Source organism: Dermacentor variabilis, chromosome 2 (genome assembly GCF_050947875.1).
Source record: "Dermacentor variabilis isolate Ectoservices chromosome 2, ASM5094787v1, whole genome shotgun sequence".
Lineage (NCBI taxonomy): Eukaryota > Metazoa > Arthropoda > Arachnida > Ixodida > Ixodidae > Dermacentor > Dermacentor variabilis.
In genome coordinates this window covers 171,306,633-171,378,721 of record NC_134569.1, presented here as the reverse complement: position 1 = coordinate 171,378,721, position 72,089 = coordinate 171,306,633, and the positions used below count along the sequence as shown (strand labels likewise).

The window sequence follows — 72,089 nt, the reverse complement described above, 5'->3', positions numbered from 1 at the left end:
CTGTGCACCACACACTTCTGCACAATCGCAAGGTCACGGGCTGGCAGCCGAAGGCAGAATATTGCAACTTCCAAGCTGTGCATGCACTGCCGCATCAGCTATTCTATGCTTTTTTTCCTCTGTAACCGACGCAGAATAGGTCTGTTCCATCACTTGTCTGGAAACTCTGGGTGCCCCTCTTGCACTATCAGAATTCAGCAACGTGATCAACAGTGCGGTCAGTAGCAACCAGCCAGACTGATTCCATACAGTGCAACTGACTACCACCACTGATTTCTATTTGGTAGTACACAGACCTACTCCAACGTTGAAGCCACGCTGCATTCTTGTGCCCTTTGAACTGGTTGCATCAACACATGATGTAATTATTTGTTTCATTCTCCAGACTTTCACATTGTAATTAATGGGCTGACAGCTATCCACCAAAGAAAACTTTTAAAATTCGTAGCAGTAAAAAAAGAAAAGAAAAGAAGAAAACAAAAGCTCAATTCCTCTAACCCAAAAGACAACGTATGAAAGTGTCACCATGTCTCACTTGGAAAGCAAAGCTCTACAGATATGGAGCTTCGAATGGGGGCATCATTTGGTCCGCACTGTTCACTAACACGCCTAGCAGTGAAGCCAGCCCATTTTTTGTGGAGCAACTCCCTCCTCTAACAGAGAGGTGCCATACAATGGTGTTCCCGCCCCTTCTTTTTTATTCGACGAACCAGGCAATCATAGACATGCCGAAAGCCTCAGGGAACAATGCGGACTAAAAGATGCAATGTTACCATGAAATCTCAGGGATAAAAAAAAGTGGCAGTAAGCGCAAAATCTTCTTTTCAATGCATTCAAAATAGAAATGTGGGTAGCTGCAAAAAGAAAATTTCTCCACTGCAAGCAGCTTCTTACAAAATGAACAGCCCCAGCAGTGGTACAGAAAGAGCAGCGCTTCAAGACAGGACCCAAGGAAGAAAGCACACACACACTTCTCCCTTGTGTCCCATCTTGAAGTGCTGTTCTTTCTGTCATAATGAACCAACTAGCTCGTCAGTCAATCCTCCCAACAGTGGCTTCCAGCCGTGGCATTTTTTGTGACAGAAGAAGTCTTTGGACTGTTTTGGGTAACATTACTCTTTAGCTGCAACCACTGTGCTTCTGGAGTGTCCCTGTATATTTGAAGTGCCAGCCCAGTCACTTGAACATACAAGGAAACCAGTCGTTCACTGTGGTGGTATTCCTAGGGCACGAACCAATTTTGCAGTGCACTGTTTCCCAAAGAAAAGTGAAGTGAACCTAACCGTGCCCACAAACAGCAACTAATCAGAGGGTAAATGGTGCCCTCCAAGTGAGCCCCAGTTTCAGCGTCAGTGGGTAGCTCTTGGAAAGAAAGAGCAGGTGGTAATGCTCCATTACAAAAGTTCCTAAATTCCCCAAAAAGTCTAAGCATCATAGCCTTCCTCACTTAATCATATAATGCATAAAACATTTGCATCCCCACATTGCAGTTTTTATTACTGCCGTGCGAATAGCAAATAGTAAATGTCATATCAAACATTGGATTTCAAATTTTTCACTAAATTTACCTCTCATTACCATGCATACAGAAATTAATTTGATCACCAGTTTTTCTATATGTTAAACATTCCTTCTACTAGCAACATCATGCACTATCTGTATATGACAATTGAACTATTTGTCAGATTTGACAATTTTTGGTAGACTGGGGGAAAATAAAACTTCCACTGCAGGTATCATCGAAACTAGCCTCCAGTGCTCCTAGCCCCTCATGAATAAACAAAAAGAAGCAAAATTTGTGCTTCGGTCAACTCGGCAACAATTTCTACCTGACAGCAGCACTGAAGAAAGAAAAGCTTCTCTTGGGTTGCCAATATTTTGATCCGCCATATAACTGGTTTTAACTATGTCTCAATCAACGATAGATGCTCATGAGTGCATGTCATTTTGATAATTGTGTTTGACTAACATCGAGTGCAACTTCATTTTTCCTTTCACGGGTTGCTTTCATCCATCAGCGCTTCAACAGCATATGTACAACTTATTAGCAGCAATCCTTCCTGTCATGTGGGGTTGTCACTAGGACAAGAGCACGCAGTCCGTTTCAGATTGACTTTCAACTGAAATTGATTAGCTGTCTAATCTCTTACATTTTGAACACCACTTGTGCAAGTGCCCTTATTCATAACTGTACAATATTTTTACATTACTGTACAGTACTGAGCAGGAACTGAACAAAGCATGTGGAGGCCCCAACGCAAGTTGAACACACATAAGACCACCTTGATTGCTCCCAAACACTGATCGAACACAATAATCAAGTATGAGGAGGCTTCTGTATGCTTCCTGACTAAACAAACATTGCTTCGTGAGCCTAAAGAATGCAGTAAAAAACAAACCAGGTGCCTGCTGCAATCAGTAAAAACAAATTCTCACTGTACAATAGGAACTTAACCGTTTTCACATTTGCAAAGCTGCTGCTTTCCTGCATAACATGGCCATCTCTATGGCTAGTACTAAAGCCAACAAATCTTCATAATTTTTTTTGCATGATCTGACCTACAAAAGTTGTGAACTAGGACCCAGATGCATATTTTGTATACTTCAGATTGTTTTTTTTTTTACTTTCAGTACTTACATTAAAAATAGCAAATTATTACTATCATGTATGTTCTTTGGGGTGCTTATTCAAAGTTTCACATAATACTAAAATATTGTCCAAGCAATTATTACTGCTGTACATCTATTCAAAACATCAGTGATCAGGCTGCAATTTAGTATATTACAGTATAGTACATTGCAACTACTACACCTTGAAATAAAATGTTAAAACATAAAATCACTGAAAATCAGAATGATCCAAGCAGTAACAAAAGAGTTGTTAATGCTAATAAATTCTGGGCAAGAAGCTACTGTGCTGCACATGATAGGGAGTCTCCTAGCATTGCATAACAAAAATGTAGCAAGCTATCATTAATTTAGGCACATAAAAATAAAGCTACGTACAGCATGGTCTAGTCTTATTGAGGGACCCTGAAACGATATTGACACTGATATTGATTTTGTAAAAATGTACTGAGTTGTTAGGGTTTGCCTTTCTGATCATTAAGTGGTGCATTTAAGCACTCTGTGTAAAACGTGTAATTTATTATAAGGCTTTTTTAAATATGCACATCACTACCAATTGCGGTGGCCTGTGAGTTTTCAGCTGCCCCTGACTAATTGACACGTGGGTGACCATACGACGTCAGTAGGGAGAGCTATCCCATTGGCTGTCTAGGACGCATGACTGATAATTTTTCCAACTTTACGGTGAACAAAAGTTGTCTGTAATACAGTTGAACCCACTTATAACAATATTCAAATGCAACGAAAATTCCATTGTTATCTGATAATAGTTATAACTGGGTTGCATGAAAAAAAAATCAAAATACTAGGGGGATGGCAGAGCTGATGTGAGAAAACTATAACGGCGGGGAGGCCAGTGCCCCTCTCCACCACCTTCCTCCATCCGGTTGCTGATTGTGCTCACTCGTTTAACTGCTTCCTGGGCACTCCGACTGCTTGTAACCAGCCGCAGCTGTCGGCATTAAAGGATGGCACTGCCATAACTGCAAAGAGTGGTCACGGGTGGCAAGCGACATGTGAGCACCGCCGTGGCATCGCTTTGGTGGCACCAAAAGGGGGCCTTTTTAAAATTCGAGGAGGTTCCCACAGCAGCCTGTCAGCTTGAGGAATCCAGAAGAAACACTGAGGCAAGATCGGCGCAGGCATCCTGCCACGTACTTCTCACTGGCTTGCACGAGAAAACCCTACGTCCATCAGCCTTGCATGCTTTACATGAACCTCGCCGACCTCGTTCTCCAAGGTATCCAGGTGCTCCACGTAGTGCAGCGGAAGGTTCCTCGTGAAAACAAAGCCCCAGAGGGACTGAATCATCTGCCGGGCCTCCTGTGAGGACGACGTTGAGGCAACCTGCCCTACTGCATGTCCTACCGCATGTCCTGCCCTACCGCTTGTCCTGCCCTACCGCATGAATGCATGTGAGCAGCTCTTGGACACAGTTAGTGTTATGCGAGTAGATTATATGTGAACTGTCATTACAGAAAATTTGGTTCACAAGAAATTTGCTATTAAAAAAAAAAAAACTTCGTTGTCGCAAGGTATGGAAGGCATTGACTCCTATGGGCGTTCGCCAGGGATCTAAAAAGATTTTGTTGCGGCGAAAATTTTGTTGCCTCGAGATTTCATTAACACGGGTTTCAACTGTAGCTGAATACAAGGGGTTGCTGGACGTATTGTAGTGTGCTTTGCATAAAAAATGGTCAATGCAGATGGTCCATTGAATTCTTTCAATAGCTGCTGTTAGGCAACCAGAAACTGTAGCCTTTCTCTTTCGTACTTTTGGAAGCAAAAAAAAGATTGAGCGTCTAAGTAAACAATCAAAATCTGTATTTTTCGAACATACGTATTTGATTTACGTATTTACGTATTTGAACATCGTTTTTTTTTATATTCTGCTTCTCATGCACTTCCGAGAGTCTCAACAAGAGCCCTTGTGTTACCAGGAGCCCCACGCGACGGTCAGTGAAACCCCTGGATATGGTCATCCCACTCACCACGAAGGTCACGCTGTAGGTGTACGTGATGCTCAAGGGGCCGTTGTCTTTGAGGCCAAGGGTCAGGTGCTCGCCCGTGTCGCATGTCGGCGTCTTGTCGTTCTTGTGCTTGATGCTGGAACAGAGCAGTATAGAATCAGCACGAGGGACTTGACGTCCTGAAAACATGCTCAAAACTCTTTATAACCAAATTAAAGGGGGAGCCAAAATTCACTGATTTCATTATTGCCATTGATGCAATAATGACTATAATGACCAATAGGGCACACAACTTCAGACGTGGAAAGACATGTGGCCTGCGGAACTGCTACACGACTACGTAAGCAATAAAATTTTATTAGAATAGCAAGAGAATGCTCAGACATGACAGCATTTATGATAGTTGCCTTCTTTTCAATGTGATGGTCTTTCACTTCGAATTTCCAATTGGAAATGTCTATATTGTGAAATCGGCAAAATGGCGACACGGTCGTAGAGAACAGTTTGCACCCTGCAACGCGAACAAAGTCTGCAGTGGTTGAGCAGCATGCAGTTGAGAAAGGCCAGTGTCGCTCAACAGAGTGTGCGACAAGACAATGTGGCAGTTCTGAGCTGCCACGCTGAACGAGTGCCGGGTCTCGGGGAGAGTGATATGCTCGGCTCGCAACGGTCGGGTATTTTTTAGTACCTAAAGTGAATCTAGTTGATTACATCCATTGGCAGGACAATATTACTTTGTTAAAACGAGGTATTAAATAGATGGATCACAATGGAGATTTTAAGAGGAAGCTTTAGCTCGGGTGCTCCTATCTAAATAGATGTAAAAGGAGAATTAGTTTTTCTCGGCAACCACTGCACCAAATTTGACGAGGTTTGTTGCATTTAAGAGAAAAACATAAAATCTAGTGACTGTTGGTTTCCCCTTTTCGATTTAAGCCTTCAATTTTTATTAAAAATTGGCAAAAATCAAAAATTTTCTATAAACGAAACTATCAAGTTTACAACTCTATAACTCAGCAATTAAAAAATGATAATACAACTCTGTGAATTGCATCTAATAGTACATCTAAAGCGGACAAAATTGATATGTTACGTATGAATACAAAAAAATTTAGTAATATTGAAATACAGCTTTTGCAGAACCCTTGTAACCATTGTAACAAGTTCACATAAGGTGTAAAATGATATATATAATTTGTCCGCTTTGAATGGTCTAATGGATGCCGTTTACAGAACTGGGATATCTGTTTTTGATGCAGAGCTATGAATTTGTAAACTTCGAGCTCCTATTTTTTTCAAACGGTCGAATATTTGAAAATATTTTTAACAAAATTCAAGCCCTAAATCAAAATTCCGCTTTCAACAGTCACTAGAATTCAACATTCTCTCTCAAATACAACAGATTTTATTAAAATCGGTCCAGGGGTTATCTCACAAAAACGTTTTTTCATTTTACATGTATTTGAATAGGCCGCGTCGGAGTTGGGCCCGAGCTAAAGCTTACTCTTAAGGACAATTTCATTTACTTTGTCATTCTCTTTTTTCCACAATATCGTATCCTTTTTTATTATAACAAGGTTAGAGTGCAGAAAATGCTTCTCTCAGTGCACTGATTTAAATACCGTATAGACTAGTATAAGGGCCACTACCGTGTAAGGGCGGCACCTCAAACTTGGACGCCCAAAATTTGGAAAAAGAAATATTCCAGTGGAGAAGTAATCGCGTTCAGGGCCCGATGCCGTGCGCAAGCATCGGCATATTCTTGCGCACTGCGTACTTCTGCTTGCCGCTACTAGATGGCGAGAGCCAAGCAGTTACCTCTGATGCAATGGTACATCAGCGGATCCAGGGTGGGCACAGGTCGCTGGCTACGCCGGCACCATTTTGACCAATTGGTTATGCCCCGTGAAGAGCTGTACCTCGTCAAAATTGTGGCAAAAGAAGGTGCGGCCGTTACACGAGTCTATGCGGTACATACAAGAGGACTGCCTTCGGTCTGAACCCTAGTGGCAAAGCAAGGCACTCACTGTTTTTGCCTGCGTGCACAGCTTAATGAAAATTATGCCTTCAGTTGAATTTTTTGTCTCGTATCAGACAATTTCATGCATTACACACAGTATGCTTCAATGTAAATTAAATTTGTTTTCCACTTTTTTTTTTTTTGGCATCAAGCCAGATACAGGGATGGCACAGAAGGAGGCTCGAGTACATTTGCTAACTTCCAACTGTACTTCTTTTATTCTAAAACTAATGCAGTCCCATCTTTTGCAACGCATAACACACGCAAGGTGTCCTAATGCTGCCACAAAACCAGCCCCGATGGACAGATAACTCAAGCAATTATCTCTGCTGCTTACATCACCCCTTTCGTCATAGTATACAGATGTTTTGATGTTTTACTATTATAGAACGCCACAATTCTTTCAATGTTGCATGTTAACCAAATGCAATCGGCTCCTTGTTCTTTTTTTTCAGCTTTTGGTTATTTGCATTTGGCATCCTAACTTTTGCTTTTATTTACAACACCACCTCAGGTTACAGTAAGAAGTTAGGCATCGCTATTTAAGGATTGCAATGCTTTTCTAACAGACCAGCTGAAAGAGCATGTGCTTGTTGTCAACTTCTACACAATCCTCACCTCTTATCTGATGCCCAAATCAAGAAATACATTACAGTTGCCAACCCTGCCAAACCTACACTTCACAACTGGTGCAGCACTTGGGTTGTTGGCTTACCCGTTGCCTTCAAAACAACCACGAAAGAGACAACCAAACAAGCTCACAGCAGCAACTATAAAGAAAGCCTGAAACAAAAAAGTGCAGGTATGGTAGCTGCACTGTTTCACATTCACGCATACCTCCGAGGCTGCACCTTGACGGAGATGATACGCCCTCCTTCCTCGATGAAAGAACTTCCCCACGACTCCTTCTCGCTCTTGTGGTATGAGATGGTCAGGTCCACGTGGTTGAACAGGTAGAATGTTTCCGGCTTGGAGAACTCGGACTGCGCGATCCGAGAAAACACACACAAAAGAAGAATGGAACTCAGAAGTTGTGCTAATACAGCCATGAAATATGATAAAACCCCAATTGGCTTTCAATGCCATGCAAAAAGCAATAACAGAAACCAGCCAAACACTACCCTCAGAAGACGTCACATAATGTATCTAATTCCGCAAGGACAACCAGCTGTAGACTTGCTTAGTCTTAAAACAAATGTAGAGAAAACAATGAGAACAGCTGTGTTCTTACACTATGCTTCTGCAAATGCAAAATGTCCACACCTTTTGCCAGAGGAGGCATAGTAAGCCAGAGAAGATGCAAAGACAAAAGACAGGTAAAGACAGGTGAGACAGGTAGCGACACCCTTATGAAGTTGCCACCTTGACGTTATAAATTTTGAAAGCACCTACATGAGTCGGAAAGCCTTTGTCCATAAACTTTTTACCATTTACGGATTACCAATTTACTGGAGCCATGGATGGCAGTAGCAAAGCTGGCAGCGACATATTTTGCGTTATGTGTGTGTTTTTTGTACGAAAACCATAAAAGAATTGCACAATAATCATTATGTCAAAACCGACACTTCACACCCGCAGTTAAATAGAAAATGACAGGTCAGTGCAGTATCATCTTTGTGTGATCTCTGGTTAAGCTATGCGTCACAAGACGTCACTACGAACACTGATGCTGTTGTACACCTATCGGGTAACATGGTATTTTACAAAGGGCAATGTGTTTACGAACAAGCTAAAACTCCGTAATGTCCCAAATGCTTTGAAGTACGTGTTGTCACACAGAAATTACGGTGCCAAGCTTCAGTAGCAAGACGTAAAAATTAGGAGTTTGGCATTCAAGTTCCCTATTATCAATCAAACCTTTTCGTGGCAAGCAGATGAACAGTCTGAACAGACTTGGTTATGGTCTTTAGTGCCCAATTAAATGACATTGCAAACACAAAACAATGGCCCAATGGTCCTTTTCAGTCAGGCCTCTTTTACATGACACTGCCGACATGAGTCTTGTTGCTTTATTCAGAATGGCCAATTTACGCACACTCACACAGCACCCAAGATTCACTATACAAACTGGGAACAGACACCAATAAACGCGACCCATTCGCAATGATTCTCTGCTCAGAACCCCATGTTCAATGATGGCAAGCCACTGCTGAAAGGCTGTCCCCGTCAAATCTTTTCCCCACCCCTGGAACCAAACTTTTGAAAAGGCAAGCATTTAAAGGGCACTTATCATAGACGTATTTTACATGAACACAATGATGAGCAGATGTACCGTGTGGCCTTGACCTCTGGCTCATCTATCTTGCTTTCTTCAATATGATCAGAATGACACTGGTCATGTTTACAGATTGATACTCCACGACTGAATTTTTATAACAGGTGCCTGGGATCTGGGGCAGCATCATCCCTACGTGACTTGAAACATGAGCGGGAGCTTTGCAACCCCACAGAATGACAACATGATGCTCTTGCCTTGGACATCAATGCAAAACTGCTTGACTAGCACGACATGCTTGAACTCCTCTATCAGTTTCTAAATAGTTCCCCAGAGATCTTGCAAGCTTCCACCACAGCCAAGGACAAAGGCATGTATCCACGCAAAAATTTTAGAAAAGGAGCCCAAAGCCCTTACAAAGTCCGGAGAAACAGCCTTATCGCAAGCGGACACGCATGACGCATATGTCTTTTAGGGCTTGCAGTATGCATGCATATTACCACACCTAATCTGCTTCCTTTGTTTAATTTCTGCATTTTACATTCACTTGTTTTCATCATATCACTTGCACGCCCTTTTCACGCACTGCACCATACCAAATACACTAATCACTCAGTGATCACTTATACTAATGCCAATAACTTAGAAAAAACAAAAGAAAGAAACTTGCTGTTCTGACATGCCCCAACACTGGCATGTGCAAAGCTCACTGGGAACCCACGCTTTGTGAGACTCTCCACTGTCCTGTACAAGGGCAATGCAACTCCTTCACAGAACTATGAAATTCAATGACCAAAGAAGCAATGAGAGGAGTGGGCCATCCTACCGTGACGCTGCAGAGCCCCCGGGGCTGGCTGTTGCGGTAGGTGAAGCATCCCATGGGGAAACCCATGGAGCAGTACTGCTTATCCGTGTCGATCAGGTAGCACCAGGTGACCGGCATGTTGTCCACAATCCAGTGGTGCCGGTACTGTTTCATCATTCCCTTGCGAAGCTGGTCTAGGCGGGCCGTTGAACCAGCAATGTTTGGACCATACTGACGTGTGCACAGCTTGGCACATGTCTTGTTCACCATAAAGTCAATCTGCGAATGTGATGGGCAGAAAAATAATCACTATTTCCTGTTGTGAATTGATCGCCTGTAGCTAAATGTATCCATTTCCTGCTTACAATAAGTGTGACATACTAGTGATAATTGCTTTTTATTTTTTCTTCTTCACAATGGCTTTTGGTAACGGTATTTGGCTGAGTTGCCTACAGGAGGGCTAAGAAGGCAATTTTATATTTTTTTAGTGATCGGTAATTAAGCAGCAATGTGTTCGCCTGATTCCTCTATGGCAAAACTGAAGATGTACTGCAAGGCTCATTGTTCTGACTTTTGACTCATTGTTCATTAGCATTCAAAAAAGCTGTGGAGACAGACAAAGTGAGAGAACTGGATGGAAATAACGGAAACATAGATGTAAGGTTTTGAGCTTTTAGTTTGTTTTTCTTTTTTTTTTTTTCACTGTCTTTGTACTGCTACCTGTCAACTAAATAAAATATCCCATGTCTACAGCTTGTCTATAAGAAACACCACAATGCAAGGCTTCAAAGTAAGCTGACAACCTTTTGCAGTTTATCCCAGATGTAATGCAGCTGCTCTGCCTGTGTGTCAAACTGATCACCAGAATCGCACATTGCCAAATATGGTAAGAAGCATCAGCATGTACCGAGTTGTGAATGCTGCCATGCATAATGCACTTGTTTCACTAGTGTCACTCCTCCTGCATGAGCCACTTTTGACCACTACATGAGAAGCAAAAGCATGAGTATCAATGGTGTAAGTAAGTTGTTTTAAAACATTTTTAAAGCATTAAACTTTGCACATTGGAGCCCATTGGTACACTCAAAGCTTAATTATGGGTCTGCAGGACTCAATAAAGCTGCAATGTGCCGCTAGTCAAGCTATGGACCAAACACCACTTTTGAGATATATATTTAACTCTTTCTGTTCCGTGCCCATTGGGCATCGTTAGCCCGATAACAATGATTTGAAACGCCGCTTTCGAGACCTTTCATGCTGCTCATGGACACTCTGTGCCAGAGGACGCGAAGGAGGAGAACTATATTTTTGTTTTTTAAGCAGTTCGCTTCGCCCCGCCTTGCCCCCAGGCGTTAATTTTCTAATGCACTCTGAAGTTTTGTGATCGTCGAGGAGAAAGTGAAAATGGCCACCTCTGGGTGGGGCGCATGCTTCGAAAGATAGCAGATTTCGCAATTCCGCAGCGTCTGTGGCTGATTTTATTGATGGATCGAGCAGCAGAATGTCTGTGGATGCTGCCTTTTCGTCGGGCTTTGACTCTGAGAGCAACGACAATGCAATTCAGCCCGGAATATCGACGGCCGCAGCTCTGCATGCCCTACTGTAGTGCTTCCATTTAAATTTTTGTATTTTAATACCTGTTCAATTAAATGTTTGTTATTTTTTCAGAGACAGTGCCTGATAGAGGGCAACACATTTTGTATACCTCATAATTGTTCTTACATTTCTTTCTAAGTAGATACGAGTGTGCCGTCACAAACCTTCAAATTTTATCCCACAATCTTGATTCCGGCAACTGAAAGAGTTAAACACACACAAAAATTTCTTGCGTGGCTCAATGCCCACTTATCTAGTTGTTTAGGAATGGCAGTTCAATTGACTACGTAGAGCTACCAAGTTGGCTGCCCTGCATAGCAGAGGTGAATTTTGCAGAACCTTCACGATGAAAGCTGAAATTTGATACAGTGGAACTCCAGTTATGCTTCCCCCGATTTTGACGACAAATCAGTGCAATTGCGGCGAGCTCCCCATAGAGACGGTGCCTTAAAATCCTCAATTACACAAAGCGAAATTAAGTTCGTCCCGTCTTATACGACATTCAGCACAAAACTGCAAACCCAGCGGTGGACCTGTGACAAGGGGTGGGGAGGGGCAGGAAGGAGGAGGAAGGGAGGCTACCGTTCATTCATTGTGGAAAGGCCCCAAGGAAATGGGCATGTTTTCTAGGCCAACTGAGCAGCGGGGATTGGCAGGAAGGAGAAGGGGACTGTCACTCGCTCGTTCTGGCGATACACTTACGTTGACAATCATCGTCAATGGTTTCTGCATATCCTTTTTTTTTTTTTCACTCATGTTCACTGGCCTCCCATCATCCATTTCACTTCTTCCTCTTTGTGTTGCTCAACCGATGCCTCTCTTCGTCCCTTCGTTGCAGTCTCCTTGAGCTCTCGCTCTCGCCTACACCTTCTAGAGCAATTCCACATACCCATATAGCACTAGATGATAGAAAGCACTGACTGCAAAATGGCGACCTCCTGAATAAAACGGTCTATTGGCAGCTCCAGAATCCATTACTTGTGCTGACAACACTGTCCAAATAAACAAAGGTAGTTAAGGCATCTAGGTTCACGGCGGCTCTTTCGCTTGGTGCTGTGCTCAAGTTTCTCATTTGTGGTGTAGAATTGAGGTGTTGCATCGAAGACGAAAGGGTCCTTGCTGTCTAGTTACCTTATTGTGATCGATCTCAAGGATTTCAGTGATGAAACTGTGGAAAACGTTGGGCTGCGCGTGCAAACAACCGCCCTGCCTAGCAAGCCGCATCTGTCCTTTTTAAGGATAAAGAGCCTTTAAACGGCCGCAGATTTAAAGAGACGAAAGTGCTTGTGTAGTGGGCCTTCGAAAGGAGCATGCACTTGTTCGCAGTGCTGCTCTACTGCTACAGGTATAATACTTGAATATTTTTGACTATCACAGTCAACTTTGCACTGTGACTTGTGTTGCAGCGTATTACACCGCATCCCACAAATATATAGGCAGTAACATCTGTCATGGTATGAGAAGGTAAATACTACAGACATCGTGCAATGACAGAATGAGGCTAAAATGTGATAAGCTACCTGGTCAGTGTGTATTAGGATAATACCAAATGAGAGTTCCATTTGTGAGTCGGGGTGCACCTTTCTCTTAGAGTTAGCTCATCCGTGTGACAAGGTAGTCGTGAGTTGGATAACTGGCACTAGCTCATGCTCGCAGTACACAGTGCTCAAGGTAGGGTCCAGGCTTGGGAATGCAGCAGACACCTGCTGCCCGTAGGAATCCTTAAACCCCGGTAAAACAAAAGAAGTAGTAGTAGTTTCCTACTACTACTACTACTACTAAATAACAATCAACTGCACCCAGTTGAGTTTCTTCCAATAGTTTTCCGAAATTTAGTGAGAGTTCTCTTTTGAAGTGACGTCACTAGTATTTGTGTAAAAGCATGACTTGGAAACAAATTGAAGCAGTTGTTATATAACGTGGCTGTGTGCACAGTATCAGAAAACAAACTAACAGTGCTGTGGCCGGGCCAAATGCTCCAAATTTCTTGCAAACAAATACATTGACCACTCCCGCGCTGAATGAGAAAACAGCCTTTTCTGTTTACACTGCTAAGCTAAAGCATGCAATCAAAACAATATATTGCCCCATGGCATAACATGTCATGATCAACTTTGGACTTCCCGAGCTATTGTTCCTGCTACCGGTGGCCTGCGGACAAAAGTACATTAGCAAGAATATTCCTCCTGCTTCAGGCATCATTAACACAAATGCTAAACTAACGAAACCAAACAAAGCTTAAATGTGCATCACTAATTTATTAAAGCACCTGATTAAACAAAGTACACTCCGCAATTTAAAATACATCAAGAAAAGCAATGGTCTACTCGCCATGAATAAAGAGGTCGTCCCGAGTGAAGTGTTTCGGACAAACCCCCATAGTGTCAGTCACCTTTTTCCCAATGCGCAAGTTTCTTATCCATGTGCTACTCTCTGTTGCATATCGTCTACTACTTTCAGGAAATGATGGACCCCTACGAAAGAACGGCGGCTGAGGGAAAAAAATTGTCACTTTGTATAAGATATACTTTGAAAAGATAGGGATTCAGAGAGACCAATACCTTGTGCTTCATAATTTCAAGTCTCGCTGCCATGACCATGTTTGGAAAAATACGAGAGATACATTGCCACACTAATGTGTTGAAATGCTAGTTCTTCCCACAGGCCATCTCTACATGGAACAATTTGCCTAAATCTGCTACTGATAGTGATTCTGAGGGCAGGCTGTATGCTTTTATTTCTCGGCGCAACTTAGCTGCTCTCTAAAAAAGGTTTTTCCCATTTGCGTTGCAGATTTTCTGCTGCTTGTTGTTGTGGCCAAATGTAACACACACCCTTGTTCTCCCCTTGCAATAATGTCTTTATGGCGCTGCACGAATTGTGAATAAAGTGATGAAATGATGAATTGCTGTCTTTCCACCACGACAAGACAGCCACGCTGGTACACACCAAATTATTTCGACATTTGTTTACTTCTTCTTCGAGCTTGTGCGACGGCATCACGACGATTTGAGAACTGCGAGGCAATGTTGCAGCGCACACTGTAATCTGAGAACCTGCGGCTGAACCTAGACCGGCTGGTTCTCGTTGCAGCGATAGCATGTAGTTGGAGTCAGGAATGCTTTGACGTGTCCAGCACAGAGCCTCGCGAAAGTGAAACTATCTCTGTAGACAATCACCCGACATTGCCACTCCAGCAATTGTGAAGGTCAAACCAATTAGCTACTGGAAGGCCTGCAGATCGTATCGCACACAGGTGTTCACACACACATAGTTCCTGCAGAGCACTAGCCTACACTTTAGATTGAAGCTCCTTGCAACTCTCACACACAAAACAAAGTACTATTACAAACACTATTCCTGTGGCTCGGATTATACGACTCCCGGATTATACAGCATTTTTGCATGGTCCCGACAGGGACGCATAATCGCGTTTCCACTGTACAACACTTGCTGTTTCTAGCAATAGGCATGAGCATCTGTGGTTGAGCAGGATCCAACACCAGGGAAGACATTGTGTTGCAGCTAATTTATGCCTCAGGGGTGCCCCACTCTACCGTGATTAAGTTTTCGTTGCATAGGGAAGCCGCATTTGAAGTTTTAAAAAGGTGTGCTGACCAAGAATGCTCATCACGGAAAAACTTCTGGCACACACAGCCTGAACATGAACCTTGCACAAATTTTGAAGATTACTGTTTGTCCATCCTTACGTTCACTGCTAAATATACGACCGGGTACATAGGGGGCTTTCGCAACTGCTGTGCGAAAATGATCTGAAATGTGACATTAGCATGTTGGAACTGAAACCACATAGCACATTTGTGACAAGTTCAGTGTGATTTTGTTACAAGACTGAAGTGAACTGAGGAAGTAGGTGAACAGTAACATCTATGTCATCACAGAAACTTATGGTACATCTAGCAATGTCATCTGAATGCATGAGCAGAAATGGAGAACAGTACAATGTAGCAGACAACGCACCACATAAGGCGACAGGCGAATCCTCTCGCCGAATACCACTTGGCCAAGGTTCTCTGCTGGCGATGTCGTCCCATTGGTCGTGCAGAAGTCGAAGCTGCGCAAGAAAAAGCACGAAAAATGGCCAATGCTCTTGTTTGAACTGAGAAACATGCACAAAAATATAAAGCTGACAAATCATAACTGCCACGTGAATGCACCACAGAGAGCACTACCAACCAAAAAAGCAGCACTTTGTACCACTTCCATGTCCTATCACTTGCAAAGACAAAACAGAAATGACTAAGTCCCAAAGAAAAAAAAAGAACTTTAAGTGCAGTCCCAAGTTACACATTTTTCAAAATGTCTAACACAGCTGGCCTGTCACGAGGTACCAAGCTTTGAGTCCTGCCAGGCCTAAAACCGGTACAAATGGCTGTCCCAAGGGAGACTTGGGACTTGTTGCTAATTTTGGAACAACACGATAAAATATGGGACCGTTTAAAACCCTACATCAGCACTGCTCACAATTTTTAACAAAGCACTTTCTTTGCCCTCGCTTAACAATGATGGTGATGATCGTGAGCTAACTGTTAAATCATCTTGCAAGTTCACAGCCAAAACAAGGACAAGTTAACTATGTGCTGCGCACCAGGAACCATTGTAATATTGACTTTGACACCACTTCAGTCTCCCAAAAACAAAATGCACATAAAGGTCCCAACCCTCGCCAGCTAAGGGGAAAAAATAAAAGGAAACTTACTGTTGGTACTCGTACGGGATGACAGACTCATCAGAGTCTAGCCTGTTCACGAACAGGTCGATCCTTGTCTGCAAGGAAAGACGAAAAAACAAAGAGAAATGAGGAAACCAAGTAGCACCACAGCAGACCAAGAAAAACTGAGGATTTTATAAGCTATGACGCAATGAGGGAGAACACACACAGCCCTGGGTCCTGAATACATTCCAGTGCAAGCCCAACACACCTGCCTCCACGTTCAACCCCACAAGTCGCGAACGGTTACACGCTGGTGGCATAACAATTTGCACCGTTTGATTTTCGCAGAGGAAGGACACAGTTGAAGGGGGAAAAAAAAGTCAAAATTCCATAAAACTTGCACTATGCTGTCACATTGTCACGCTTCCTTACCTATAAGTTTTAGTGAATTCTCATTTTGCATTTTCAACAGTACTCAGCTGCTCAACTACAACAAAACAACAAAAGCAATGCAGATCCAATGCACATGTTCGCATCTATATGAAGCAAAGCCTTAGTGAAGCGGTTAATTAAATGCTTCAAAACTAACGGCGATTCATACAATTTTGTTTACTTTTATGCTACGCAATGTTACTGTTCTGACACAATTGCTGAAATTACCTCATGAAATTACTTCATGCAACACCATGCATCTTTAACCTCAACATTCTATGCAGCAAAATTTCACTGCTGTGCGAAGGAAGACTGAAGTAACAAATAAAAACTAGCATGGGCATTGGTGGTCGAAACGGCTGAATTAGATGCGCTCGCTTGAAAGTGCATCTTCCACATCGTGCACCCCATGGCAAAAAGTAATCGGCAAGTCTGGTTAGTGAGCAGTGAGTCGAGCAGTGGCATTAGGGGGCGCACTTATCGGTGCATTCTATAGCCCTGTACTCTCCATAGGCCTTGCATCAGCGATTTATTTGGTGTTTTAGTTGTGGCCAATGCCGTTTACGTGTCAGCCTCATCAGGCAATAAATGTGATAGCACGAGTAGCGCTACTAAATGCAAAGCCCTCTCGGCTGAAGATAAGGCTTGTATCGTGCAAGCAATCTCGATCAGCCAGAAGAAAAGGCATGTCACTGCTCGTTTCGCGATACTACAGTGCTTGCTCTCCATGATCTTGAAGTCGAGGGATGCTAACCTTCACTGCTTGAAGAAAAGGATAAATTCCCAGCGAAAGCAACTGAATGTAGACAACCAATTTTTCAGAGCTGCTCGATATTCCCACCTGCCCAAGCACCGCCACCTATTTCATTGAACCAATGCGTAACAATGTGCACAGTGCATCAGGTCTCACTCGGGCTTGAACCTGCGGCAGCGCCGCTTAGAATAGATGCATGTAACTGTGACCGAAATCTTGGCTGCCACACCAGATCTTGCTAGATTTTTCAGACAGAATATCTGTACACAATGTCACAAAGCAGCAAACGTTGCAGCCACAAACAACGCTGCCACCATTCAGCTTGTTGCTTTGCTTGGATGGATGGATGGATGGATACAACTTTCTTGTACGTGCGGCAAGGTTTAGCGCGACCCGGGCTCAGGTCTCCCACGGGGGAACGTCAAGGCCCTGCCTCAACGCTGCCTCACGGGCCTGCTGGACTGCCCATGTCCGGATTCCGAGGTCTGAGCTGCGCAGAGCGGCAGCCCACCTCGAGGACAGGGTCTCCGGAGCAACTGCCATTCTTCCTATACTACACTGCACTCCCACAGCATGTGTTTGAGTTTTGCTTTGCTTTGATGCAATTTGAAATTGAACCTTTCTTCGTGGAGTCCAAGGGGTTTTCATGCTGCATTAGTTGAACTGTGTAGAAAGGTGTTATGCTGAGGTGAACATAGCCTTTGGTGTTGTCTCACTCTGGGTGACACTGGAAGTTATGTTCGTAAACTGCAGTAGCGGCGTGGATGTGAAATATTTGCTCATAACAATGCGGATACATCTTTTTTTCCCAAGTGTGGTGCTCAGAGTTTTTGGCTTATGTGAAACGAGCTTTGTCGACAAGCCACCAAACAGCAACTTTGGTTGGCAAATCTCAAATTCAAGGAAACTCTTTCCATAGAATGTTTTTTTTTTCAACTTCTCAATTAGTCAGATATCTTCTACAGCCATTTCAGTGCAAGAAAATTCAGTCAGCCACTGCTCGTAAAATGTCAGTGTAGCAAAGTTTCAACATAATAAAACACACCAAGGAAGACATAGGTGAAAGGAAAGCACGTCCTTGGTGTATCGTGTCATTTTCATTGCAAGAAGCATGCACCAACTAGCCCAACAACAAGTGTTATTATAATAAAACTAATTGTGACTGACTAATTACAAATCAACAAAATATCACTAATTAATGAATTACTTTGACACACATTGCAAATTATTAAGGTTGCCAGTAAGATTGCAAGGCATATCCACTTGGGACAAAGTATGAGGATGACACCAGTTATGAAATAAGCACAGTCAAACTTGCAGCAAAAATGCACTGTTGTTCCACTTCGTTTTTAAATAAAGAACACCATTTTATAGATTGAAGCACAAAAATAACAGGCATGCCAATGTATTTCCTTGCACACTTTGGGAATGAACATCTTGAAACTGGTGTCATCGTCAAAATTTGTTTCAAGTGGACATTCACTGCAAACTGACAGGGTACAATTCATAAATTTTATTAGGTGCCATAACTCAATTAGGAAATTTATTAGAGAAACTTTAATTCGCTAGTCATGTATTTGAATTTCTTGTGAGAGTAACTTCCGCCAATGAGTGATCCAGTTCCGGGAACAGAATTGTGCTAACACAGGCGATTTTTAAAAATTCTTGTTAGACCCTCCCCCCCCAAAAGAACGCCTTCGGTATACACGCATGGGTCTCATTGATTTGGCTGCACCTCCTGCTCCAATTAAGTTCTGCCCTAGTTGACTGGCCTCAAATTGACGGTGCAGCATGCACTGCCTGCACTGCACTGTTCGATTAGACTTCGTGCAAGGCAAGTTCACCACAAGTTCCGCAGAAGTTCATGGTTCCCCTGCATTCACCGCTTTGCAAGTACAGGTGCCGTGCAAGCTCTTGGTAACAGATGACACGACACAGTGCTGGCTGATCTATGGTGCAGGGACTCAAATATCTCCCCTCTTTGGTTACAGCAGTTGCTCTAGCTGGCATAAGAATCTGGGGCACAGGTTTGATGCCCGAGTGGTTGTCAGGGCAAGTTAATACAATTTTGTAATGCATTAAATTGGCTTCAATAGCAGGGTTTATTTTAAAATGCGTTTTCTGAGGACAAAACATGGCCACCATTCCGTTACCACGACGCAGCGCTATCGCGATAGCAATTACCATGACAACGAAAAGAGAACAGGCTTTTTATTGCTACATGTGCACTTGACGAAAAGGCTTAGCCACCCGCAGCAGACAACAGAACTCGTTCGTTGCTGCACCTTTGTCCTCAATTTGCAAGGCCAACAAGGTGTGCAGTTGCCGTGCTGCATTTGTATGATGTGAACTCGTGTGGCACTGAACTGGATCAGAAAGTGCAGCAAAACTGAAGACCTCATATTATTTATATATATATATATATATATATATATATTTATATATATCCAGAACAAGACACCTATATATATATCCAGAACAAGACACCACCCCCGCAAATGTGGCTGAAGTTTCCATTTAATTGCTGTCGCAATAATAATAATGTTTTACAGCGAGGCTAGTTATGGCTAGGATCCTGGGATTTTTTAGGGGTAATATCAACAGAAAACTATGGTCATCTACGGCTCATACCCCCAAATGTAATGGCTCATACCCCCGTAAGGCACAAGCTACAAGTACTCAGCAAAGTGAAGCGAAAAGTGCATACATTCTTTGGAAATGAATAAAGGAAAAATAAGACATCCACCCGTTCGTAGCGATTGCTACAAAGGGTGGATGCTGCATTTTTTGGAATTGCGCATAAAACATACAGAACAGTATACCTTTCACTAAATAATAAGATCAAAACAAGCATCCGAACCACATAATTGGTGATAAGGCACTCCTGCACATACATTCATGAAATGCAAAGCATGTAGCACTCCCCACATACATTTCCTGATAAAGATTACCGTTGCGCAAGCTGCTGCGGCAACAGCAGCTTGACCGTAGCATAAAAAAGCAGGGAGTGGCATAACTGCATTTTCGTACATAAAAGAACAACCCACCTAGCAACTTATTTGTGTTGCGACAGTGCTATGGGAAGGCAACATATAGTAAGGACTCCTGGAGAGTAATGTGCATATGAGGTGCTGTAAATTTCTTTTCTCTTTGGTACACTTATTGTAGGTACATGAAGTAGTGGCACAAGCCAAGTTGCAGGCCCTCACAACATCTTAGGCTAACAATTAGGTAAAGTACATGTGAATGTCGCCACACGAATAATTTCAACCTACGTCGTAATGGTTACTCATCCTAGTTGTCGTTTACAGCGTCGCTTTCCAACCACCTTCACAGCGTGGATTAGAGACCATCTTTACGTTCATTCCTCTGTCTGTGATACGAGTACTGATATGTTAGAGCCACTGCCGGGTTCGTCTGGTGTATCTTAACAGAGGCGACTGTTGTGAACCGTGCAAAAAAGTTACTAAAATTGAAGAAAAAGAAAAGAGAGGGAACAGTAAAAAAAAAAAAAAAAAGAGATGGCATATAACAGCCAATAACTACACTTGGGCTTTGAGAGGTGCAGTAAAGGAGGGCTCCAACTTAATTATGACTATCTGGAGTTGTTTAACATGTATCCAACTGTGGCTACACAAACGCTTTTGATCTACCCCTATTTGAAGGCAGGCGCCACAACCAGGAATCTAACACAGTATATTAGAGGTTGGATTGCGCAACATTTTGATGAGACACAAAGAAGAGAAATACACACTACAGAGGACTACTTGCAACAATAAATTAATTCCCTTGTCAGTGGAATAAATACAGGCAGATACTCAAACTGGGACAGCGAAAAAAAACTTTACAAACGGGGCCATCCACCAAAGCCAAGCCGGCTTTGTCACGTGATCAATTTTGCTGCACTCAACATTGAAAAAAATAAGGAACGAGGATACAAAATTTCAGATTAGTGCGTGAGGAAATCTATTTCTTTTGCACTAAGAGAGACGGAAGGCATGCTTATGCACATACTTCCCACTTGCGCAATCTCAGCGGCTTTGATTATCTGTCGCATCAATTGGCTGCCATCTTAGCTAACAATCTTGCATTTCTTAAAGAATGGCCGCCATCCGCAATCTTTACACTGTATCCCAAGATGTCCAGCGACTGCTTTTGAAACATTATAATCGTGCTCCTTTAATCTTTCATTCAAATATTGTGCTGTCTGTCTCACGCAATTTCTGCTACATTGAAGTGGAATAGAATATACCACTCCTTCAGTGAAGTCAACGAACTTCTTTCTGTCTTGTGTTTCACAACTTCGTTTCTGCGTGGCACCTGGGTTTACTTTTGCACACCCCCCATGCCCAGCAATTTTTTCGGTGCGGAAAACACCACTTTTACATTGAATCTTTTACCAATTTTCTTTACATGGTGCACGATCGAATGAATGTACGGCATCCCCACTATTTGTTCACGTGTGCTTGGACCACATGGCTCCCTCCCAGATAATGATACTGTGGTTCCGATTTCCTTCAGCAATGATTGTGCCACAGATACTAATACATGGAAAGGATAACCAGCCGCCGTGAGCCTGCATGTTTGCTTCCGAAAGTTGTCAGCAATGCTATGATGGCACAATTTTTTTTACGCGTTTTTGCAGCAAGACTTAACTATGGCTCATTTTACGTCTTTTGAATACGCAGATTCAAATGGCAAAATGGGCTTATTTGCGCAATCTCATCAAAATGTTGCACAATCCAACCTCTAATATGCTATACCAACACGCCCAGTCTTCAACCTTGGCAACTAACACAGTAGCAAATGTGGATATGCCTGTGTCTGCTATTAAAGCAAAGGCAAGAAAACTGATAACGGGAAAACATCCACAGATTCTTCGAGTGATGCAAACTGAACTCGCTAACCTTCAGAGACAGTGCAGATGTGCAGACCGCAAGTGCGAAGCTGTCAACCAAACAGTGTAAAACATGTGCCAGAGAATAAAACAAGACACGAAGTACACATGGAGGATACAAGCCCGTAGCTGTTTCTTTGCCTTAAAGCAAAGTTGGCATGACTGGAAAGTTCAACTCTTAGCTGTGGCACATCACCAAGACTCAGCTTAAGCAGCAACAGTATGATGGAAGGGGGATTCAGAAAAAAACATTCACGAGAAAGCTGAGACGCAGCGATGACCGATTTATTACAATAAATCAACATCGATAAGCCTCATGAAATGCATGAGAAATAAAACCAGAAATCATGTAGTCAGCCAACAACTAGAAATGTGTGCAAGAACTGCCAGTGGTCAAGCCTACAAAGTCAAACAAGATATCTGTATTGGTTGGCAATACACATGAACACACCAATGTTCATGTGTATACACATGAACACCAATGTTATGGAACTGACTTCAGTAGTCGTTTCAGGCTACGACAGCAGATGTCCAATTTCAGACAAGTAAGTAGGCTCCATTCATTTCTAATTGTTCGTTGGGTGCTTCATGCCCAGACTATGCTTCATGCATTTGACAATGCTTCATCGTGCACTAGATGTCCGTATGTCGCAAGAATAAACTGAATGTCGGTCAGCCCTACATCTTGTTTCTCTGTGCATGTCTGTCTTTTCTACACTGACCTGCGCTTCTTATTCTGGCCATTTGCAGAAAACAGTTCATCTTGAAACAGTGTAACACTGTTTCAAGATCCACAACCATTCTTTAAAACTGCCTGATGTAACACTGTGCTGCATTGAAAGGATTTTGCAAAGAGAGCCAGTGCTTGGCAAGCACTTCAGACCAGTCGCTGAAACCCACAGTTAAATATGCAGACGGACAGCCCTGCTGAACAGACCGGGGCTCAGTCATGATGCGCTCCAACTACATTTCGAGACTACTGACAGATAGGTATGCTCACAGTGCACTGTGGCAGCAAGGTGCACGGTGCAAATAGTCAGTAGTGCAGTCTTGAACTTGACTCTCCAAGGAGTAAGCCTCAACAAGTCAAGGTATAAAGACTACATAATGTAGTTTCGCATACAAGGGTCACTGATGATCATAGCAGGCCGTTTAATTTAACAGCGGAGAAAAAAGAAAAAAGGAGGAACGCTGAAACTTAACCTTTTAAGTATTGTGAAAAAGAAAGCCAATTTATTTGAAAGGTTACTACACTGAAGTAATTCATTATGTCGATACTTACAGTTGAGTGTGATTTCTGCATGGAAATTACACTTGAGTAAAAACAATGCATAAACACCTATGACGTTGGTCATGAACCGTCCGATATGACTGTGATAGGACATTCAATATTTAGTGTGGATGATAAAGCAACTCGAGAAACCAACTGCAAGATTTTTAGTCAAATATTGTTTAGGCAACATCACTTGCGAGTCCCATTTGAAATGCAATTGAGTAGGGTCTTGCAAATGTCACTGCGTTTAGTCTGCAAGAACCTTCCAACTGCTACAAGAGAAAAAAGATTACTAGGGATAATGGTTGTGAAATGCCACAACACCATGCATTCAAGATGCGCCTTTGGTCCTGTATCCCTCATTATTGTCATAATGTTAATCCCATAATGATCAACCTATGATGACGGTTCATTATAACAATACATATATAATCTTGGATGCAAGACATAGCACTCAATCATAAAAGTTCCACACAGGCTCTAGATTAATGATTAACCCCTCCAGGCACGGTGTGTACAACTGTGCACATTAAGATAGTGCCTCAAAAACAAAAGCAATGATGGAAATGATATTTCATGTGCATCACGTACCCCTAGAAATGCTCCTGATTGGACCTATGCTGTAAGTTTGAAAAATATGTGAAGTGTTTCAGTAAATGTAGTTGGAAGGTAGATGCTGAGTGTTTGCACTGTGTGTCAGTATGTTGTCATGCAGCACGTTCACTTCCTTCAGTGTCTTTTGCAATATCGTCAAGCATCAGCCAATGCCATCAGGCATATACCTTCAAATGGCTGAACAGGTGCTCTCGAAGTATGCTAGACATGAAATGCTGACATTCTCAAGCATGACATTCCTGCAGGAACTTCTCGCATGGAGTCCCCATCTTGTAAACTTGACAAAGCTCAGTGAAGAATTGGCAATTCTAAATCCGTTCTGCAGCTGTACACTTTTCATGGCTCTGAAGATGCAAGAAATGTGGTGAAACTGAATTTTGAATGGTTAGAAGTGATTGAAACCTGAAAGTACTAACTCAAATTCAACGCTTAGCTTGACCAGTTCAGCACTGCACGTACAACAAAAAGAACCTGAGTAGTGAAAATAACTACTTTGACACAACTCACATTTTTTGAAGCCTTAGAGCAAACTGCTTGCAGTTGTGTGCATATGTACGTAACTGAGGTTTTTAGCGCACGAAAATGGATGAGAGACAGAGGCAAGACGCGGACACAGCGCTAACTTCCAACAATTGGTTTATTCCACGAAGTGGTACACACATATATAGGTAACAGACAACAGCGTACGCATGTGCATATGTGCTGATTTCTAATCAAACGAGACAGCAACGAGACATGTGTAATGGAAAGTTAAGATGATATCCAAGATGAAAAATCGACCATGCATAGCCAAAATATATTTTTGTAATTGCAAGATTAAAATGTCCTCTCCATCAGGCCACCCTCTGTGTCACGTTTAAAAAATCGAATTCTTTTTTTGAAAGATCGATTGAAGGCGCGCTAACACAAGCGCTCCCCAAACTAGCGTTCTTCGCCGCTTCAATAATCTCGCGTGTTGTTTGCGTTGGGCTTCTTCCTATCACAGTGCACTGTTTATAAATGGGACTGCACCAACGCAAACAACACGCGAGATTACTGAAGCGGCGAAGATCGCTAGTTTGGGGAGCGCTCATGTTAGCGTGCCTTCAATCGATCTTTCAAAAAAAAGAATTCGATTTTTTAAACGTGACACAGAGGGTGGCCTTATGGAGAGGACATTTTAATCTTGCAATTACAAAAATATATTTTGGCTATGCATGATCGATTTTTTATCTTTGATATCATCTTAACTTTCCATTACACATGTCTCGTTGCTGTCTCATTTGATTAGAAATCAGTACATATGCACATGCGTACGCTGTTGTCTGTTACCTATATATATGTGTACCACTTTGTGGAATAAAACAATTGTTGGATTTTAGCGCTGTGTCCGCATCTTGCCTCTGTCTTTCGTCCCTTTTCGTGCGCTAAAAACCTCAGTTATGGAATACCGACACGCCCTAACCTACGCCCTTTCATATGAACGTACACGTCATGAGTAAGTTATTGCACAGTGACGAATTGACACTGCAATCAAAACAACTAAGGCCAGTAATGTCAAACAAGAGAGCTCAAGCGATGGCAACGCTGTCAAGATTTTTCGCAAGTGTGTTATGGAGCATGTGTGGGGGGGACCGAAAAATGTCACGCGCCGTTTGCAGCTCCATTCCATGACCTACTGCACATTCCGCAAGTGTATAAAGGGCCCGAGAATTAACATTCGTTTCTTCGTGATAGCTGCGGGGTTGCTTAAATAACATCTGGTCAAAGGCGCGAGAGCGCTCGCTCATTCCTGAACACCACACAAGCCCTGTCAGCAGCGCCAAGTACTCAGGGTCAATGCAAAAGGGAACGGCGAATGACTGACTGACAGTTCCGGTCTGGTTCTACCGTTGGTTAGGGCACAGTGTCACGGTTGGGCGCTAACAGTGCAGACGATGCGCGACACCTTCGCCGCCTTGTCACGGGACGACGGAAGAAGCCTGGCTGTCTGCTGGAAATCTCGAATCGCTCGCGCTCCTTTATCGCACCGCCTTATCACGCCACAAAGATGCGATGAGTCACAACGTCACAGCTGCAGTAGCGCCTGCAACCGCGCTACGAGAACGCCCGTGACTCGGATTGCGCCGCTCACGGAGACGGCGGAAAGGCTACGCGATGCAACCTTGCACATTCAAGTCGCGATCAAGCGCTTTCGCTATCATTTCCATACCTATGTTACACGCGCGGTCGCGCTTGTACCGCTACGCAAGCAGTGACGCCGCTTCCATGATGCATAAAGACCACCTTGCATAGTGATTCGCGTAATTTCAGGCCCCCCACGGCACGGATGGACAACGTGGCGCGTACAGACGTCGACGGCGCTTGCCAAGAAAAAGAAAAGTAACGCAAGAAAACGAAACGCCAGTGCAAACACTGTGGTTTCGTGTGTACAACGAACGGCACGAGTGCAGCAGCTCCGTGACGCAGCCCGCCGAAACACCTGCGGCAGGCGAGGCGTCGCGGCGACAACTCCGCAAAGCAGCCGGTCGCGCTGTGCTTCGGCGCGTCGTGTCAATAGTGATGCACAAAATCATCGCGTGCGAATCACGAATCGTTTGCAGGTGCCGTTGAGATCATCGCGTTCTTACTTGGCACTGCTTGGTTGTCGAGCCTGGCTTGCAGTAGTTGACGGGGGCAAGGCCGGGGAGGTAGAAAGCGGATGCTACGTGAAGCACGGCCAGAATCAGCACTGCGACGAGCGCTGTGGTCCTCGGAGAGAACATGGCGTGTCGATTTCTCGTCCACGGGGCACCAAACATCGGGGTGCACATGGAAGGGGGCCTCTACGGGACCGCTACGAGAAGGCGCCGTAAAGGCGAAGCCCACATCAGCCGTTCCACGGTTCTAAAAAAAAGTAGGCGGCGTGTCTGTCTGTTGGGAAAGCGGTGACAACTTCCTGTTGTAGTGGCCAGACGTCGAGAAAACAAACGACGAAACGGTCGTTGCAATGTCTCGACGAAACAGAAACTGAAACCAAGGTTCCTAGGCTACTCCAGTTTTACAGCTCCGCTTGGCAGATGACGCTATAATCGCGTCTTTCGTCACGTTTTGTTTCGCTTCGGATAAAAGGTCCTTCTTTTCTTGTAGATTTCTGGTTTGAAGTTTGTCACAATTCTTAATTTTGAACCTCTTCGTGAATATATCATAACTGTTTCACGTAATAAACATGAAACTTCTGCTTTCACTTCTAGTTTCATGTCGGTTGCGCTCATGTTGCGCAGCTTCGCCTGTCGCTATCCTTCTTCATTTTGTTGGCGTCGTGTGCTGTGGTCCCACGACTGCTGATTTATCAGTTGATCTGATCTATAAAATTTTCTGCTGATTCAGTCATAAAATGCTTTGATCTACTGATATTTTGTCTGTTATACGGAAAGGAAAGCAAAAACTGCTTCTTTTCCGGTACCGAGTCTATTTTAATGCGGTGCCACCTCGCGAACGAAAAAAAAGAAAAAGCGGGTTAGCTCAGACATAGAGTTTCCTACAAAATTAGGAAACTCTATGAGCTCAGAGATGAGCACATTCTTGAGTCTCCTGATTCTCATAACTGGCGCTACCTATGTTTATGGGCAAAAATTAGGGAAAGGGTAAGACGGTCAATCACTCTAAGAAATGTTTACACCCTTTGGAGTGCCTCTTCTGCCACACAACGATAATCGTCATCTGCCTTGATGCGTTTCGTTTCTTGAAAACGCCGCGTCCGCTACTTTCCTGTCGGGAATGCTATCATGCTGATAACGCGCATGCCGTTCGTTACTGGAAAGTACCGGGCTCGCAGCGTTAAAGAAAGGAAACGCATCAAGGCAGATGACGATTATCGTTGTGTGGCAGAAGGGGCACTCCAAAGAGAGTAAACATTTCTTAGAATGATTGGTACACTCACTCTAACAAAGTTTACACCCTTGGAGTGCCCCTTCACTCTACGCTCTTAGGCAAAGTTACACCCTTTGGCTTGCCCCTTCTGCCACACAACAATAATCGTTATCTGCCTTGCTGCGTTTCGTTTCTTTAACGTTGCGAGCCCGGTACTTTCCAGTAACGAACGGCACGCGCGTTATCAGCATAGAATAGTTTACACCCTTTGGAGTGCCCCTTCTGATAACGCGCGTGCCGTTCGTTACTGGAAAGTTCCGGGCTCGCAGCGTTAAAGAAAGGAAACGAATCAAGGCAGATAACGATTATTGTTGTGTGGCAGAAGGGGCAAGCCAAAGGGTGTACCTTTGCCTAAGAGTGTAAGAACAGTTTACACCCTTTGGCTTGCCCCTTCTGCCACACAAAAATAATCGTCATCTGCCTTGATGCGTTTCCTTTCTTTATCGCTGCAAGCCTGGAACTTTCCAGTGACGAACGGCACGCGCGTTATCACCATGATAGCATTCCCGACAGGAAAGTAGCGGGCGCGGCATTTTCACGAAACGAAACGCAAGCAAGGCAGATGACGATTATCGTTGTGTGGCAAATATACACCCCAAAGGGTGCCACTGTTCTTAGAGCGTAAAGGAGATGTACGAGAACAAGGAAGCGCCTCCTTCTTTATGGACATCGCACGTTATTTTAATTCCTGAAGCGAAAGACAGTGCGTCGCTTTTAAAGAACTTGTGGGCCCCCATCAGACATGCGGTATCAAAGGCAGGTCAATCTTTTCGAATATACATACTGCAATGTCCGCACTGGAATGTTGTGATGAAAAGGAGGACCGAGTCGTCACGTTACAACTTGACCTTGAAAAAGCTTTTGCTAGAGTGGTCCATGATGTATTATCCTTGCTTTTACAACTTGTTAATGCCGGTGCAGTGATGACATATGTAGTAAGAACGGTGTACAAAGACTGCACCGCAAAGTTAGTAGTTAATAGGAAATTAAGCGGCAGTATAAAAGTGGCATCATCAGTAAAACAAGGATGCTGTTTGTCGCCTCTTTTGTTTGCCTTGCATTTAGAGCCGTTTTGATTGAAAATAATTAAAAGCCAATCTATTCGTGGGCTTATCTATGCTGGAATGGAGACTAGAGTTTTATTTTATGCGGAAGACGTGGCAATTTTTTCGCTTTGATACAGAGTGTAGATAAAGCTATGAAAGAGGTTCTTTCTTTTTGCGCCACAACTGGAAGTGTTGTCAGCTGAACTAAGTGCCAAGGCTTATGGCATGGCAGCTGGCCATAAGCACCCGAGTATTTTTGAAACATGAACTGGAGCGTTATCCCTTAAAACTATCTTGGGATTCCACTGCAACATTATCGGGACAGTGCAGGGTATTGAATCGAATAAAAAGAGAGTTAAAGATCAGACAGAAAAGTGGGCCGGGCATAATTTTTCGATGTTTTCTAGAGCTAGTGTTTGCAATTTGTTTTTAGTTACAAAAGCGTACTATGTACTACAGGTTTTATGCATGGCAAGAATTGAGGTGCAGAAATTTAATAGTGTTTACGGTATATACAGGGCGTCCTACCTAACTTTGGTTAAGTGTTTGATCGTGTGTCCGTGGCATCCGGTGGCTTCGATTAGGAGCCCAAGAATGCGTATGTGGAACTAGAGTTTTAAAATATGCGAATTCCAAGTAGCTGGACAGAACCAAGGTAATGTTTGCCGTCGTTTGGAGATACTGAAATTATTTTTTCATTACGCCTAATTAGATAAGTAGTCTTGATTAACTTAATCAACATTTCAAGTATAGTTAGCTCAAATGCGGCAAGGAGGAAATTGTAGAGCAACATGAAAAACTCCCGATGTAGCTTTCTATTGCTTGATACGTGCTGCATAAAAGTGTTTTTTCGAGCGTGAAAGAAGCCCGCGAATACACGCAAGATGTCTCGAGCGGCCAATTTGCGTGCATTTTTTTCGAGCAATTTTGCCCCCTGTTGCTATAGCGATCGAAACTCAGCAATCTCGGATGTCATGCGAAACTAACTCGCATGCAGAACGTTATCGCGATTTTATGCAGGCGGGCAGCGCTTAATAAAAAACGTAATGTGTGCATATAACTTCTTGATGTGTTTTATCACTACGAACAAGCTATGGTGAAATCCAGCGCCACTCCTGCCTTTACTTTCCCATGCTTTCGATACAAAAAGCAGGCGTTCGCTACAAAGGTAGTGCGGTGGGGGACCCGAGTTTGAAACCTGAGTAAAGGGAAACGCCAAAATCAGTGCAGAAATAATTACGTGCAAGCGCGCACCATTGCTGAGCGCACACGCTTGAAGCTTGAGAACTCATTTTTGCCTTACAGCCGTGTCATTCTGAAGGCACCACTGTCAAAGTCATGTACCTTGCTGCAATTGAGACCTTACTACGCAAATAAGAGCCCATGGGTATATTTCACGGCAGGAAGCTAGAACTCTGCGTCGGGCTCTCCGACTTGCAATGCGGCAGAGGCACGAGTAATAAATTTCAGCTGTGCTCTGACACCGAACTCAGCGCAAAGTTGTCAAGCGTCTTGCTTAGCCTTCCCGTTGACTTACCGTAAAGTGAAGCATATTTTGCGCCTCGTATTTCTGCAGGAATCTCTCCATACACCGCAGTAGCTGGGTATGGAAGAAGCCTGCAGTGAATCAAACGCGCAGGTGCTGAACATTTAGACGTGCTAAAGAAACGAGGCGTAAATTATGCTGCAAGCAAAATAACTTATTGCAAGACCATTGCACTCCTGTGAGCGCCATGGCAAAAGTGCCACGACATATCACGTGTTTTGACACTAACATACGCTCTCAGGTGCAGTAAACCTAAATTTTACAAGGCCGTATGTTGCCATCACCATCATACACATCCACTCCACGCGCCCAAGTATAGCTCAGACAAGTGTGAACCCGAGCCCGTGCAGATAACCTTCAAAATATTAGTGGCAATATCTCATTTCTTATACTGCCGAATCACCAAGTAAGAAACGTCAGTTTCTGTCACACCCTCGTTTATACGAATGAATTCAATCCCCTGCATCTGAAATCTCAACTATTTTCGTTGTTCTCCGCTGCAAGTTTACTTGAAGCTTAGAAGTCAAAAGGACGCCGTCCAGCTTTGCATGCGGGGGCAGCTACAACTGAATGAAGCATAACACAAACAGTAAATCAGCTAGAATACATACAATAAATCAGATAAACCAAAACACAACGAACCAAACCAAACAAGAATACCGCATGAAAAAAAGGAAAGGCGGCAGTATACACGTGTAGGCAAGAACAAAATGCAATGTACACGGAAAGTGTCAGAAACAACCTGGATAAACAGTTACGCCAAAAGTTGCTAGTCTGCTAAACCTATAGGGGAATATTTTAGAGCGATAGCTAGGCATACAGTTTTAATACGTGACACCAGACATAACGTGAGTAAAGTGTTTCCTGAAAAAAAAAGTGGCACTGGGCTTAGTGCGAAAGTACTAGAAGACAGTTCATTGAATTCGTTCATAATTAATTTTAATTTATTTATGGTGTTTTACATGCCAAAACCACTTTCTGATTATGAGGCACGCCGTAGTGGAGGACTGCGGGAATTTCGACCACCTGGGGTTCTTTAACGTGCACCTAAATCTATAGGTACCTCTGGTGTTTTGCATTTCGCCATCGAAATGCGGCCGCCGTGGCCGGGATTCGATCCAGCGACCTCGTGCTCGGCAGCCCAACACCATAGCCACTGAGCAACCACGGGGGTTAATAATTCATTTATCGACAGAACTACAGATAGATTTTGGTATTCTTTTTGTTCGACCGAAGACATGGGCAGTTCGCACATGTGGTCTGCACAGAAGGAAATGTGGTGTGCCCACGAGACTTGGGAAGACAATAGGTCTTCGCACGCGAAAGAACGGCGGGTGGTAAAACTGTCAAGCCGTCACAACATTGAACAGGCTGAGGGATTGTAGAAGAAGCCCCGGTCTCGTACAGATAGGGTACGGTGGTACAGGTCAGGTTAATTTCCAGGTCACGCGATTCGATGTGCTGCTTAAGCATAGGAACGCAAAATGTAGATATTTCCCAACATCCAAACCAAAATCCACATTATTTTGATTTGCGACACATTCAAAACTGAAATTCATTCACACCCCGAGCTTGCGTTTCTTTGTTGTGCAGTGCACAAAAACATCGCCAAACGAAATCGAAGTTGCGATATATCCTGAACAGCCAACGAAGCTGCTCCTGCGACATGTTGTTAATTCTTATCTCTTTACGTGTACGTAAGCTTCGAAAGTGCTCTTTCGCAGGAGTAGCTTGTTACAGGAATTCTAGAAGACAGCTGAAGAACACGACAAAGTTCCCTGAATACTGTTGTGTCGACACCATACTCTCTCATAGAATCAAGCCAACCATAGACGGTCATTCTTACGTTTATTTTCCTTAGCGTTCCGTGATCTCGGGAGCGCAATGTCAGCGCATAAGCTGTCCACGTCTGTACCTTCAAGCAAGCCTCAAGTAATCGCTATGTGCTCATCACTCACTGAGAAACTGAGCACTCTCCACACGGCACATGCAAGATGAAAAGCCTCCTGGCGACGTATTCTGCGACAATCGCTTCGGCGATGCTATCGCCTTCGCATGACGTGGTGCTCAACCAGCCAATTAGCGTGCGCCTTACGGCGATCCTATCGCCGATAGTGATCGCCGCACTGTGTGAACCTTTTCTCGATTTCTTGAATAAAGGGATCAAGCACCGAAAAAAAGTCACGAGTCATTCCACTCTGTGAAGGTGGCTGACCAGTGAAGCTGTTTAGCACACGACACGTAGCTGACACATAATTTTGAACAATATAATATATTTGGGGTTTTTACGTGCCAAAACCACTTTCTGATTATGAGGCACGCCGTAGTGGAGGACTCCGGAAATTTTGACCACCTGGGGTTCTTTAACGTGCACCTAAATCTAAGCACACGGGTGTTTTCGCATTTTGCCCCCATCAAAATGCGGCCGCCGTGGCCGGGATTCGATCCCGCGACCTCGTGCTCAGCAGCCCAACACCATAGCCACTGAGCAACCACGGCGGGTATAATTTTGAACAAAGGTACGAACTTACTTATTGTCTTGATGGGTGGTTATCGTGACGAAAGGTATGCACACTCATTTATTGTATTGTTCGGTGGTCATTATTTCACTCACAACTGAAATCACATTCATTGATAATGTCAAATCGATGAACGTACGCCGCTGGGTGGTCGGTTGGGCCGGATCGGTGTGGCATCGCAAGGAACATGTCTGCGACACGGAACGCGTAAACCGTTCCCTTTTCGGTAACGACACATCCACGTTGAAATCATCGACAACGACAACAGGGGTAGTGTCACCGCAGCTATTTGACGCAAAGTGAGTAGCCATAAACCTTACGGGACTATGAGTCATTGCGTGTTTTGCTTGCTTGCGGGGGTATCAGCCATTGCTCATTGGGGTATGAGCCATTGATAATGATAGTTTTCGACATGTTGTTCTGTATGTTGTAGGAGTGATTAGAAAGAATTTAAGCACTGTTCGCTTCACTTTCCTGAGTGATTGTAACCTCTGCCTTACGGGGCTATAAGCCATTGCACTTTTTGCTTGCTTTGTCAGGATTGGGGCTCAATCCCATCGCTCGTAACCCGTTGTCAAGATTAGAGTCCTGCATGAATTCGAAGATAGCTGGCCCATGCATTCCAACTTATGCTCGCTGAGGACGTTGATGAAGGGAAGGATTGCTTCTCATCGAGAACGAGGAATAAGGGTTCATTTACAGTATTTACATGCAGTTCATCAGTCTAGCATGACTGCGAGATAAAGTACGTCCGTCTAACCCGACTGCTTGAGAGAGTGTCTCAGTCTAACGACTGCTTAAGAAAGTGTCTCAGTCTAACATGACTGCTTAAGAAAGTGCCGAGCATCCGCACAACAGCGGCTTATAAGCAATCGGTCCCCCTTTGAGTGCAAGGGGACGGAAACGTTCGTCCAGTCATTGTAAACACGCCGCCTCTCCCCGGGACGGCTTACACACACACAGGTGCATGGTCCGGAGCCGACGTCAGAGGGGCTTCGTAGAACTCGAAGCTGACCCGGGTAGCGCGCCCGGGTAGCACATTGTCTTGCGTCTGGGTCGGCGCGTGGGAAGGGATGTCCGACGACGTTCCCACGGCAACTCCCCCACTCATAGCAGATCAGGTCCGCGTTGGGGAGTTCGGTAACAATAGTTGGCCCGCCGAACTCATCCAGTCACAACGGCGACGAGGCTAGAGCGTAACGGTGGCGGTTTCAGCACAAAGCCTGCTTCGTCAAACGCATCCTAGCTGAAGCGACGGAGAGGGGAGGACGCGCGTATTGTTCCCGACACAAAGTCGACTTAGTCACGCCGTGGCTATAGAGGTTGGCGGCGGCGCTCCAGGAAAAGATGATGCCCGCGGTCGCAACTGGTTGGCAAAACTTGCACTGCAGCTGACCGTTCTTAACAGCTTACGGGACTATGAATGTTTACGGGGGTATAAGCCATTGATGATTATAGTTTTGGTTCACGGAGAACAACAATGCACGGAACTCTAGCCATATACAGCTTCGCTGTAAACATAAAAGCCCACACGGATAACGCTCCTTTTTTGTCGCTCAGAAATGTTCATTTGCCAAATTCGCCTCGATTTTCTTCGTTATCTTCCTTCTTCAGACTTCAGGAATTTCAATGCCATTATAGTCTCGCCGATTGAGCAAGCTTCTGAAGGCAACTTTTCAAAAACTGTCACATCTTGCCTCATTTCGCGCATTGCGTCTCGTAGATGTCTCACTTTATTAAATGTAGTTGTGAGATCAATTTTGTGGCGCTGACGAGCCCGAAAAATCTTCAGTACAAGCTGGAGAGTATAGGGTGGGGGACTTCCTTACAGCACACAATTCCGAAGCTCATTGACTGGGAAATACGCGTCCCTCGCCTTTTGCTCGCGTCTCCGGTTGCCTCGTTGAGTTCGCAATCTCTACTGTAACGCACTCGAGAGATCTGCGCAGCTCTCATGAATGGCCTTCATAACGTCCGCGTGGCATGCCAACCTAGTCGTGGACAAATACTTCTGAGTTCTGAGCTTTGTGCCGACAGCATGAAAAATCCTTTAAAAAAATTGCGTAGCACACAAGACTATTTTGAGTGAAATTGTCGGCAAGTTGCAGAGGGCAAAAAAACAACAACATCTTGTTCTCCACTCCCCACAAACATCCGTCGATGAGCACCAGTTTTGAATAGTGGGCGTAAAAGTGAACGTATATGAATTTGCTGTTCTGCTCTTACACTTCGCTTGGACATCAGATACGCGACCAGGCATAGCAAAGAAGCCCCGTCAAAGCACTGGCGCATAGAACTCCAGGGAACATCGATAACAGACCAAACGAATACTAGACCCGCTGTCCCCGTTTGTGAGCTTTTCAAGGTCGCAAAAAAATTTAAAACACTTTCAATTGGCCAATTTCTATTCCTCGCAAAAGTAACTGATAACAACAGACAGTTGCTCATGATGGCCGCAGTTGCTGGTCTCATCAAAAATAAGTGAAATACATTTCTCCTTCTATCCGCTGGATAATACACAAAACCTTAGCTCTGTGCAGCGATTGTACAAGGCAATTTTGGATTTTGTTACGCGATCATGTGGGAAGTGCTCTCCGGTCTCGACTCGAAATGATCGCTCAAAATCGGGCGATACCTTTTAGTAGACTGACGATAACTGAAACAAGACCTTGCTCTCCACTTTGCTCCCTAGCAGCATGACCTCTGGGCGGCCTCTTTCCTTTCATGACTAGGACGTCAAGTAGGCGCATTAGAATATGGCAGTTACGTTGGTGACTGGAAGAAAGGTACGCGTGCTGCCCTTTATGCCTCAATCTGATAAACAAATGGCAACATTTTCGAAGCACACCTCAGAAGCATTGCGCTACCTCTATGGCACCTACTACAGTTTACAATCTAGTTTGATCAAAGGATGCCGCCTAGCTGCTGTATTTCAATGATTATATAATAGGTCTGCCACTACGAAGATAACAATTCTACGGTCACCAATTGGAAACGATCGCGTTTTAACTGGCGTGTAGACTAATCTATGGAAGTGAAAAACGATAAGACATGGTCTTTATGCATATTAAATGTAAGGTAATTCCAACAAAACCTATCTCACCATGAATGCCGACGTAGTGCAATTAGCATTGAAGCAATGTAGTGACCCACCTCAATGACATCGCCAAACCTCGTCATTTATGAAGCGTGTAGGCAGGCGGGCTAGTTTCTCGCGATTCCCTCTGGACACGCTGCGCCATCTGGCGGGGCCGCCGCGAAGTCCGGGCGCGCACGTGTGTGAAAATATTACAAAGGAGATTTCCGCGGGGCCATTGTAAGGAAGATAACGAACGTGAGCGCAGAGTCAGCAGCGTCGGCAGCATCAAGCGGGCAGCAGAGGCTCGAGCTAGGGGACTGTGCTCGGTGCATCCTAGAACGGCTGTCGCTACAAACCTCAATAAATCCCCTTTATAACATATTCGTACAATATTGCCTGGATATATAAGACCTGGGTTTGATTCCGTCCAGTACCGGATAACAACATTTTAATTAATTTTTTTTGTCATCGAAGATCTACACACATCCATTGACAAACCCAGGGACCCAAGTTGGCTTTAAACAGGTGCACTGAAGAGTGGCACATACCCGGTGTCACGTGCCCAGTGAGTCAAGTTAATCAAACGATTGGTTTCGAAGCCGGTTTCCTCAGCGCAGCAGTTTGATGCTCTACCCATCAGACCTTGGATTACCCACTGACTCAGGTTGGTGGAAGAACGGATAGATAGATAGATAGATAGATAGATAGATAGATAGATAGATAGATAGATAGATAGATAGATAGATAGATAGATAGATAGATAGATAGATAGATAGATCGACAGACAGACAGACAGACAGACAGACAGACAGACAGACAGACAGACAGACAGACAGACAGATAGATAGATAGATAGATAGATAGATAGATAGATAGATAGATAGATAGATAGATAGATAGATAGATAGATAGATAGATAGATAGATAGATAGATAGATAGATAGATAGATAGATAGATAGACAGATAGATAGATAGATAGCGGAAAGTAAGGGATGTATCCTAAGAATGCTAATCGCATTATTAATAATTCACCGTTCAAGTTTGCGAATACACTTATTTCAGAGTGATGAGTATTTGGAATTCCCAATTTTCGCGTGGTAAAGTTATATAGATAAAATCAGGGCCGAAATCACGTAAGCATCTCACTTTCAGAACGATGGCTTGCGCGATCTCGCCCCAGAAAGGCTTGGAATCCTGCGACCCCCAGTGGCATGAGTGAGGTTGCAAAGTCACAAGGCCATTTTGAAGCGCAAATGACGAAGTTTACAAAAAAAATTCACGTACTACCCATCATTACCGTGCTGGCTGAATCGCCCTGCTTGCTGCTCTCCCGTAGACACTAGCGCCACAGTTCCCTCTAATAATTATTGTATGACACTCTGTTTGAAAAGGCAAACTCGTAAACTACTACTTCGATGCACCGTTCTCATACGTCGCCACCATCCCGTTAAACACGCTCGGCGTTTGAGGCCAGTACGAAAAAATGCCTGGAACTCGGCAAGGAAGCTTCGCTGCAGAAACACTTTTCTGAGCACAGTGTGACGTTTGTGACGACCACGGTGAAGGGAAGCACAATATGAAGATCACCAAAGTGAAGGCAATCATTGTTTTATTATGGCTTCCTTATAAGGCGGCTCGCACCGCGTCGAACCGCACCCAGTGCGGCTGGCCGAGCGTCATCGACTGCAGAGAGTGGCGGGGAGACCCGAAAGACAATCCTCGTCGCCTAACAGGAAATACGTAGTAAAAAAAAAATGCATGCTTACGTGGGCGTTGTTCTGAAAGAAAACTTGGCCTCAGTTGTTTTGAAGAATTTGCCAGTGTGCAACCGACAGTGTCTGCTTCCGAAAGCGGGAGTGGGGTGGGGGCAGATGGCCTACTTTGCCACTCCATCACGTCTGACTGTGGCTAACTTTTCACGTTTCTCATTGCTAATTTAACGTCCTCATATTGATGTTTTAATTCTTCATTATGATGACTGGAGGTTGGGGCATAGTCTTGTACTACCTTTAATCTATTCTCCTATTTAGCTCTATTACGTTGGCTGCTACGCTATCATTATTGTTGTAGAGCTCATCAGCGTTTAATGTACACTATATAGTTATAAACAATATAAACGTTATATATTATTTGATAGCGCTCTTGTATATATGTTCGCTGTGGTGTGGCTGGTTTTCACGCCGTTAATACGAATGTATAGTAAAACTCACCAAATTTCCAAGCAGCAAGTTGTTTTCATCAATCGTTGCATGCTATATCCGTACGAATTAGAAATCCTACCTCCTATTCTCGCTTATCTGAAGACATCTGTATAGGAAAACGCGGCCGTTAGTCCCCATTGTATATAGCTCTCCCGTTCTTCTAAAAGCTCACTAAGATCATGATATCGCAGGCAATGCCTGAGAGTTCCTCAAAGAGCCCTGATAAGCCAGATTTACTGAAGAAGGCTCACATTTTGAACGTTACCGGGCTCAGCTTCCAGTGACGGCCTGTCCGTATAAAACGATTCTTATCACTTTCCGCTATATGTATATCGCAGGTCTGACCGCCGCCTTGGTCAGATATTCCGCAGATGCTGGGGACTGAAGACCAGGGGTTAATTGCAAGAGTCATGATGGAAGTAGTGGCCAAATACTGCACCCTACAGTGAGGTCAATTCTTGTTCGGGTGAGGAGTGTCTTGTCGAAGCTCTGTGGGCCTTCCAAATTTGGCGGCAGCGGGACAAGTACAGCCGTACCCGATCTCGGCGATCTTTCTTGCCTGTTTCAGGCGCCACTTTAGTCCAGGAAATAGCTTGGACGGATGGAATCATCCATGCCGCTATTCGCGCGTCCTGCCAGAGGGACAGCAACAGCTTTTACTCCACAACGTCAACCATGTATGGCGAGGAAGTGAAATTGCTTTTGTCAGCAGGCGACTGTCATGCATCGTGCCAATCTCAAAGCGAGGGAAACCGCTCAAACGTCCGGCCGGAGAGTACCCATTTCGTTCATTTCGAATGCATGTAAACTGATGAAACTGGAACATAAAATTTCTTCTCGAATCCGCCGACATATTGCTCCACATGCAGATTTGTTAACGCAGCGGTCTCAGCACATCGATCATATCATCCTGCTCTCAGAGGCAGGGAGTGTTCCCAGAATTCTGGTTGTCATCGATAAGAAAAAGGCAGTTCGAAACAGTACCGCACGTTAGTGTCCTAAAGGGCGCCTGAGCAGCCGGCATTCCGAGCTTGTTGCTTACTGTTCAGTATCATTCAAAAGACGTGGTATGCAGTTATATAAAATTACGACACTTTGCCAAAATATGCCTTTTTTTCACCGCCTGACTTCTCGTTTGAACCACTGAGTGATCTTTGTCTTGTTCAAGGTCATGACTGCTAAACGTGCTTCTCGCAAACTCACGCTAGGCTTCGATCCACGCCTCGTGCGCGAAGCCCAGAACAGGGGCGTATTGGTTGGCTAATAGAGACTGTTGGTTCAGCCCGTCGGCGAATTGACGCACATGCCACGGCACAGTGGGACCGGCAGCTGTGCTTCTGCTCTGTCGTGCCACTCCAGCGTACAATCGAATAACTTGAAGATAAAAAAAACACATTCAGAGCATTAAAAAAATATTACTGTAAAAAACGCAAGAAAAAAGAACAAGACCGAAAGGGTACTTGCCAAAAAAAACTACAAATTGTGGAACTCTTCGGTAGGAAGCTGAAGTGTTACATTATAAAATCAAAAAAGGAGCGCAGATAAGGTTCTCTGTCAGCAGGGCTTTTCGTTCAACAAGACACCCCGTTTGCACCTCTTGAATGACGTGCGCAAGAATCGCACGTCGGCCGTCAACAAAATTTGACGCAGTAGCAGCCTACGCACGAAAGGTGCGTGTTTCGCCTGAACATCGCCGACTTCGTGGGCACACGCTAGGTTTGACGTCATTTCTACATAGGGATCAATACCGATGCCCTGTCGAATTCTCATTCTCCGCACCCTGGAAAACATCGGCATCGACAACGGGCAAACAGCAAATTTTAGAATCGGCCCAGCATGCTCGACAGTGACATTTTCATTGGTCGAGACAGGCCACCGAGACGCGGGCAGCCAGTAATAATGCAGGGAATGTGAGGGTGAGAAGGATTTACGTATAAATCACGTGACCTTATGCTAACTCACGATGGCCTAGCAGAAAAGCGTAAAAGGACTCCCGTGTACATCGTTGAGTCTTTCGAAAGAAATCGGCGGAGGACCACCTGCAGCTGGAACGGTGCGAAGAAGAGTGAAAAAAAAAAATGGCGCCCCTCTGGATTTTCTGCTTTCTTTTGAGCCTGACGATGGTTGCAGTTTGCGACGACTCGAACACGACGACCGAGCCTGCTGCCGCCACCACCACGACCACCGTTGCGGGCGCCGTCACGAAGGAAGCGTCGCACTGTGAATGTGAGTGCATGTACGATGTACTTGCTGAGCTCAGAGCGATATCGTTCTCGCTTTAGCGTCACTAGATGTTATATCATTTCTGCTTTCAAATCACGTATGACTTTGAACACAACCGATATTAGTTGCCAAACTGAAGAGGGAAAAATAAGTAAACTTGTCGTACGGCACACTGCGACCGAAACGGCTAGCAAGAATAAGTTAATGCTTTTTATTTTGTGTTTATGATCGCCAACTTAACCATCAGGTGCATGCTGACGAACTCACGCTAAATAGACGCAGATACTAAACGTATTCGCGAAGTATGTGAGTTTCTTGCGGCACAGCATTGTGGTATATACCTTCTAGAATGCATCTTTGGATGACGGCTGTAATAATTACTATGATATTGGTGCAACTTTTGCGTATTTGTGCCTCTTTATTCGATGATATGGCGTATGACCCACAAGATGACTCATTCAAGATGGCAGTAACCACGGCAAACACTGAGGATAACTTAAATTTTGGGAGGTTACACATCTCGAAGGCATTTCATTTTATAACGCAAGGAAAGCTTCGGACAGAGCGCTCCAACAACCAATGCAACCACAAAGTTGAACTATATATCTATTGCAAGTAAAAATAACTTCCTTTCCCTTTCAGCAGCGTTTCAGGTCGTCGGGGTGAACTCCTTTAATGCTGTCATTCCAAGTGCAAATGTTGGCATGAAGCCTGCTCTTGTCTGTGGCATTCGTCAGAATATTGCCCGCTCGCTCTAGGGTTGAATTCGGGTAGTTTGGTACGCATTTAGCGAACGTCGTTCCGTTTTGACGAAACATTTCACAAGCGCTACCCCAATTTTCTCATGGGCTCTGATCCTTACACGCCTGAACGTCCATGTCTTGTGCTGAAATGGCCCGGTCCAAATCAATCAACGCATCTTTGCTACTAAAAAAAAAGAAAGAAAAAATCCGGCACAACCAATGTCACAACGAATGTCGACGTTATAGCGACGAGCATTGAGGCAATGTAGCGACACAACACACTATTGCCACCGCCGAAACGCGTCATGTGGGACGCCGTGTACTGCAGCCGAGCTTGTCTCTCGCGCGTCCCTCGGCACACGGTGGTGCCATCTAGCGGCGCCGCCACGAAGTCCGCGCGAGGTGCGAGTGTGAATTATGTTCTGACAAGACTCGGTGACTAATGCGTCGCGGGTTAGATTTCCCCCAGCATCGGAAAAGAATAAAATGAATTTCAGGCATTGAAGAGCGGCACAGACCAATGGCACATACCCAATAGAGTAAAACAGTTGTTTTAGGCTGCTTTCTTGCTACAAATGGCGCTGAAGTTGTCGATAAATTATCTAGAAACACAGTTGCTCTACTTTATAGTTAAATACACTGGATAGCACACAAATGCATTTGGGTGTCTTATGCTCACAAGCGCAAAGAAGCAATGAAAAAGACCAAGAAGGACGAGTCGTTGACGAAGGCGTCATTTGGTGGTCCTGCTATTTATGAATTGTCGAGCTTTTACTACGGTGGCTAGACTTTCTGGGCAGATGGTCACAAATGAATTCGCTGTCCCGTAGCTGTGCAATTCGTCCTCATTCCCGGCACCTAAGTCGTTAGTGAAAATCTCGACCACATGCGCAGATGAAGTCTTCGTCGCTAGACTATAGTGCTGCGCACGTACCCGGTCTAAATATTTATTCGCGTAGGGCGGGTTAAACAGAGCACACCATTTTTTGTTGTGGTGAAAACGAAGCAATTGGTGATTTTTTTTGTCCTTCTTTAATGCGAAAGCATTATACGCCCCATTACGCGAAAATACATCGGCGTCGGCATGACCGAAAGATGGTAACAAAAATGGCTGACGGTACAAAATTTAAAGATAAGAAATAAGTAGAAAAATGTTCGGAATGGCGTCAAATTTCGCAGGAAGGTACCCGCAGTCAAAGTACATTAATGTTTTTAGAAATAAACTGTTGCACATACCGGGTCTTGGTGGGAAGCGAACCCGGGCTTCCTGGGTGCGGCACGAGCACGCTTGCCCGACGCCACAGCGGCTCCACGGTTCTGGCTGACTAAAGGTGCGCCTTTTGCATGCGTCATTGCACACGTCACATCGCAGCCATCTGGCTGACTAAAGGTGTGGCCTAGCGCGTGCGTCGTTGGGCACGTGACGGCGCAGCCAATTGCTGGGAAGGAGGTGGCGCTACGTCATGACAATATAAAATGAGCGCGTTCTTTACGTTATACGAGGTCTACAAACATTGTAATGCTTTCACATTTCCACACATAAGAAGTCGTAAGTGTCTCTGCCAAACTAATTTTTTTTCCTGGTCGGCACTTACGTAGTTTATGGAAAATGTACTTCGAAACAGCGCTTCGTCTCATTGAATCTAATTTAACCGTTCTCATTCTGCTGTCATTCCTTGCATACATGTGCTCTTTGGCACAGTGTCAGGAACGTTGTTTAGTGATTGCCGTCTTGCTTTTCGGTTCCGTGCGGTTACCTCGAGAAAGCAAGACCTTTCCGCTTCATTTCTGCATGTTGCAGTGGTCCCATTGGATATCACGCACCGCAGTTGAGCGCGCAGACTTGGGTTTGATTCCCAATCGGGGCCGTATTTCTTTGTTTACTATGGATTTAAATCTAGCGGGTCGTGCGTCAAGACTGTAGCGATATCCGCGTGTTAAGGAGCCACTGAGTTTGTGGAAGTCTACGGTGAAAAGGAACTTTATCTTCATTTTTACGCGCGAGATTAAACCTCGACATTAAACATGTACCGTGATGCCGTGGGGGCCTGGCGGAAAATAACAATCGTCGCTGTGGTTTTTAAAACATTCCAGAAGAAAACACCTGCACATAAATAAATGAAAAAAAAAACAAGCTAACGAACATGAAATATTGGGTCATGTTGCTTACATATTAAAAACAAAGTGTTTCCCTCGGTCCAAGCTCGCTTCCCTCCCCCCCCACCCCTTGTTTTTTCTCTTTTCTTTAACAAATGTCTTTACTCAATATGTTCTTTTATATGCCTTGGAGAATAAAACACCTGACCGCTTGCGAAACCGCCATACTATTTATCCTTTCCGTCGACCATTTCCCAGTGGAATAAGTTAACTAACGATATTGTGTGTTGCAATAACGCCGACTCTTTCATTAACCGCATTCAGTGTATTCACTTTTCACCATGATTTTTTTATATTTCATTTCATCATTACATTTCTGTACCACTCCTGCACGGGCCGTGAAGGGCCTGCAGTATATTAAAAAAAAATCATTTTAAGTACACTGTGGACTTCCTCGGCAACTACTGCGAACGGGTCTGCATAAAGGCACATCAAATTTACTGTCGCACATGTCTCTATAGAGACTTTTCCTTTAAGAAGAGTAAAAATATAATGTTAAAAAACGCAGCTATTCAAGAAGAAGAAAAATCGCAGTTTTGCCCGAAAGGCGGAACATCAATGCGGTAGGAACTTATTAGACAGCTATACTAAGTAAGGATGGTAGTTTTATCGGCCATATAAGCTTGTAAACATTCGATTACTAACTGAATTAACAAGCATGGTCTCATGCGCACGCATTCAAACATGACCGCAACCCACTTGATGACTACGGACACTTGCTCTCAATATGCCGGAATGAGGAAGCGCAGCAGCAGCAGCGAGCGAATTGACCTTTGTGCTACCTCTCGCTTCAACGTCAACTAAGCGACAAAAACACAGAGCAAACGAAGATATCAGCCCTCGGCACACCTAGATTCTGTCCTCCATCGCAAATCGTTTTCGAGATGGGCCCGGCGTGGCTGCGCCATGTTGGGGGCGAGCTCCACCACTGGAAGAGCTGGCGCTGCCGTCGGCGTGACGTGGTATGAGGGACCATGTGAGCCCAGCCGCCGCGTCGGCTGCTTCGAAATCGCCGAAGAAAGCTAAAAGCGAAAGTTTAAAGTCCCACCTGCACTGCGGTTCTGATTAAGGAGGGAGGTTTTTCCGCTTCTGGTGTCTGCTTGACAACACTTTAAAGCACTATAGTAGCTAGTGGCTGTTTTGAAAGCGTCCAACATGGTAGGCTACTGCTCGGTGCCCCAGTGCCGGACGTACGTAACGGAGCCCGTTGTCAGCCTCCACCCCTACCCACAGGACAAGAAGCTGCGTGAAGCTTGAATGACGAAACTTGGAACCGGCAAGCAGCCATCGACCACAACTCGGGTGGGCAGCAAGCACACCCGCGAGGGAGATTTCTGCTAGGGCGTCGGGGCTGCGAAGTTCAGTGAGTAGCAGAAAGTGCGCACTGAGACGCTCGCCTGCGCGCGCTGCTCGGCTTATGTCATGAAGCTTTGATCTATGTTGTTAGACACTGGCAACTTCACTGGAATGGAAAGGTAACGGTAAGAAGCACGTTAAAAGAAGGCGTGACATATGCTCATGTTTGTTTTAGCACCAAACAATGAATGTATACTGGATTAGGAAAAGAAAGCAGCGAGAAATTGCTCCCCGTGAAAACTGATAAACATACAGTGCGATGCAACGTGAGAAATAATGATATTGAAAGGTTCAAGAAGACAGAAGAAACCTAGAAAAAGAGGTTGAATCGTTGCGACGGCACTTCACAAGTCGCAGTAGGCGTCGAAGTCCCTTGTTAAAACGAAATTATTTTTGAACAGCTCGGATAGCGTCTACGCAGCAACGGTTGTTTGTGGACTGTCAAAGTGTTCATATGCTGCCGCCTTAAGCTGACATAACGGTGCGAAAACGCGCTCGCAGAATTGCAGACAGGAAATGCTATCATGCTGATAACGCGCATGCCGTTCGTTACTGGAAAGTACCGGGCTCGCAGCGTTAAAGAAAGGAAACGCATCAAGGCAGATGACGATTATCGTTGTGTGGCAGGAGCGGCTGGGGCGGCGCATGCTTTGCAGTGAGACGTGCGACGATGAAAAATACTGTGGCGGCGCTGTGATCGAAGTGGATTGGGCCGCATCAAGGTCGCGCCGTTGGAAACTGCTGACGATTCTGCTAGGCGGGGTCGTCCGTACTGCTTCACGCGCTGCTGTTGGCTATTAGACCGCTCAAGTTGTGTTTATAATTGGATGTGACATGGTATCCTTAGGGATAGATGACTTTCTTTCTCTTCTTCATTTCATTTTATTTATTTTTGGCGTCGCTCGGTGACTGCGCATGCATTGCGGCCGCAGTGTCGGCTTAGATTATACTATGTAATTGTACGATTCCCTTTGGAAAATAAATATTTTCTTGTTCTTCAAGCAGTATGTATCTGTCGTGCGTATTTCTGTGCATATTGTCACGATTCACAAGCAGCAGTAATTGAGAAAACAGGGCAGGACACTTTAATTATAGGCAATCTGAAAACGATTACGCAGGGACCTCGTCTTCTCTTCTTGAATGCGCGAGATCTTCGTCTTCCTCTACGTGCCGCATATTGGATGTGGTATTTGCCTCCTTCCAGAGAGAGCATCGCCCCGATGCTCACCGCAGGAAGATGTGTCAGATGAGGTGCGGGCACTTCATTCCGAACAATAGGGTTTCATGCGCACAATGTGCACGACTTCTCGCGGACGCTGCCTCGCCCTGGAGGAAGCAGGACTGTCAGGGATGATCTCGTAGTTCAGGTCGCTGAGGCGCCGTACAACCTTGTACGGCCCAAAGTACCTCCTGAGTAGCTTTTCTGAAAGGCCTCGCCAACGGATGGGACTCCGAACCCACACTTTGTCGCCTGGCTAATATGTGATGCATCGGTGCCGTAGAGTGTAACGTCGAACGTGATAGTCCTGTTATCGGTCGATTCTGACGTGGGCGAGTTGTCTTGCTTCTTCAGCCAGTTGAGTGAAAGCTTCAGCGTCCGTGCCTGTATCACCGCAGTCATGTGGCAACATCACATCGAGCATCGTCGTCACTTCACGGCCATGAAGACGGCTAAATAGTCTTTTCGCGTTGTTTCCCGTTGCACAATGTTGTGAGCGAATGTGATATACGGTAGAATGTCATACCAATTTTCGTGTTCCACGTCTACGTATACATACTCAGCCTATATATATATGCGATAGTCTTGTTCAAGCGTTCTGTTAGGACTTTCGTTTGCGCGTGATAGGCTGTGGTCTTTCGGTGAGCCGTGCTTCTGGGGCTAAGCCCTGTCTTTAGGAGGGCAGCTGTAAAGGCAGTCCCTCTGTCAATTATTATCACCGTTGGCGCACCGGGCTTCAGAAGCACGTTTTCAATGAATAATCGCGCTGCTTCGACTGCGGTGCCGCTTGGAAGGGCCTTGGTTTCTGCGTAGCGTGTCAGGTAATCGGTGGCAACTGTTACCCACTTATTGCCAGTATGAAAGTCGGGAATGGTCCGAGAAGGTCCATCCCGATTTGGGCAAATGGGGTCATGGGCACTTGGACTGGTTGTAGTAGCCCAGCTGGTTTCATATGCGGTGGTTGGCGCCATTGACAATAGAGGCACTTGCGCACGTAATGTTTCACGAAGGTGGTAATCCTTGGCCAGTAATATTTCTCTTTGACTCAGGCCAGTGTTCACGTGTAGCCGAAGTGGCCAGATGTCCGTTCATCGTGGCAGGCTTGCAAGACCTCATGACGGAGGCACGTTGGGACGACAAGTAGGCGGCTGCTTCCGCTTGAAAAGAAGTTCTTGCAGAGAACCTCATTACGGAAGCAGAATGATGCCAAGCTTCTTGCAAATGTTTTGGGCGCGCTTGTAATCAGGCCTTCTAAAAATCAATCGTTGGAATCAGTTCGCTGTCTTCCCGCTGCTAACGAGCAATGGTAACCCTGTCTAGAACTCCCATAAAAGCCATGTCTTCGTCATCTTCTGTGACTTTCTGCGCAATCGGTGACCTCGAAACGCAGTCGGAGTAGGAGAGCTGTCGTCCTGATTTGCACAACATTGTCATATCGAATCCTTAAAGCCTTAGGCTCCAACGCACTAGTCGACCGGATGGATCCTTCAAGTTCGTCAGCCAGCAATATGAGTGATGATCGCTGACAACACTGAAGGAACGGCCATAGGGATACGGGCGAAACTTCATAACTGCCCATACCAACGCAAGAAATTCCTTTTCTGTGGTTGAGTAATTAGGCTCAGCACGTGAAAGCGTCCTGCTTGCGTATGCAATGATTCCCTTGGCTGAGTCTTGCCACTCCACGAGCACAGCGCCTGGACCTACGTTGCTAGAGTCCGTATGAATCATGGTAGGAGCGTCCTCGTCAAAGTGAGCCAGTACAGGAGGTGTTTGCAGACGCTGTCTGAGATCATTAAACGCTGCTTGTTCTTCGCCGCATACGAAGGCAACGTCTTCTCTTCTAAGGTGCGTTCATGGTGAAGCTATATGTGAAAAATTGGCTATAAATTTTCGGTACTGCGCGCAGAGATCTAGGACAGCAAAATTGAAGCTGTCGTGTTGCGTAACCCATGCCTCAAATAGGTTTACGTAGCCAAACGGTGTCAATATAACTTTGCAGTGGAAATAAAGCATTATTATACCAGCGCACGCGCGAAAGCGGTCTCAGGGCCGGCAGTGAAATTACGGAAGCAGAACGATGGCAAGCTTATCGCAAATGTTTTGGACGCACTTGTAATCCGGCCTTCTTCCGTCTGGACAATCAACAGCCGTCAGCATGACCCCCAAGTTTTCGCTGGCCTACGCGGGGAAGATGCCGAAGACTGGCTCGATAACTACGATCGAGTCAGCGACTACATTAGGTGGGACCATTTTCATAAACTGAGCAACGTCCCTTTCTACCTTTCTGGCATAGCTAAAACTTGGTTCTTGAACCATGAGCCCGACTTCCTTGACTGGACCACTTTCACACAGAAGTTTCGTGCTATTTTTGATGTTCCAGCTATTCGCACTGAGATCTCGAAAAAGAAGCTCGACCAGCGTGTTCAATTTTCCGGGGAGTCGTACACGTGTTACATTGAAGATGTCCTCGCCCTGTGCCGGCGTGCAAACTCCGCTATGACCGAAAGCGACCGCATTCGTCACCTAATCAAGGGAATCAACACTATTGGCTTTAACTGCACAGAAACCTACCACTGTGCCAGATGTCATCACCTTGTGCCAACGCATTGAGGAACTGCAATCTCTTCGCGTTCACATCGATACGTATGATGGTCGCCTCCCTGAGGCCACGGACCTGCGCACTTTGATCTGTACTATCATACGTGAGGAACTTCACGCGCAACGCTCTTCATCTCCTTCTGGCACCGTCACTTCCCCTTCTGCGACCGCCTTGCGCACAATCATTAAAGAAGAGCTCGCGTCTACTCCCCGTGCCATGTGTTCTGACGCTGCCGGTGCTCCTATTGCACGTACCTTAGCCGACATCGCCACGATGTCTTCACTTACGACCACGCCTGGGACCACACCATCTGCTCACACATCCGTGGCTTCAGTATCGGCGCAGGTTTGTCCTCAACCTTCCTACCCTGCTTGGCGTCCTACCCGTCCTCTTTGTTATTACTGCGGATACCGAGGACACATTTCTCGGCTCTGCCGACGACGCCAACAGGCCGAGAGGCGCGGTTACGTTCCTCAAGAACGGTCCGATGCCCGTGTACGTACGACTTACCAGCGGATGACATACCCACTTCTGTCACACCGTTCACCATCTCCCCCATACGCAGACGATATACCTTCCACCTACCGTTCATCTCGGCACCGCTCACCTTCCCCACGCCGTCGCTCAGAGTCCCCACTTCGGCCCGCCTCACAGCCCCCTGAGCTCCGTTTGTAAAACTCCATGCTGCAGTTTTAGGAGGGAAAACTGCCTCCATCGGACTGCTTATAATTCCTTCAAAGCACCCACCGAATCTGTTATTAGTGTTTGCGGAAGGTTTTCGCGTAGAAACTCTTATTGACACTGGTGGCGCCATTATACTCGGGGCAGCGCCTTCGCAAAATTTTTTCCACATGCGGCACCTCAGCAGCAGAGCGCCGTTCGGCCCACTCGACCATTGTCTAGTAAACTCTAGCCAAACCTATCAAGAGCGCGTCGCGTTATCCCTCATTCTACGCAAGTGAGGCACTTCGAACTGATGGCGACTCCGTAAGTCCTCGCCGCCAATACGCGGCCGCCGCTGGAGTAGAACACCGGTGTAGGCACCTCCAACCTCGGTGCCTTGCGCGCGATGGAAGACGGCGTGCTTCCTCCCCGCCTACCTTCCTTGCGCACGCGAGATACCATACTCGGCTCGTCCTCGCATACCTTCCCTTGCACGTACAGCATACGGTGCGCGGCCACGATGTTATAGCACTTGGACTTCATACGGAACACCATTGCGACGGCGACGGCGGAAATGCGCTTGGAGTGTCCATACTATTGCAATAAAAATCAGTAATGGCTCCACGGATACCGTATGTAGTGACAACAAAACCCGGCTATGCTTCACAACCTTTTTTTCCACGCCTTAACACTATAGCCACTACGCCATAACTTCGACTCAATGCTAGCCTTTCACTCTGACCTGATGGCTACAGAACCGGAAGTGATATATACTAACTAAAGAACATAGTACCCGACCAGGACTGTGACCGAGTCATTAAAACGCTCGGTGCAGTGATGGTAGGCCAGCGGGTCGGTACCCTGATCGTGTGCAGCACATAGCACATTGACATTGCAGGGCACCCACCCACTGCGCCGGGAGGCTGTGGCGTTATGTGGTGCTGTCTGCCAACAAGGAACCATAGAAGCGCGGGTGAAGCTGTGTGGTCTGGCGAGCACCCACGAGCGCTGGACGGGGTACGCCGGTGGTAAAAAGTTCGGGGGCGTTCATCCGTCCAGTGTGTAGTGAGGTGCCGCGGCAGTTCGTCCTGAACCACCGTCCGCGACTGCCGCCGTGACTACACGGTGAAAGCGCCACGTGAGAAATCACCAGCAAGGGTGGGCCACGGTCTCTTTTTTTAGGACATATAGGGTGTTGCAGCGAACACCTCCAAACTTATTTAAACTGCCCGTGGCATTCCACAAGCGGACAGAATTTGTAGCAAAAAGTTGAAACGAATAATCTACTAATTGACAAAAATTTACGAAGGCAACCGTCGGACCAACTTGGGGCACTGAGCATGTGGCAATGTGCACATATGGGCCGCTCCATCAGCGAACCTCTTTCCAGCCCACTTGGGCCCTGTAGATGCGGGACTGCGGGTTGCACTGGCTACGTGCGAATCCGCCTGTGGTGGTCTTCAGTGATCCTCTTTGATGCCAACTTAGGTCAGTGAGTATGCGGAATTGAGCCCACGTCACAGCGGGTTCCTCAGGGAGAGCAACCCGACGCATTCGCACACACCGGTTCGCCGTGAATTTGGGCCGCCACGCGCAGTCTACGGGGCAGCGCCACTAGACGGCGTCGAATGTTCTTAGCGAAACGCGTCGACGGTAATGCTACAGCGCATCACCGTCGGTAGTCGTCGTGAGATGGTTTCTGCCGGCCATCTCACGACGGCTACCGACGGTGATGCGCTGGATCTTCTAGCTGGATTATTCTAGCTGGATCTGGCCTGTTAACTTGGTCGAATGGTGCCCCTGGGAATTACGTCGCTCTTCAAAGGCCGCTTTTTACGCCAACTTGGGTCACTGGATGTACGTCACTGAGTAGGTGCCGCCTTTCACAATAATTGTAATGTAAAGTATACATCATCAGCAAATACCCTCCAACCATATAGGATAGATTAATAATAACGTGAAAATCGCCAATTATCACTACTATACGGATGCACCTCCCATTTTTTTTACATAGGTGATAATTCATGCATGCACGTTTTAATGCGCGAGAACATTGACCGTAAAGCGTACGGCGGGGTAGAGTTTATATGGGGATTGTCTCAAAGGTGACAGTAGTAATTTTTCGTTGCACACGGTAAGGGCTCCTATAGCATAGAACGAGTCCCCCCGGGAACCCAGCACGACGGCATGGGAACCGAAGCGGCACAGAGGATTCCGGTAAAAAAACCATGTGTGGTGGTGCCGGCGATCGCAAATCCACTTTTGAATACCTTGGGATACCAACAGATGATCTCGGAAGAGCTTGCGTGCGTGGACAGCGTGGACGATGAGATCACGTGCATACTCGCTTCTATAGCCACACTAACGCAGGGAGGCGAAGTGTCCTAGAAAATGCAAACCTACGACCGAACAAGCGGTGAAATGAATAAGTGACAGTGTCGTGGCGTGAAGAGTTACAGGTGAACGTCGCATCCGGCAGATTAATGTCCCACTTACGGTGGTAAGGCAAAACGTACTTGACCTTGAGAGTCCGTTACAAGGCAGTAACCATGTTATTGCCTATACGCCAGCCGGCCGAAGGCCTGCCACTTTCAGAGCGAAACTGCTCCATTCAGGACTAGAATGTCGCTCTTGCGTGGGCAGTTGCGAAATTCCCTTTATACTCGTACGGACGAATACTTCTCTGTTACGACATCACCACGTTCTCCGGTGGTTTGTGTCACGAGAAGACCGAATAAGGCGGCTTAGTCATTAGGGTTGGCGCCTACATGATTATTCGTATTCCGGGGTCGTTCTCATTTTTTTTTTTCGCTACACCGCCTCACCCGATATCTCGAAATCGTAGAGAGGATGACTATACTCGCGGACAACTCTCCGTGCCTATGAAGCGAAAGCTGCGGGGGCGGGGCTTCTACACATGTGTTACCACGCCAAAGCAGTCCACCAACCAACGTTTGGCAGGGGTTTTGGTCTCTCGGAACAGACGCTGCATCGGCGCAGCTTCCACGTGCGACGGTTTCGCGTTTGCCCAGACGCGGAAGTGAAAAGCCGCAAATAACTAAGCTTTTACATGTAACAGTGTGTTCTGTTTTATTTAACTGTTGCTATAAAATGTCAATGTTTTCTCTTCCCCAGCTTAAACTACCGTGGTTGAAAACACGGGACTGTTTTCAGAAGCGCTGTCGCTTGAGCGCGCTTTGCCTCCGTAGCTTTCCATTCATAGCCACAGAAAGTTGTCCGCGAACTGTAGTTCGGCGTCGTGAATCCTTTGTTATTTTTATTCGTACTTTTTAGCGTCCCGCGCTAATAACATGTAGTCTTAAATTACTGCGATTCACTCTAGAAACCACTTAGATTCATTCACTTAGAAATCATAACTGAAGATGATTTGATGTCAGTGTCATGCGAGCACAGTTGTGTGTTCTGTCGTCCTTTGATCTCTTGTTTTATATTAAGGCGAAAGCCTTAGACGGCTCATGGCTCACGAAAATTTGACCGTCCGGGGTTACGACACCAAAATTCAATGGCGCCGAAATTGGAGTTTGAGCCCTTGACCTTTGGTGTTATTACGGCAAATTGAATTAAGGCACAGTTAACTAATATATAGTTAATTAAGTCACTCTAACCAACGACCTTTGGTGGGAGTCAAACCCCCAACCTGTGTTTCTAAGGCAAAGTTAATTAAGGCACACGTAATTAAGATATAGTTAATTAAGGCACTCGTACCCAGGAACATTGGTGGGAGTAGAACCCACATAGAGATATGGGCGACAAGGCAATATCTCAAAGTTGGATTCCAATTGACATCGTGAAGATCGAGAGCCAAAACCACGACCTTTGATGTTAATTACGGCGAACTGAATTAAGGCACCGTTAATTAAGATGAAGTTAGTTAAGGCACTCGAAGCCATGACCTTTGGTGGGAGCCGAACCTCGACCTTTGGTGGGATTTTGGGAGTCGAACCCACTTGGAGATATGGGCGAACGAGCCATATCTACAAGTTGGATTCTAATTAACATCGGGAAGGTCAAGATCCGAACGCACTACTTTTCGTGATAATTAAGGGGAAGTTAATTAAGGCACAGGTAATAAGTGTGGGAGTAATTAATGCACTCGAACCCACGACCTTTGATGTTAATTACGGCGAACTGAATTAAGGCACCGTTAATTAAGATGAAGTTAGTTAAGGCACTCGAAGCCATGACCTTTGGTGGGAGCCGAACCTCGACCTTTGGTGGGATTTTGGGAGTCGAACCCACTTGGAGATATGGGCGAACGAGCCATATCTACAAGTTGGATTCTAATTAACATCGGGAAGGTCAAGATCCGAACGCACTACTTTTCGTGATAATTAAGGGGAAGTTAATTAAGGCACAGGTAATAAGTGTGGGAGTAATTAATGCACTCGAACCCACGACCTTTGGCAGGAGCCGAACCGACTTGGAGGTATGGACGAGCAGGTCATATCTCCGCGTCAGATGTCGATGTAGATGCATACCCTTGTGGTCTACTTACACATACCCACATAGAGTTTCTCACTATATTACCTAGAGGGAAATCTGGCTCTGCTGCGCTGTGGTATGCACGGGAATACTGGTATATTGTGGCTTCGGATTGGCATCGTTCTCTGAGAGCCAGGCAAGCACCGTTGCGTTGTCACAATGAATTATTTTCTACTAAAACAGCACCCAAAAAGCTGTGTTAGCTTTAGTATTACATAAAAGCATGTTTTGCTTAACTATGAGAACTTGTTATTTCGCGTACAAGTATATGAAACACAAAAAGTATGAGCGGGCCGTTAAAGTTGGAGGACAAACGACAAGATTGGTGCTCGCTTTAGAATAGCTAGTCGTCTGTTATTGCTTTTCTTCGCTTGGTTATGTATTGTACGTGAGTAAAGATGTAATATGCGTGAATGAAAACATTTTATGAAGATTTTTCTTTAAGAACGCGTTATTTGTGTAGCCATATCCACGTTTTAGACGAAGCCTCTTACAACACCAGCCAACACAAGTCTCGCAGACACATGCACCGTCATTCCCATGACGGCACAGCGCCCCTTAGGAAACTCCCATAGACGGTGGCGCCAGATTTCCCTCTAGGTGTTATAGTGAGAAACTCTATGCGTATCCACTCTGGGGGATTGGCCAAGAATTGAGTAAAGTGTAAAATAAGTCAAAATTTAAAAATAGGTACGCTATAACCGAAAGATAGAGACTGCAGAGCCTGCATGATTTTATGAAACGGAAATTTCTACCATGACCTTATAGTAAAAACAATTAAGTTCAATTTTAATTAAAGAAAAAGAGGCTAAAGAAAATTTGTATTCAGAGTTTAAATCTCATTGATCCTAAAAGAAAATCTTGGATGGCAGCGCCAACCTTCCCGTCGCTATTCCCCTGTGTAGAGGCGCCTAAAGAAAGCACGTTTTGAACTGTTAAATCTAATCCAAGAAGGCGGAGTGGTGTTTCTAGGGCTAGTTTTCTTGAGCTAATAAATTGTGGACGAGAAATTAAAAAAATCTTCTCTTGTTTCATCTTCCCTACACACATGAGAAATCGGTGAACGTGCCAGACCAGCCCTGTACAAATAAAAATTGGAAGAAGGTATCTCCGAGATGGATTCCAGTCGACATCGTGAAGGTCGAGAGTCGAACCCACTACTTTTGGTGTCCATTAAGGAGGAGTTAACTAATAGAGTTAATTAAAACACTCGAACCAGCTATCTTTACAGCCAGAAAACAAGTAATAGGAAGTAACAACGCGTTAAAATGAAAGTGTCGAGTTTTGTAATGGATGTCTCGTGAGTGCGCAGGCTTTTTCCTTCCTCTTTTAGTGTTCAGCTAACCTATAGTAGCACGCCAAACCTTTCTGTTCCGCTAACTACCCCAACACTCCCACAAATTTCTCTCACCAACACGTACTTATTCTCATTGCTGGTTTAAATTACAGTTTTCTTGCGAAACATCTTTGGTTGTGCGTGATGTACAAAATGCGATGAAAGTGCGTGCTCAAGATGTTATTGCCCTTGGTTATCGCATGGTCTGGCATAACACAGCATCAACATTCTGAGCAGTTTATCTCATAGGAACCATATGCAAAACATCGTATCTTCTTGTGTTCCCTACTGTGTGCGCGCTATATTTGTGCTTAATGCGTACACTTCACGAAATTCGTCGTATCACCCTTATCTCCTTCATAAAGATAAGGGACATGGTGCACAAGGAGATGGATACTTCAAACGATCGACATTAAGCAAACAAGGGAAACAGCGTCACTGTTTCGAGACTTCGACGAGACTTGTGTTCGTCAGTGCCAGTCTTGGCTCCGACGAGGACGCGTCCGCATGTAAAACCGCTGTATCGAGTTCGCCATTGATTGCCTCATCATCTTGAGCAATGCTCTAGGCGTGTAGCCAGGCAGACATTTCCAGTTCCAATAAAGAATGCTTCTCGCTCTCTCTCTAACCCTCCCGATTTCGCAGGCAAGCCGCACGACGAAACTCGGAGACAAATGTTACATTGCAAACTGAAGTACCAAGCGCCCACCAAGACTCAAGCCATCAAGGTAGGAGCATCCGTGCTAACATCCCTGTTCTACGAAGCGCGCTTAACTAACCCGTATCTGTCGCAATACTAAAGAGACACAGCTCAAGACCAACACTAGCGCAGTTAAGACAAATTATGTGTTCCTTTAAAGGCACACTCCTGTTCGTTCAGCGTAAAAAGAGTTCAGTACTACTGGAGAGAATGACGTCACAATCAACTAAAAATGGTGGTACGCCACTGCGACGTCAAAGATTTTGCAGTGTGTTTTCGTATTTGCGCATTTGGGCCGTGTAGACGAAGGAACGCTTTTAAAACCTTCCTAGGTTCAGTATTAAGCATAAAATGCTTTTAGCTCCGGTTGTCGGTGACCTTGAAGCCGTTATCGGGGCACTCGAACGAGAACATCCGGGCAAGTTGCGAGAGCGAGATCATCCGGGCAACCAGTCAAGACCGCATTACATACGCTGATTACTTCCAAAACAAGTTATGAAAAATATATGGCCGAGAGTTATTTGCCCTGGATGTTCAGGTTTCAAGCTGGAACCAGTATCACAGAGACCGATCTGTACGGAGAAAACGGTAGTTTTAAACACGCGAAGCCGCTGGATGTAAAGAAAATAAGCGAACCTCATTGACCTGCGCACCTATTCAAATTGCGTTCCAGTCGGACAGTGTACATACAACCTTGTAATTCTTGGATTGTCATCGACTGCGCTCGAAACAGCTAGCCCAGCTTTCTGGCGTAACTAATGCTATCAGTAGTATTAATAGTAAATATTTCCCATCGATATGCTGATACCGCTTCTACAAGTGATTGAAGCTTTTTCGGCGGTCCTAATTTTGTTGCGCGCAAGTATATAGGGCAACAAAATACATAATTAAGAAATATTTGTTAATTAGCTTCTTTGAATTTCGCGATTGCTCTACATATGTTACATATTTGTGACAATTGCATTCGAAGACAACTCCACCGTTGGATATGTGTAGAGGGCTTGCGTTCCGAGATAATCATGGTGAAATTTGGCAGTCACACTGCTAATTTCGCATTCAGAGGCGGGAGCATCGACACGAAGCTGAGCACACCCTCGTCCGTCCCTCCTTCCTTTCCCCATGTGTAGTAGGTGAATCCTAGTAGCGCGCCACTCCAAAATCTGGGAGAAGGTGGTGACAGCTGCACTCCAGTTCTCGGCTGCTCAAAACGAATCTGGCTTCCGTCACCGTTCCCAAGCAGTCAGCTCCATCGCTTGTCTTCGCGTCGAGAGTCTCTCCTCTGAATGAGAAATTAGCCTTCTGGTTCCTATAGTTAATTAGGAATATCTCGGGAGACAAGCGTTCTAGAATTATCATGAAAAAGGAAGTTGTGTTCGAATAGGATTGTATTCAAGCACCTAATGTAAGCGTTTACCATAATCGCGAAACGAAAAATGTTAAGTAACAAATCTTTGTTATTTATTTATTTATTTTATTTATTTATTTATTTATTCATTCATTCATTCAATTAAAGGTGATAATTGTGACCGTCAAGGCGCGCAAGCCACCATGTGGAAGCACCGTTTGCGTAGCTAGAGTACAGCCTTTACCGATAGAATTAACTTAGAAGGCGCTGCATGTACCACTCAACATGAAAAAAGACATAAGCAAAGCCGCATACCCTAAATCTGACCATGCTAAAGCACCGACAAACTCGCACGTGCCCACGGCTACGATGGTTGGGTGCACAGACACCGCTGTACTGAGGGTCTTGAACCTCGCGTTGTCGCAAAGCACTGTCTAAACAAAAAATTAAAGAGATGCAAAACCAATCAAGAGCATGGCTATATGGACCATTCGCCGCCTATGCGACTTTTCAGCTCCCGGAAGACGCTTGATGTTTGGTTGCGCTCACTGGCTGAGCGGTGCTATCGATATTATTGCTCGCCGAACGTTGTGTACAGCAATTATATATATATATATATATATATATATATATATAGGCCTTGTACAGATAATGCGTCCCGTCGACCAGCCCCTTGTAGAGATCTAGTTGAAAAAAAATGCTCCTTTTTTGGAAATGATGGAGTCGGGTCTTATATAGAAAAGCTACATTACTGAAGAGCTTTATGCTTTTCGTGCAACCTCGGCAGGCTGACAATCGCGTAAAGCGCATATATGGCCACCCACCCCCACGACGTCGCTTCACTGCACTGTTTCTCTAGAAAACAGCCTTTGGAACGTCATCGATTTTTCGTAATGAAGCCACACTTAGCTGACTCGTACCGAGAGAGAGTTTTATTGGTTAAAACACTGAAAATATTCGAGATGACGAAGGCGCATTTCTCTGACATTCTAGACACATTGCTGTAATGTTTTCAATGATTGCGTACACAGCGGCCGCCGCGAATTCAACAGTGTAAAATTTAACAGTTATCCGTAGTTGACACCGCACGTAATTTTCCTGTGCTTTTCTAGGTTTCCTCGTCTGTTTGCTTCATGCAAAAGTTCTAGAAGTACATAACGGTAATACAGCGTTCTTGTGCACCCAGTAGGCGGTGAAGCGTAACGCATGCTTTAATATGAAAAAGCCTGTAGGGATTGCATTGCGCAAAAGAGAGACAGAGAGAAGAAGCTGGATCGCAAACGCGGCTGTTGTCTCACTGCACCACTGCGTCACGCAGGTGTGGCGTGGTCGGCTTTTACCAGTCTCCCCATTTGCGCCAACAGTGCGACGAAGCGCGTGCTTAAAACACAGGCGCACACCTATGCGCGCGTATATTGTCAAAAAAAAAAAAGGAGTTTGCGCGACGAGTTTGTACCCTCAGAAGCGCTGAAAAACTTGCGGAGACATGCGGCGTTGACAGCGATGGACGCCGCATAACCTTGCATCCGGACGAGTCGGTTCGTAACGGCATTTATGCGGCGCCTGCTGCAACGCACTCCTTTCTTCTGCGCGTTTTGCGATGTACTTCAACGCCGTCAGCACGGCAGTCGCTTCGCACTGACGCGACCAGACGCCGTTTGTCGAGTGTGGCGCTGACGTCCTTCTTCCTCTGCAGGTGCGCAAGGCCGAGCGCCAGGCGTTCCTCAACTGCACGGCTGAGCACGCCCGGGACATGCATGCCACGGAGTACATCGAGCGGCTCTTCGACGACGAGTCCTACCGCAAGGAGGTGGGCGCGGCAACCTTGGCTGATCGCGTAACTTGTCGTCCGCATTAAAGTAGCTCCCGGGTTACGAGGGACGGCGTACTGGGAGACTTTGGATCAATTTCGGACCGGCTGGTGTCAGTTAACGCGCACCGAAAGAAACGTGTACTTGGGCGTTCGGGCCTCACAGCCATGGCGGCAGCCTTGGCGACCGGGAATCAAAGCTGCGACCGTTTCTTCGGTAGCAGAACCCCACAGTAAGTGGATAAGGAAGCAAACGTGGATGGCCGCTGTTCTATAGCTGACACAAAGAGAATAAAAGAAAGAAAAGTGGCTGTACAGGCCACGTAATGCCTATGGCCGATAACCAGTGGGCCATTAGAGTTACATGTAGAGTGGGTGCCGAGGGAACAGAAGCGCTGTAGATGACCGCAGAAAAGTTATGGGGGGCTATGAAATCAGGAAATTTGCAAGCGCAAGTTGGAATCAGCTAGCGCACGGTGGAGTAATTGGATAACGCTGGGGGACGTCTTCGTCCTGCCCCAGTGAGCATAAAAAAAACGCTATCGCGTTAAAATGCGCTGATGACGATGATAGTAAACCACCGCTCCAGGTGATGCTTGAATTTGGAGTATATCGGCGTGTTTCCGATGACACCGCCAGCGCGCAGTGTACCGCCCACGTGAGTGTGACGAAGCGTTAAACAGACACAATATGTCAAACTTGAGATGCTTATCAGTGCAACTGTGTCGTTCGATTCCAGTGTAGATCCGCAGCGCATGCATATAGAGGGGCCTTCTGCCGAAGATACGCATCGGGTGCATTAACTCGTTAGATCGCCTTCCCATGCAAGCATGTGAGCCGAGCTCTTCGTTCTTGACTTGTTGACGCTGCAGTGAAGCACTTGACTTTTCGATAGGCAACTTCCAGCACTCGCGACTGCGTTCTGCCGAGCAAGCTGCAGCAGCTTAGTCTTGCACGACCTTCGCTTACTGACTGGTCGTTCCCCAAAAATCGAGCTTTAACTCGATTCGAGGCCCACAAAGCTGTTTTGGAATTTTTACCAGCGATTAGTGTGATGACTGTTTGATGTCATGTGTTTGGAGTGCCTTTACCTTTGCTTTATTTCCCTTCTTTCTACCTTCCTCTTAGATAGCTATAAAACCTCTTAGAAAATCGTAAAACAAGTGTCATCCCATTATTGAATGCTACGTGGTCGTGGATTTAACGCGGGACTGTTTCCTCTTTCCAGATGTACCAGTGCTATTACAAACAACGAAAGGCTACAATGGTTTGTAAATCTCTTTATACTCAAACACTGACACACAAATGACAAACAATTACAAACCCACACATCAGTTGGGCGCGCTGTCATGTGTAGCTGCTACGCGCAATTAATGGCTGTGCTGTCTGTCGGAGGCATTTGTATCAAAGAATCAACGGCGTTTTTATTAGTTTCATGAATTCGATTCAGCCGTTTTATCCGTCTTCCTCAACCATTGGTTGAGACAGACGATTGAGAAAGACGAGAAGAAGGTTGAAAAAGATGCCTGTTTTTATGTTGAACAAATACGTGTAGTAGCACCTCTTACATCGCATCCAGTAGTGTAAATTTAGGAGAATATTGGTGCCTCCAGATGGGTGGCTGAAATGCCTGGCTAGCTCGAGCTCTGGGAATCCGCTGATTCGTGTTCATTGAGACCCTGACACAGAGAAGGCCGCGCATCTGTACGTCACCATGTCTACTGCTCCCAGTCAGTAGGCGATCCTTATTTATGCACTTTTGGGAGAATAAAAAGTACAATCACTTGTGCGCCACGTGGTAAGCGAATTAGCGCATAGGCGGCAGTGACTGACCGAGGGAACAGCCTGCTGACGATGTAGTAGAAGTCGCAACATTTCCGGAAGCATTGGAAGATGATTCTTTGGGCTATAAATGCTGCTTCAAAGGAAAATATCGATGAGCCTATCCTTAGGTGACGAGATGAATGAAGCAAAGCGCGTTTTCTCTCATTCGGGACCGCGTTGACGTAAAAGTACTGCACGAAGAAACAAGGCGAAAACACAAATTGTCTTGCGTATTCGTTTAATACTTCTTTCTTCATGCGCAGTGCTTGTAAGTCAACGCGTCCTTAAAAAGAAATTGAAGGTGTAAATGCATACCATTCGGAACGCCCCGCATAGGATGCTGAGATGACGGAAGTACTCACTCTTCCTCCCTCGACAACAGTGCCGCTTCAACCTGTCACTTCCTCCGGTTTCTCATTGCAGCTGGAGAGAGGCCTGGCGCCGGAGCTGTCTAACCGGGCTTATAGGGTGAGTTACAAGCATACGTATTTTTTTTTACTGGCACCGAATGTCGTCGTCGGGGCGGCCAGCGATCGGGCTGATATCGAACGCTATGCTGCTAATGGCAAAAATTTTTACGGCAGGGCCCGTCTCACTGTAACCGTCGACGTTAATGCGACAGGCATTCAGGCAACGTAGCGGCAGCATTTAGGCAATGTAGCGACGCACCATGCGCAGCCATCGCCGAAACTCGTCATCTGTCAGCCATGACTCCATCTGGACACGCTGCGCGTCAACAAGCGGCGCACGCACGCTGTCCGCCACCGAAATTTCGTAACCTCCGAGGTGCGCAGGTGCTCGCGTACGTGCGCTGAGAATTGTTCCCTCGCGGCCTGCAGGCGCATGTGTCACAGCGCTGAATAAAGCATTGGGCTGCTGTGCTTGAGGAAACCGTGTTACGCGTTTTCGAATCCGACCCACACCAGTCAAATGTCAGATATCGTTAGGGGGCGAAATGCAAAAAGACAGGCGTGTACTTAGATTCACTCGTTAAAAAACCCAGGTGGTCAGAATTAGTCCCTGTCCCAAGCTACGGCGTGCCTCATAATCATATCAAGGTTCTGGCACGTAAAACCGTACAATTTAATTAATTAAAGACTATTTCATTCTCCAGGCTTTCGTGTGGTGGTTGAGGGCTGTACTCGGGTACCAAATTTGTTTCTGGTGGAAGCGAACATTAATTCTGCGCAATGGAAAGCAGATATTCGAAAACTTCGGCCATCCGTTTTGCAGATGACGGGGCCGAGAGTATACTGGGCGAAAAAGAAAGCTAGTCGGCGTTACAGTTATTCACATAACATTTTCGAGCTAATATTTTTCTGAATGCAAATTAACGTCCTTGACCTCGAAGCTGGTAGAGTAAACATCGGCAAGTGCAGAGCACCGCACATAACTTTACAATAATAGTTTTTTTTTACAAACCATGCGCTTCCTAGGAGGTGTATGCGTCAAGACGTCATATATGCAATGTAGTCACGTGGGAGCACAACATCGCGAAGTTATGTTACTCGCTACGGCTCGCTATATGTCGTCCGCTGCGCTGCTCCTCGATAGCTGTGCGGCCCGACTGGCCCGGCATGACACATACCCCTCTTGGAGAACGAAACCAAGCTGCTTCATACGAAACTACTATAGTAAATTACTTACTTTGGCGACACCACGCGCATGACTCTGCTGGCGTCACGACGCACGGGAGCGCGGGGAGGATCACGACATTTTTAACGCGACAGCGTTAAGGAGCTCGTGTCACAGAAAAGCCGGTGTCGGCGGGGTTGGCCGTGAGCGAAAAATCCAGGAACGCAATTCATAAATAAAAACAACTTGCAAGATGGGCTGGGTGGGAATTGAACCAGGGTCTCTGGAGTGTGAGACGGAGACGCTACCACTCAGCCATGAGTTCGATGCTCCAAAGCGGGACAAAAGCGCCCTTAGAAACGTGCCATAGAAAGTTATACTGCGGTGTATATCGGTAATTGTGAGCATGTAAATTACAGAAGTCGCACTTAAACGAGTAGCGAAGTACGTTTCCGCTACATTTCTTCTGCGCTTGGCGCACACGCAGAGCCATCTTGCGGCAAACACAGAAGCCCCCCTCCTTGCAATGTACGGCGCTTCCCCGACAGGTGGCGCGCCACTCGCCAGCTTCTCCCCTTCGTCTCGTTTGAGCGCATTGGGGCCGTGCGGGGATCGGTGCGAGTATGCCCCAATACCCTTGCATTTAATAAGTTTTCTCGCTCTCGACTCCCTTCCAACTTGCAGCGTGCGTCACTCGAACCCTCGTGTTTAGGCGACACGGCTCCTCTTTCTGCGCACAGCGCGATTCCCCGTTGCAGCGTCCGCTGCGGGACGCCTCTGACGTGATCGCTGCGCCGTAGCGCGTTTGGTGGGAAAGCGTCCCCTGCAATGTGTGCCGTGCTGCTGGCGAGGAGTCATGCGTCTGCGTGGTACTCCCAAGCGAGATAGAAGACGATCCCATCGAGACGTCAGCCCCATGATCGCGTCTGCCTTCATGGCACGTCGCGGCCCGGCTCTCCATGCCGATCACGACGTTTGGCTCGCGTAGATCGTTTCTCCCTCTGAGACACCGAGTTAACTCGTTCGTTCCGCTTGCTCAGGCGCACGTTTTGTCTTTGTGTGACTCAATAGCATGCCGAGCGAATGAGTGGGCGGTGCGAACGGGGTGCGATAAAGCTATCGCGTTCCACCCTTGAAGGCGAAGCTTAAGCGTCCTCCAAGTTTTTTGTGCCTTTTTAGAATTCGTGGCGTCCCGCGACGCATAGCGCTGCCATGTGCCACCGATGATCGTCACGACACTTTGTACACGATAGCAGAGTTTACTTAAAATGTGTTGAAAATGTCAGCAGTGGTTAGGGTTCTTTAGGGAGCAGGCAACCACTGTGATCTATTAGAATTTCATAATGGGTTTCAAGGGAAGGCACCAGCTGGGAGCGGCAGAGAACTACATGGCGCCAAGAAATGAGAAAATTCGTAGGTGCAGGATCATGTCAGCTGGCGCAAGGCACGAGTAATTGAAGATCGCTAACACAGGCCTTCGTCCTGCAGTGACCATAAAGTATGCTGATCAAACACGGCAACTTTTAAAAGATGCACATTTTTGTATGTTCATGGGCAGCGGCACTTTTTCTCTTAATGTTAACGTGTCCTAGATAACGGTAATTTGACTACGTAATCGTAATATGAAGCCTAAAGTAACATTAGGCCTAATTTTATTCGCTAGCAGCTGACAAACAGCTCACAGACGGTCTCGATCATCATGCATTTCCACGCGGCACAATGTCTTAAATATCTCAATCCTCTCTATTTATCTCTCTCGCTCACAGTCTCACCTACAGGCATGCATGCATGCATACATGCGTGCGTGCGTGCGTGCGTACATACATACATACATACATACATACATACATACATACATACATACATACATACATACATACATACATGCATGCATGCATACATACATACATACGCACATACATACATACATACATACATACATACATACATACATACATACATACATACATACATACATACATGCGCACACCCGCACATATATGCATATAATTGTCAGGATACCCGGAAGGGCCCGGTATAGCGTCACAGCAGTTTTTCGGGCATGCCGACATGGTGATTTGGAGATCACAGAATAACGAAATTTCCTGTGTCGTAGCGAGTCTTTTGTGATGTCTGAGACACTGTAAGTGAATCATAGGCAATCTGGCGAGCCATACGAGCCCGACCAACGGCGTCATGAACGCATCCCGTGGTGTGTCGCGACACCGAAAGTAGTAGGGTGTCAGAAGACAGAGGGGGATGGCGACCAAACAAAAGGTACAAAGGAGATAAACCGGTGGTATGATGATGTGACGAATCATTCGCAAACGTCGCGTAGGGCAAAGTGTTGTCCCAATCGCGATGGTGTGCGGAAACGTACATAGACTACAACTCTGCAAAGGCACGATTCAGTCGTTCAGACAGTCCGTTGTTAGTGGGTAATATGCCGTTGTGACGTTGTGTTCGGTAAAGCAGGAACGAAGTATTTCTTCGACAACTAGCGACAGGAGGTAGCGACCACGATCTGTCAGGAGATGCCTTGGCGCGCCGTGGTGAAGACCTGAGACCCGGTTACTGGCAGATTTCGTTTGATGAACTCGACCATGAGAAGACCGCTTTCGTTACACCGAATGGCCTTTACCATTTAAAGTGTTTTAGAACTTTGTAATGTCCCAACAGCTTTCGAAAGAATGATGGACTCTCTCGTTCGGGGCTATATATGGTCCACCTGTCTATGTTGTCTGGACGATGTTATCGTATTTTCCCCTACCTTTGGCAGCCACATCAGTCACTTCTCCACTGTTTTTGATGTCTTGTCTGCTTTTCTGATAGGAGGCTGGCATTCCCCTTTAATCTTATAAGAGCAAGTTTCGGCACCGCGAGGTCAAAGTTTTTCGCGACCTTGTCAGTGCTGCTGGCATACATCCTGAACCTGATAAGATCCGCGCTGTCAAGAACTTTCCTGTACCCTGCTCTGCAAAAGATGTGCACAGCTTTGTGGGTTTATGCTGATATTTTCGTCAGTTTATTAAAGATGTTGCGGATATCGCACGGTCGCTGACAGAACCAAAACATTGTGTTCCTTTGGGGGCCGTGAACAAGCCGACGCCTCCTACACCCTCATCCGCTTGTTGATAACGCCACTGATATTAGGCTAATTTAATCCGTCTGCACCAATTCAAGTTACAATAGGCGCCAGTGGCCATGGCAAGGTGCTCTCCTCGCCCAACCGCAAAACAGAGACGAGCGTGTCATTGCCTACGCCAGCCACTCTTCAGAGCGCAATTTTTCTATCACCGGACACGAGTGTCTCGCTCTGATGGGGGCAGTGGCTAAATTTTGTCCTGACTCGTTTGGCCGCCCATTTTCTGTCATCACAAACCACCATGCCCTGTGTCGGCTATCGTCACTGAAAGACCCGACTGGCCGCCTCAGTCGCTGGTCGCTCTAACTCCAGGAGTAGTCTTTGGTTGTAATGTTCAAGTCTGGCCGCTTACGTCTGGACGCCTACTGCTTGTCTCGTCACCCCGTCGATCCTCCTGACAACGCCTAACAGAAAGCGTGATGCAAAAATGTATATACAATTTTTTACACGTGAAAGGTTAGCGGCAAACGCCCAGGCTGGTAAACAGGTCACAGCTTCAGTAGACAGTCTACCACTTCTTTGTCTCTCTAGTGCCCGCACGGCACTGTCCAAATGCACCGCAACAATATATACAGACAGCTATGATAATCCGAAGCAGTTTTTGGGACCACGGGGTCTCACAAAACGCTGAATTTCCAACCACTTTGCCAGCGTAGTCAGTACTAGGACTTTAGAACGTTACGTTGTTGGCATATAGTACTGTAAATACCAAATAGCAGGTTCCGTGGCCAAGCTGCGGAAGTAATCACCTTCCTCTCAGACCCCTTTCGTGCGTTCTGACGAATAGGGGGCTCAGCAAAAGTATTGCAGCAGTTAAGTACTAGATTGATGTAACCTTCCGGTGATGTCCTAGTCGCTGTATGATGGTAACACTCCTCTCTTGTTTATTTTTGTCTTTCTAGAAATGCCTCGCTGACGCCATGAAAACCAGCAGCAAGAAATTCTGAAAGAATATGCGGCGCGGGGACCGATACGGGGGAGCTTTATAGTGACTGTTCAATTCGGAAGGGTCTCCTTTCGGAGCCATAATGGGACACGGGCTGAGGACAGCTTGACATCCAAGGCAGAAGAGACCACGATACTGTACATCCAAAGGAACGCCACGTCTAAGTTCGCCAGCTACACTCTACACATAATATTTTCACAGTTTTGTAGGTAACGGCAGTTTTATGGTCTTCACATGTGACGATAATGTCGGGTTATATTGGGTACCGTTGAAAGACAGGAAAGTGCCGCCGGTAGTTAGGGCAAAGGATTAGAGCACGATTGCATTTTAAGGGCGAGGAAGGTTTTACGCTGAGCACTCAGCGGCCGTCATTTGGTCACATGGCACAATATCGCAGGTTGACTTCTGGTTCTTATGTACAGACCCTGCCAAGGACATGCACTAACGCACTAATCTTAAGAAATGTCATGAGAGACAGAAAACAAAGATTTTTTTTCTCACGATATAAATCCACCCAATCATAATATGACCTTTGCACTTGCATACCAGCTATACATGCACACGCAGACAGAGGATATTTTTGTAGGTATGGTTAGCGCACCACCACGGAGCTCGACACCAAATGGGAACATCGATTGCACGCACCATCAACGGCATCTGCAACTATGCAGGGTAACTGATGCAAGAAGCAACATTCACTTCTTATTCGCATTAGGAGCGTTATGAATGTACGCCTGGGTATAGCGAGCTGTATACAGCCGTCATGCAAAGGTGCAACCGTTGGCATCTCACGTCGCTGTCGAGTGCCATGGTAGAAGCACCGTTTCGACTAAGAGAAACGCAACGAACTGCAATAAAGGCTTTTTGTGCTCGCTCGTTTCATGTGCTTGCTTGCTTGTTCCTTTGTTTATTGCCCACGAAGCCGCACCAAGTGCCATCTGTTTCACTATCCACTCATTTTTTAAAACGTAGCAGTAGTCATCTCACGACGACTGTCGAGGCTAATGCGCTCAGCGTTGCAGCGATATAGGGACACAACGTGCTGCCACCGACCAGACGTGTGGGCCGTGTGCTGCAGCGGAAGCCCTTCCCCAGGCTTCCCTGTTGGCACACTGCGCCACTTGGCGGCGCCACCGGGGAGCCTTCGCGTGGCCTCCGAAGTGCAGGTCACGACGGTGCCTGCGCTGAGGAAGACATCGTACGGCAGCTGGGCTCCTTTCTCGAGCTTTCTTATCGCTTTTTTTCTTCCTCGCGCTTATTTTTGGCCTGTTTGACGACCCGTCTGCCTGTTTTTCTTTTCTGGATTTAGCCTGGTTTGTTCCGCAACACCTAGCTAGCACAAGGCCTGCTCACTCAGACTTCAGCAAACCCGTTCGTATTCCACTCCTGTAGGTCCTTAAACAGGTTAGATCCTGGCTACTCACAGTCGTGCCCCAAATGTGGTCATGACTCATTCTCTTTTGAACACATGCTCTGGATGTGCCCAGTCCTTAATGTCTGTTCACCCATCACGAAAGGACAATGGGTGGAATCCCTCAAGAGCAGCAATCTCCACATTCAACTTCAGGCTGTCCAGAAGGCCCAAGACATTGTGGCGGGGCTTCGTCTCCCGGACCCATCGTGGGCGGAAGCCACCAACTTGACCTTCTGGAGCCTTCGGCTTTGGCTCCCCAAGATCTCAGTCCCTCAGGAGTCAAATAAAGTTCTTGCCATGTCATGTCATGTTCACTTCGATCCATGACGTCATGCTACTTGCCCGAAATTTCCATTGCTGAGGCAGGCGTGACGAAAGCGGTGACGTCCAAAATACCGCGGCTTACTCGAGAGCATGCCCATTAAATCCTATGGCAGTCGGGCCAGTAGCATGGCATCATGGATGAGAGTGAACAGACCTTGTTCTATCTAGGTGGTGTTGGTATGTTGGGGTCGCGGTGTATTCTTGCGTTCCTTCTGCCCTTCGACACGGCACCACCGCACTTTTGGACTACGGTAAGGTGAGAAATTTTGTTTGACAACCTGCGACGCATTTAAAACAATTAGGCTTACGGCACGGAACCTAGGTTGTGACGCAGTTAGCGAAAAACAACTCAACCGTCCTGGCGCCATTAATTTGAGTTAATGACGCTTTCTGTGAGTCCCACATTATTGCAACTAATTTCGGTAGTTTTTGGGCGCGCTCGCCGCTCCTGGTGTTGCGACGCAGTTAGCGAAAAGCAGTTCGGCGTGTGATGCAGTTAGTTTCGCGCTTACAGAATCTTACGAGAACAAGTTCGTGAGGCTTCCTCTGACTCCGAACTTTATTGTAATTACTTCTTTACTTTTCGGGATACGTTTGAGGCCCGCTCGCCGCGCATGGCGTTGTGACGCATTTAGCGAAAAGCAGTTCGTCCGCAGGACACAGTTTTGCGTGTACAGAACTTCACTGGAATAAGTTCATGACGCTTTCTCTGACCCCGAGCATTGTGATTAATTTCGCTACTCTTTGGGATACTTTTGAGGCACGCTCGCCTCGCCTGTCGTGACGCAGCAAAAAGCAGCTAGGCGATGGTGACAAAATTCGGCGTCTACTGAATCTTAGAGGGACAAATATGTGACGCTTTTTATGACCCCGCAACAAGATATCCCTTCTTTCGGCACTGACGCTTGTCGAAAACGCGACGAGCGATTGCCAAGAGTGATAACACGGGAGTATGTTGCTTGCGACGGCAGAACGCGCAAAAGATAACACCAAGGAGCTCAAACACTAGAAACTTGCAACTCGAAAATTCTGTCATCTGAGAGAGAGAGAGAGAACCCTTTAATGAAAGGCAGATATTTTAGCCGGCATAAAGACATAACTGACATGCTATTCTGCGTGGGGAAGGGAATTGGGGAGCGACAGAGGGAAGGCGAGATGCAAAAAAAGAAAGGAATACGTTAAAAAAAAATTGGTCACTGAGTTTTCTGATACAAGGGCAACGGCGTGCAATAGTAAAGTTCTTCCGTGTATGCACCTTCCTACAATGAGGTGACTAAATTTGCCGCCTGAACCGTGCATGAGGGCGACAGAGCCGAACTAAAGTTTGTCGAGTTGACCAATGTTAGTATGTAAATAAAAAGTTCGTCGCACGCTTCCGTTGCGTGAGGCAGCCTAAAGGGCCTAAGACACAACCAAGTGAAAAATGTCTCTGTGCAAGTGAATGCACACAATGTTCATAGAACACACGCTCGTCGGCATACGCCGGACGCTCAAACAGGATATGCTCCACGGTTTCAATTGAGTCACAGTTGTTGCAGTGTGGACTACATTACCTTATGTGCTGTACTTTCTATAACGCGAAAAGGAGTGCGTTATTCGGGCCCCTCAAGAAGACAGGAGTTCCTCACAGTTCTTTTCAGGACATTGCTTTCCGCGCGGGGACCAGTTGTGTAGGAAGGATGTTTCTCGCCTTCTTTTACATTACCGGCAGGAAACCGATTTGGCCTCCACATGGTGACCTAGGAGTGACTATTTGTAACTGTGAGGTCTGTGTCTGATTTATGTGATTTATCTATTTTAAGTGTCGCTACGGTGAAGAAACTGCCGGCAGCAACTGCAAGGCTAATCGCACCAGTAGCTTACAACCACTCAACTCAACTTGCCACTTGACCTTAGCGGTACCGTAAGCCGTTTCCATGAGCGGTGTTGGGGCAAAGACGATGATAAAGAGTTTCCAAATGGCAAGGGATCCTGGATGGGAGTCCAGATCTGAGATTTGGGTCTATTGAATAAAGGAAAGGGTAATGTTGGGTCGGCAAGCTCCAGAACCGAGCCTTTTCTTCAGAAGCAAATCTTTTAGCTAATTGGAAGCGTCAGATCTAGTGAAATAAATCCGCTAATAAATTTTGGTGTTGAAGACCTTTGCGTGCCGCTTCATCTGTTTTTTTCGTTGGCCAGAAGGCTACAATGAGCCGGTATCCACTGAAATGTGATACAGTGGCCTGATGCAACGGCCCAGTGATGTAAGTGCGCAAAGTCGAAAGAAACAGGCTGGTGATTGTTTTTTAACAGACTGCACAATGTTTTTAGTGCTCCTTTAAAGTCAGTGAAAATGGCTCATTGGTCAGGCGCTCGGTGTAGTATTTAGAGGACAGCTTGTTTGATGCCGTGAAGCTCTGATCTCATTGAGGTTGTCCTCCACTGCAGCCGATAAGAAAGCATTTGTCTTGTCGAGGGCATATAAAGGCCATAGGAGGAAGTATACCGAGTGGTTGAGGCACCAGTATAGATGTGGGTGTGCTGAGTATATTTCTTGGCTGAGTAGAAAAGAGTGGTGTGCTGCAGCGCGGCCTGTGGCATGCGAATCTTTGTCCCATTTACACCGGGTACAAGCTGGTTTATATCTAGAGGCGGAAGTGTCCAAGGAGGAAAGGTCGGAGGCAGTAATTTCTGTGGCTGAATAATCGGAGGAAGGTTGAGCATTTGCCCAGCTTGGCCATAGCCAGACTTACTGTGGGTTACGTGGACGTGGTACATGAAGTGCTTCTACCCTTGGAGCACATGACGAAGATGGGCATGCATTGTTTCTTGGGAAGCGCTGACATCTAGCGGTAGACATCCTGCTTCCGCTACTGTTCCCGAGGCTGAAGAGTCCATCGGGGGGCCCAGGCGAATCCGCAGGCAGTTTTTCCGCGCGGCTTCCAGAGTCCTCTTGATTGCTGGTGCTAATCTCTGAAGCAACGGTAGGCAATGAAGCAATATGCCTTAAATATAGGCTTTTTCAAGTAGTACCACTAAGCGGTAATTGCAGCCCCATCGTGTTCCCGCCATGAATTTGAAAACTTGCGATGCTGCAGCAATCATCGCACGTAGTTTTTTTAGCTGAGGTGACCAAGAGATATTTCTGTCTATCACAATTCAAAGGAATCCCTGCGACCGTAAATATGACAGCGGTCGTCCACCGACTAGGAGCGGATATTTTGTCTTTTTTTTTGTGAAAGCCATGGCTGTGCTTTTCTCTGTCGAGAGGTGAAGACCTCGGATAGCCAAATAGGTGGAGAGGTTCAGTGATTCTTTTTGAAGTCGACGTTGTGTGACATAGCGCGAACTTCATGCGCCCCGGATGCACATATCATAAGCATATATTGTGATGTGCACTCCTCGGAGTTGTGGGGCAGCTTTGCAGTGGCTTCATCGCTTATTTTGTCATGGCCCGGAGATGTGTGCCTGTTTGATTCGGCCATAGCGGTGGTGAGCTCTTCAATTGTGAAAGGCAGATTCAACGCTGGCAATGCCACTTGTGGGATGCCAGACTGATCATCTGTGGAGGAAATCGAAGGCCTTGAACCCGCTGATAGCAGTCTGCAGCATTTATCTGAGATTTCTTTGAAGGAATTTCGTTCGTGCAGAGCGAGTGCAGCAAAGGGGTGAAGCTGTTGGGGCGGCGTGCGCATATCTCTAAGAATCCGTGAAGTTTTGGCTACAGGTTGACGCACATCCAACGTGGAATAGAAGTCCCGCCATCTTTGCCGACTACGTTTATCCAGGTATGGCCGCATACGACGTTGCGTCCGTCGGCAGGCACGGAGGTCTCCAAGGAATTTCTTGGTAAATCTTTTCTTTCAGTTCGCTTGCGAATGGCACACAGTCTTTCAAATTCCTCGTCATTTGGCGATAAGATGTCTTTTTTATTTGAAATTCATGTGCATTTCCTCAGACCATGGGCCATTGTCGAGAGTAATTCCTCGTCCTGGGTTGCAGCAGTAATACCCCTGCCTGCAACGCCCTTGTATGCATCCCCATCTGTACATTTTGTAAGAA

General features: G+C 45.9%; 2 protein-coding genes across 2 annotated transcripts in view; one reads left to right on the top strand and one right to left on the bottom strand.

Annotated features, from left to right (window-relative positions):
* The window catches only part of LOC142572943 (transmembrane 9 superfamily member 2-like), a 55,964-nt gene extending 29,194 nt beyond the window's left edge, over window positions 1–26,770 (bottom strand). The window contains exons 1-6 of the mRNA XM_075682403.1: window positions 26,490–26,770; window positions 15,955–16,022; window positions 15,216–15,309; window positions 9,660–9,917; window positions 7,456–7,601; window positions 4,620–4,734 (exon numbers count right to left, since the gene is read on the bottom strand). Coding sequence (XP_075538518.1) covers window positions 4,620–4,734; window positions 7,456–7,601; window positions 9,660–9,917; window positions 15,216–15,309; window positions 15,955–16,022; window positions 26,490–26,672 — 864 coding nt within the window. The 5' untranslated portion in view covers window positions 26,673–26,770. The remainder of the gene's footprint in view (window positions 1–4,619; window positions 4,735–7,455; window positions 7,602–9,659; window positions 9,918–15,215; window positions 15,310–15,954; window positions 16,023–26,489) is intronic.
* A 13,387-nt stretch (window positions 26,771–40,157) lies between these two features.
* Window positions 40,158–67,186, top strand: LOC142571066 (uncharacterized). Its single transcript, XM_075679361.1, has 6 exons — window positions 40,158–40,389; window positions 55,611–55,693; window positions 58,707–58,820; window positions 60,049–60,087; window positions 61,068–61,112; window positions 66,267–67,186. Exons 1-6 carry the CDS (start codon window positions 40,242–40,244, stop codon window positions 66,309–66,311), a joined length of 474 nt encoding a protein of 157 aa, XP_075535476.1. The 5' UTR covers window positions 40,158–40,241; the 3' UTR covers window positions 66,312–67,186.
* Window positions 67,187–72,089: the final 4,903 nt, after the last annotated feature.

Bases quoted from the DNA above. Each gene is read 5' to 3' on its own strand.
- LOC142571066 (XM_075679361.1), top strand. From the start codon at position 40,242: ATGGCGCCCCTCTGGATTTTCTGCTTTCTTTTGAGCCTGACGATGGTT. The intron at 55,694-58,706 runs GTAGGAGCATCC...CTTCCTCTGCAG, and splicing joins CCAAGACTCAAGCCATCAAG to GTGCGCAAGGCCGAGCGCCA. The intron at 61,113-66,266 runs GTGAGTTACAAG...TTGTCTTTCTAG, and splicing joins TGTCTAACCGGGCTTATAGG to AAATGCCTCGCTGACGCCAT.